Consider the following 72089-nt stretch of genomic DNA (forward strand, 5'->3'; position numbering starts at 1 on the left):
TCTTAATGATACTTCTTTATTGCAAACATAATTTCCACATCCTGTTTCGAATGACAAAGTTTTAGCTTTTTTTTATCCTTGTCATATGTTAAAATTAGTAACGCTTTTGGAGACATCCATAATTTAGTTGATAAAAATAATCAGACTATATAATGATCACATATTATAAAATTGCACGAATTGCAAGAAAGTGAGGGAATGCACCTCAGAAACAAATTGCGGAATGCTCATGTCAATTATAATAAGCAAAAAATGAAGGTATGATTAGCAACTCGAGTTTTTAGTAAATCTTTGGTTGATTCACTCTTATTTTGTAAAAACAATTTAATGTTAAAAGAATTTGAATCTTGCGAAGGAACAATCCAATTTTTATTAATTTTTAATGATTTGTTTGATATTTTAAATTCAAAAATTATGCATCAAAATGGATTTAAACAGGCTTTAAATTTAAAAAATATTGAATTAATAAAAAATAAATTAAATGAATGCAAATTATATATTTTATCATTGAAAAAAGAGAATGGTGAATGTTTAATTAATTCTCGTCGCAAAACTGGATTTTTAGGTTTTTTAGGTTTTTCTAATTTGTATTGAAAATGTATGCGTGTTATATGAAGAATTATGTGAAAAAAACAAATTTTTAAAGTATTTACCTTTTTACAGACTAAGTCAAGATCATATAGAATTATTATTTGGATGTTTAAGACACCATGGAGGAGGAAATAGTAATCCAACTGTTAGGCAATTTAAAGTAGCCATGAAAAAAATTTTAGTTCATGCAGATATTCGTAATAGTAATACTAGAAATTGTATATCTTTAGAGGAAATATCTATTTTACATGTTTCATCAGCTGGTAAAATCCAACAATCGCAAGATATTATAAATTCCACCAGTAGATTACCAATATTATGATGAATTTGAAAATTGTAATGTTAATGAAAATGATACTTTACCATTATTAGATCATTATTATATTTCTGATATTAGAAAAATAACAGAACTTTCTAAAAATATTATTGAATATATTGCTGGGTATCGTAAGACAATTAAAAAAAAAATTGTTTTGCAAAAATTGTTTAAATGTTTTAATAGCAAAAAAAGAAAAAATAATTTAATAAATAGAAAAAATTGCGGAGGATTAATACAACCTTCCGAAGAAGTTGTAAAGATTGCTCGCAAATGCGAAACAGAAATTCGTTGTGCTATTTATGAAAGTAGAATATTTATGAAACAAAAATTTAATGCAGGTTATTTAACAAATGTGATTTTAAAACAATTTATACATATTAATTTATTTAATGATTTAAATGAACACATACACAATCAATCTTTTATGGAAAACCATTCTATACATTTAATACGAACTATTATTCAAAAATATATGAAAATTAGATTACATTATATAACTTTAAATAGCATAAATAAATCTAAAAGTTAGCGTCAATTTTTCAACAAACTTATATTATTCAAAGATCAATGAAGAATGTATTATATTATATATATATATATATATATATATATATATATATATATATATATATATTGTATTATGTGTATTGTATTATCTTTTATTATGTATTGTATTGTTGAATATTTATTAGTATATTGTATTATATGTTGTATTATTGTATTTTATTATTTGTTGTATTGTTGAATATTATATTTATCAGTGTATTGTGTTATATGTTTTATTAGTGAATTGTATTATATGTTGTATTGTTGAATATTGTATTTATTAGCATAGTATTAAATAAATTAATAAATATTATCGATATTTATTATAAATAAATTTTATTATATATTAAATAATATATATTAAATTTTAATTAATAATAATATAATATTATAAAAGTGTATACTATAATAGTCATTATACATATAATTATAATTATTATTCTTTATTTGTAATTTTATAACAACCATATTTAAAAAAATATATTAGTTTAATATATTTTATTATGTTTATATTTTGTTTGGAAAACATATTTATATATTTTAAAATATATAAGTATATATATTTTAAATATTTATATATTTATATTTATATTATATTTATGACAAAGTTTTTAAATTTATAGACAAATATTGCCAAAATACGTGTGTGATAGTTTGACAGCCGCCAACACGAATATCATTGATGTGAATTTGCGCGAACAGCCAATCAAATTTAGACATAATTTACCTCGTCGCATCGTCCCGCAGTGGCTTCCTTTCCGTAATGATATGCTCGTCCCTATACTTCTATGTCTATGCACGCGTTACGTCTCAGCGACGCTCTTTTTCTCTCTATATCTCAGTTAGTAAGAAAAAGATTGCTCTCTACTTTTATAGAGCAACCTGCTTCCACCGGCTATACTCCACGAACGGACGAGAACTAGGACTAACCTAGTAAATCTAGAGGAATGACGTAGCGCGGAACTAGTTGGTTACTAGAAAGTTTCACTAGGTATTTTAGGGATATAAACGTAACTATGTATATGTAATTCGAAAGTTAATGAGGTTTAAAGAATAGAATTTTAATATTATAATAAAAGAAAGATATCGATTATGTATCTAAATATCTAATATATTCATCTATGTTCAAATGATTTTTAGTTAATTGATATTTTAATTGGGAGCTTAGATCACGAGGAGGAATTGTTAAATTATGTTGGTAACATTCCTTAAAATGTGTTATATTTTGATATAATTGGTTTAGTAATATAAATTCTGGCGTATACGTAAATAGGCTAGTAGGATCATTTATTAGGTAGAGTTATTAGTTATTAGTTAAGTCAGTTCAGTTTTATTACAAATTTTTATTTGTGAATGTTTTTGAATGTCTTTATGAAATTTATGAGAAAATTTCAAGCGATTTATAATGGTAAGAGAAAAAGAAACTTTTGCAAGATATTATACGAGGTTTTGATCTACTAGTAGAATGTTTAAACTGAGATAGATTAGAAATGCATTTGACGCGTTTCTTTATGCCAGACCTATGGTTCCGTTCTTTACAGCAAGCTCGCTTGTATTGCGGATTCACCATATGCAAGGAGCTTGTTACTTAAGATATATATATATATATATTTATTAGAAACCGTGCAAGAGTTAGAGAATTAAGATTTGAAAAGGAAGATTATAATAGAAATTAAGAGTAATTAATAAATTGTAGACACTAAATAATAGAGAATTAGTTAGATCAAATTAATTTATTATGAGAATTGTCTAAAGAATAAAGTCTTTTATTTAATATCAATACTTGATTATATTATGACTCTGAATTTCTGATAGAAAGAGAATGTTTAGAAAAGTGTCGAATGTCGCCAGGGGCACCGTAATAAGCGCTCGGCAACGATGAAATCTTAGGAAGAATAGGTAATGTCGCCAGGGCACCGTAATCAGCGCTCGGCAACTAGGTTCAAAGATTGGATTGTGTTCCGAAAATTAGATAATAAATTTGATTTCAATTTAATCTCCTGTTGTCATTTCTTGTGGGAGGTTTTTAAATCGATAGGAAACGCCGCCAGGGCACCTTGATCAGCGCTCGGCAACTAGGTTTAAGGGTTATATAAAGAATTCAAAAAGAAAGGAGAAGTTCGCTAGGGCACCATAAGCGCTCGGCAACGAGGTTTAAGGATTATATTCAAAATTTAAAAGAAAGGAGGGAGTCGCCAGGGACACCATAAGCGCTCGGCAACAATGGATTTCCGGAAAAAGAACAAAATGTTGCAAGATTAAGTCGGGTTTAAATGACAACAGTAGTGTATATTTTGCATGGAATTTATAAATCTTACTTAGTATTGATATTATGGGGGTGTTTTAAATAATAGTAGGATAATAGATTAAAGTTGGCTGACTGGAAACTGTCAGCAACTTGCTAATGCTTGACAGGGGATTTCTTATTATTTAGAGGATGAAAAGGTAATTGAATGATATTAGGGGTTGTCGATCAATTGAAATAAAGTTTCTAATATTTATGGAAAAACGGGGATTTATAATAATTGTAAGTACTTACCGTGATGTGGCAGGAAAATCCTTCCTTCTGCTCCAGTTCTGGTCGTACTCTGTTAGGCCTTTCTCTCGTCCTTTAAGACCTCGGTCGTGGATGAGGTAGGCCGGATAAAAGTATATACAGACGTATGCACACAAAGTTTTTATTATTTCCTTAGTTTTACACAACTTAACACTGAATCGACAGTAATAACAATTAATATGTTAATCGAAATTGTATAACGAATAGTACGCGAACAATAACCAGAAGCAGAGCGGATGAATGATTCGAAAATGAGTTCGTGAGTGAATGAATGAACGAATAATACGGAGCGAATACTTGTACGAAATAGTAATGAAATAATAATGAATAATGCTGACTAAAAATGAATGCTTGAAGACTTTTCAATTGAATAACTCGAATGCTTGAATGTAAGAATTGAATAACTCAAATGCTTGAAGACCTTTTAATTGAATGACCCGAATGCTTGAAGACCTTTTAATTGAATGCTTCTGAGGTTCGAAATAGCCGGCTTATATACTGTCGAAACAAAGGGTTTTTGGGCCGTGTACAGATCACGCGTTGCGCTCTGGAATGTTCTTAGGATGATTCAGTGGAGGACTTCCGAGAAGAAAGATTTATAACAACAATTTTTCTGAGAATTGTCGATCGATATGTATTTGCCTATTAAGTTTCGGCGCTCGTGGTCGTAGCCGTCGCGAGTCCGTTCGACTTATTGCTCGCAATATCAGGTTTCACTGATATGAGGCCTCTTATGCGCATTCTTTTCAGCTTAATTAATATTTTATAATATAAAATCCTTAATAATATAGTTAATATTTATGCTTATTAATTTATGGAATCATTTGTTCTATTTATTTCAGTTCTGATAATAAGTTGACAATTTATATAAAGTTATGGCATTCTATAATTTAGAAAATAGATATTTTAGATAATATATATGTAATGTATATAATTTATGATTCCATAGAATATAAGCCTCTTAAATTTATATTTATGGTTGCTTGATCGATACTACAATAAAAGCATATTAATTTTATTAAGATCATTTCTTATGGAAGCATTCGCGCATTATATAATAACCTGTTTTAATTATTATAATTTTAATTATTTATAAAGTTAAATTGTATTGAAAGTTTGTATGTGATGTTTTGGATAAAATAATTATAAATATTTTCAACAAATTATTATTATATACGTTTTATGATTCTATAAAGTACGACGCATTTACTCAATTTAAGAGTGAGTAATTATTATATATATATATATATCTGTCTGTATGATTAAATATTAAAATCTTAAAAGTTAGATATTATCGAGTATAGTATCGATATTATCGAGTATGAAGCTCGCTCGCAAGTCCGTTCTTAAAGTAATCAGCAGGTTAGTTCAAGAAAGTCATTGCTGTACAGCTAGCTAGTTCTAAATAATGCTTCCTGATTCGTCGATCTAAGGAATTCTCAATTCCTTGCGCCATCAATTATTATTACTAAAAGGATTAAAATATATTCGGTTTTTAGGCTAAATAACCATATGGAACTAGAATGATAAGCGATTAATGAAATTAGTTAACAATTAAAATAAAAGCAAATGGATTACATAATTATTCCATAGGTATTTTGCAGGGATAAAAGCGGTACTTAATTACTAGCCAAAATATAGTTTTTAAAATTGACAGGAAGTTACACACGTATGCTTTTGCGTGTAAAGCAACAACTTTTATAGTTGAATAAAATGCTAACCATAAGTGCAATTTGTGATTGATAAATAAATTCGCGTATTTATGCTTTACGGCCGTATTGTGTGATTTGTAAGCGTGATACTGTACTCTAATAATAATATTTTATTCTGCCACCAGAGGTCATGCCTTCATTTGACAGATCCCAATAAAGAGCAATCTTTTTCTCACTTTTTCTCACAACCGAGGTATAATGAGAGAAAGAGCGTCGTTGAGATGTGTAACATCCTGCCAATTTTAAAAACTATATTTTAGCTAGTAATTAAGTACCGCTTTTATCCCTGCAAAATACCTATGGAATAATTATGTAATCCATTTGCTTTTATTTTAATTGTTAACTAATTTCATTAATCGCTTATCATTCTAATTCTATATGGTTATTTAGCCTAAAAACCGAATATATTTTAATCCTTTTAGTAATTCTAATCGATGGCGCAAAGAATTAAGAATTCCTTAGATCGACGAATCAGAAAGCATTATTTAGAACTAGCTAGCTGTACAGCAGTGACTTTCTAGAACTAACCTGCTGATTACTTTAAGAACGGACTTGCGAGCGAGTTTCACACTCGATAATATCGATACTAATATCTAACTTTTAAGATTTTAATATTTAATCATACAGACAAATATATATATAATAATTACTCACTCTTAAATTGAGGAGTAAATGCGCCGTACTTTATGAAATCATAAAACGTATATAATAATAATTTGTTGAATATTTATAATTATTTTATTCAAAACATCACATACAAAACTTTCAATACTATATTCAATACAATTTAACTTTATAAATAATTAAAATTATATGGTATAAAGAGAGAAAGAGCATCGTTGAGACGTAAAACGGGGAGCACACACTTTTGCATAAGCGCATAACCATAAACATAAAGAAATTGATTGGTCCACAAATATAGCATAAGGAAATGAACCAATCAATTTCTTTATGTTTATGGTTATGCGCTTATGCAAAAGTGTGTGCTCCCCGTTTAAGTGAGCATCTTTAGATAAGCGATATAATAAACATAAAAAAATTGATTGGTTCATTTTCTTATGCATACATTTGTGAACCAATCAATTTCTTTATGTTTATGGTTATGCGCTTATGCAAAAGTGTGTGCTCCTCGCTTAACAGATGTAAATCGCCTAAGGAAAAAGTACATGATCGACTCCCTGATCGTCGGTTGTCTCTCCCTAACTTGCCTGAAGATGGCGCTACCATGATCGTGATATTTTGCTCGTAGAGGCAGCCCATGAGCCAATTCGTTTATTAATCGATCATTCCGGGAGTCGCCGTGCGTAAATTCGTACTCAAGTTGTCGCGGTCTTGAGATAATAAGAGGCATCTTGATACGTATCGTCAAGAGAAATGTAGTTGTTAAACGAATTTGTGCGTGAAACGAATTTGTACGTTGTTGCCACATAGCTGAGGTGTCCTCGCGAAGTGAGATATGGTCATCAACATGCATTTGGCACATCGACGATTCGCACGACGCCGATTGAATTAATAAAATCGTCGAAGCAAAAAATTAATGTGAAGTGAGACACACCAGAGCTATGACGAGATAACAGATGCAGAATGAGGCACAGCAACAGTGGTAACCTATTCGGTTATGCGGTCCTCACATTTACGCTCTCTCGTCTCAAGGGTGAGTTCATTATACGATTGCGATATGTATATGTGCGCACTCATATATATAGAACACGAAGAGATGTATATATCTTCATATATACATATATATATATATGTGTGTGTGTGTGTGTGTGTGTGTGTGTGTGTGTTTGGTGTTGTGTGTGTGTGTGTGTGTGTGTGTGTGTATACATCTTTTTATATTCTATTCTATTTTTTATTTATAATGTCATCAATTTTGTGCGAATGCTTATGCATTGTATCCGCGTGTATCAAGGTCGAATATTCTTTCTTGAGAGTTATCAGAAAAAATGGGGCAAATTGTATATATAAGAAATATAAGAAGTTAAGCCGATTCAAAAAATTAAAGACTGCAATTCGATAATAATAATAATAATAAAAAATATTTTGTCCCCAATGATTAAGTTTCTTCAATCTGAATCTTCAATTATAATCTGATATGGATTTAAGGACCAGAGCACATTTTTGCGCACCATAATCATAAGCATAAATTGATTGATTCATTTTCTTATGCATATAGTTACAGACCAATCAATTTTCTTATGTTTATGATTATGTGCTTATGCAAAAGTCTGTGTTCTGGCCCTAATTCTTTATGATTCCTTATATATATTTAATTTTTTCTTCTGCTTGTTTGCATCTGAACCCATGCGTATATATGCGTATATATTTGTAGCATGCAATTTTCAAGTATTATATCTATTCTCATCTAATTAAAATAAATTTAATTTTAATTAAATTAAATTTAAAATTATTTATTAAAAATGAGTGATTAGAAAATAAAGGAATTTTATATCATGCGAAATATATATAGCTTTATATATTTAACACAGGATATATTAAATAGGGTGTCTATTCCCTAGAAAAATATGGGAAACTTGGAATTTTCAAGTATTTTTTTTAACCTGGACAAATCAGGGAATTCTCATAGAATTTTATTAGAATTCAGAGAATTAAAAAAATTCTTTTTTTGATAATTTTGCTTTTATATTGTAAGCAATTGGCAATCTGCCGATAAGTCAAGTTGTGAATTATATGCTTTTTATTATAAATATATATTTGTTTCTGTTTGTTCAATGTTCAATGTTTTAACAATAAAATATGCAGTATATTTTTTATTGTAATTTTTAGTGATAAAAATATTATGTAAATAACAATGATCATCTTACGAAAGCTATTTTTTTAGTACATTTGCAAATCAAAACACTTGAAACTTAAAAGGCTTTGTATTTTTCCTTTGTATAAGTGAGAAGAGTGCATAATAAAAAATTTTATTTTAGAAAGTTACACTAGTTTTTTAAAGATTTGCTTTATCTGGAATTTTGAATAATAATATCTGGAACTTTTAGGGATTTTTTTTATAAGATTTGAGTAGATATAAACTTTTTATTTAGTTTTTCCAATCTAACTTGTAGCACACTTCATTAAAAAAAAAGCCAAATAGATAAAAGATTTAATAGCACAGATAAGAAATAAATAATTATTTATAAATAACTATTAGAGGTATATTGTAGGTGTATTAGTTTTTTTTTTTTTCATATCTTTTAATTACTTTTTTGTGTCTCTCTTAATATCAAGTATATGTTTCTATATTTATAGTACATGCAGAAAGTGGAGTTGCTTGTAAAGATCAAAGTGGACGTACTTTTGAAAGCGGTATCTTTTATACTCCTGGACCAGAACCATGTACTTTTTGTGTTTGTGATAATGGCAATCCAAAGTGGTGTAAAGCTTTTATTTGCAAATTTCTCGAGGTATGTAGTATTAAAAAATATATAAATATGTAAAGTGTAAATGTAATTGAAGCATTTATAATTGAAGACTTATAATTGAAAATTAATAATGGAATGTGTAACTTAAAAAGTTATATAAAGTTAATTTCTGTACAATATAGGAGAATTGCAAGTCTTTTCGTCGAGGTGATACCTGTTGTGAATTTATTTGCTTGGACGATACATTGTCAATATCTAATGACAAAGTCGATGGAGCAGGAAGTAACGTATTAGATGGAAATGCAAGTTATGATATAGGTTTACGATCAATTGCCAGTTTTGTGACAGCAATATTTTCTCTGAGTCTGTTATTCTTTCTGATACATCGTCTGCGTCAGCGTAAAATACAAGGTAGAGGAATGCCCCTCCCTCTCTCTCCCTCTCCTTCCCTCTCTCTCCTTACTTCTCTCTCTCTCTCTCTCTCTCTTTCTCTCTGTGTCTCTCTCTCTAGGATATCCCAAAAGTCTGGAAATGGTTGAATATTTCATAAACAATATATTTTAGAAAATAATATTTTGGATAAAAGTTGTAAAGTTTAAAAAGACGCATTTAATGACAATATTGATTTGATTATATTCTATTTGTAAATAGAAACCGTCATTTTTAATTGCATTTTCTTGTAGCTTATCTCAAGAGCTTTTCAAAACACTACAATAAAGTATTTTTTTTTTTATTAAGTACTTTTCGAGTTATGGAGTTTGAAAGTTATAGTGCCGCCGGCATTAGCATAATCCAAGTACCGCGTGGAGGTTGCATGGTCGGATTTGTACTGTAACTTTCAAGTTCTACAACTCGAAAAGTACTTAATAAAAAAATACTTTATTGTAGTGTTTTGAAAATGTCTTGAGCTTTTTGTAGCTAAGCTACAAGAATATACAATAAAAAAAGGGAATTTCTATTAAAAAATTGTAAGTTGACCTTGACCTGACTTTGGCGATGCCACCCATGATCAAATTAATACTGTCATTAAATGCGTCTCTTTAAGTCTTACAATTTTTATCTGAAATATTATTTTCTAAAATACATTGTTTACGAAATATTCAACCGTTTCCAGATTTTTATACCCTGTATATATATATATATATATATATATATATATATATATATATATATATATATATATATATATAATAGAGAGAGAGAGAGAGAGAGAGAGAGAGAGAGAGAGAGAGAGAGAAAGAGAGAGAGAGAGAGAGGAGAGGGAGAGAGAGAGTAAGTAATATATTATTGAAACAAAAATAAATTATATAATTAAAATATAAAAAATTTAATATGTGATGTGTACTAGTTTGTGTAGCGGGTCGAGAAAACAGGCAACTTGGAGAGGATCAGAGAAGCTTAGGCAATATGGGATATTTGGACAGAGGATTGCCTCATGGAGTTCCCATGGATGACATATCTTGTGGGACAGGTTATTCACTATGGAAACCACCTGGCAGCAATTATTTCCCTCGTGGCGAGGCACCTCCACCTTATGAGGAAGCAATTGCTGCTGCGAGAGCGGAACAACTGCTATCAATGAATCCGCACACGTTATTATCGATGAACTTCTCTGATAATTATATGCCAAATATTAACAATCATACAAACATGTCGGTCATCGCGGACGCACAAAACGAATTAACTATGAACGCGCAAGCTTCATCCAACGATAATCATATAAGCACACCCTTGATGTCTTCATCGAGCAGATCGTTTCCTAGTCCCAGCACATACGCGCCTGGCAACTATCGACCGGTAAGTCAAAATATCAATGCAACGTCCACTGTTGGTCTGAATACTAGCACATCTACTACGAATTTTACAATGGGAACAAACATGTACGAGAATCTACCCATCTCGTCAATCAATACGACTAGTTTCAATGAAAGTCAACATTCTGGGATGAATAGCGCCAGTACGCAACAACCACTATTACCGATATCACATTCTACTATTCCCAAGAATTATCGCCAACATACGACGATCTTTCCGCGTCAGAGCGGAAATGGCGCGTTCACGATATCGGCGATTCTGTCAAATTCAGACGTGTCTTCTCATCGCACAATTTCGCGAACGTTAACGTCTCGTATTACCGGCAGAACGAAGGATGTTCTGACCGATTGTTCGGCGAAGGATTATCTCCGCTTATCACCTAACAGTATCGCGGCGCCTCATGAAAGTTCATCTCATTCGGTGCAATTGTCTGCAGCTGCAACTTGCCCGAATAACTATAAAAATGCTACCAAAGATGTGGATACGTTTTATACGAATGATACTCCAATAGCGACAGCGTCCACTTTAGTAACGCAATCTGAAACGTATAAAATAAATACGGCAGACGTATCCGAGAAGACTTGCGAATACACAGTATGTAATGATAATTTATTGTAATATAAATTTCATTAAGAGGCGGAACATTTATTAAATACGAAGTTTTATTTGTTATAGCCTTCGTTGAGTGCAGCTAACGAGATGAATGCGAGCGGCAGTTTCGAATCAATGACGTGTACATGCAGCATGCAAGCGTTACCTACTCTGCACGATGACACAGACGACTATCGAAGTGAATGCGAGAATTGTAAAAGTGCGACTGGTTCTCGTTACTATTTAGATAATGAAGACGAACTAGTCACTTCTCTTCACGAAACCATGACATTACACAGGAGACCAGACGAAACAACATCAAGTGCCACACCACAGTATTATAGAACTTCACTTACACTGCCGACGAGTACACGCCAACGTACAAGGTGATGTATATTTGATTACTATCAAATTATACAATTTTGTAATATTTTTTTTATTGTAGCATTTTTTTTTAACTATTTATATAAAATATTATATTTGCATCAATATTTAAAAAGATAAATTATACATATGGAAAATTTTCTACATATATTTTTAAAATATCTTTGTATTTAGGATTACTGGGGCCCGTGAAAATTGGTTCAACACCATGCCAGAAAGTTCTAGCGGGTCTTCTGACGAAAACTAAGAAAGGAAAAAATAGAAAAAAAAGTTTAAATGCAAATAAGATTATTATAATGCATACAACAGACATACATACATACACAGTATATGTATTTGCATGTGTACACAATTATTAAAATTATCTATATAGAGTGTCCCAAAATTATTGCGCTTCTGCTCTCAGATGAGGTTGTTGGTAGAATGTATTGTCAATACAATAATAATTTTTGCATCATATTAAAATAAAAAACAAAAATATACAGATTTTCTATATGTTTAACGATATAAAAAAGAGCTCTATTAAAAAGCTTCACAAATCTCTTCATTTCTTCATACAACAGCAATTCGTCTTTCAAAATTCCCTAACTTCCCTATATTTGAGAGAAATTGCGTTTTTGGGACATCCTCTATAGTGATCGTCATAATTATAATTATTATATATTATAATCATGTCGGCATCATTATTATCATTGTTATCATTGTCAATTAACAATAGAAATTTGTGAATTCTTATAGTGAAACTTTTTAATCCGGAATAAATCAAACAAAGTTCAGTGGGAAATTTCAAAGTAAAATTATATAAACTTCTGCACTGCATCAATATCACTATTACTATTTTTATCATAATGTAAGAATATCTTACATCATGACTTTTATTATCGTTATTGCATTATATTGTGTTACCATAACAATTTTTTTTTGTTAATTTATTTTATTCGCCGAACGAGAAAATTTTTGTTAAATTAAAAGAGATATACAAATTTTAATAATAGATCTTTAATGTAAAAAATAGAATAAATTCATATCTGTATATGTATATGATATTAGGAGAGAATCATAAAAATATATGTAATAAGTCATAAAATTCATTCTATCATGGAATGTTTACAAACGCGAAATATCCATTAATACATAAACACACACACATAAATTGCAAGGAATCGATTTATATAAAAAAATTAGTGGTCCATTAAAAAAAAAAAAAAAACTTAACTTTTATATAAAGCCAGCGTCAAACGATGTACGTTTTTTTTATATGATTAGCTTGGATGCTAGCTCATATAGTGTACGTTGCTTGGTTTGTTGTATGAAACGTTGTATAAAAACATCACACGAAGTAAGTTTACTGTAGTTAGCATTGTATGAAGATATCAGACGAAAGAAAATATAGCTAATAGATTGATAGGTTTTGATAAGTTAGAGGCCAATTTTACTTCGGTTAAATTAATCGACGGACAAAATTAGCAGGGTGGCAAATGATAAGAATGCTTGGTTTTCCTTCACCTCCATTTTTTGTTGTCATCCTGCTGATTTTAACCGTCGGTTAACTTAATCGAAGGTGGTGAAATGGGTCCTTAAATAAAACATTTATAAAAGATTCGCGGTTTGAGAGAAATTATATTCGGGAGTTGATTGTACAATATTAATATTCTGATAAACGTCAAAATTTATTTAACACATCAACAATGAAGTAGTTTTGAAAATATTTCCGACACGATTGGTGCATGCAAGGAAGTAAGCATGAAATAATGCAACGGAGCGAACATAGAAATCATACAAACTAGCTTTTTTTTTATACGTTGGGAAATGCTTTATACATATCTTCCGCCTGGGGGAGGCGGAGGGTTATGTGGAACTTACCGGGACGGCATTGTATCATCGCTCCGGCATACCCACTAAACCCAATGATGGCCTCTATGCATGATTGTAGAGAGGGCTGCAGGATCGAACTCAGTATACAGCCGCCCTCCCTCGTACTCGGTCCCCGCTTCACGATGTGTGCGTGACCCCTTTTTCTGGGGGCATACAAGCTAGTATATAGCTAATTTTAGGGCCGTAGCATAAAAAATTTAAGCAGTAAAGCGGGGAGCGCACACTTTTGCATAAGCGCATAACCATAAACATAAAGAAATTGATTGGTCCACAAATGTATGCATAAGAAAATGAACCAATCAATTCCCCGCTTATGACTTAAAACTTAAGAATTTCATCCATAAATCATCTGAAATTTTCAGTGTTGCTTAAGTTTTAATATAGCTGCCTTATTGTTCGACTGTGATTGATCAATTTGCTTACATCTTAAGCGTCGTCTACAATAGGAATAAGAGTAGAAGTAAGAGAGGAGTAGGAAATAAAAATAATTTATTCGCTGACGCCCTTACTTCAGCCTTCTTAAACCGGAAATAGCCCTCTTCTACTCTTACTCCTATTGTAGACGACACTTTAAGTCTTAAACTGCTTAAGTTTTTTTGTGTGCCACGGTCCATACAGAAAAACGTACATCGTGACGCCGGCTTAATCTTAAAAAATGACTATAATTAAAATAGTTAAAATTATATATTCTAAAGTTTTTTCTCTCTTCAAATTTTATCAATTTTGTTGAAAATATTTTTTGTAATGTTTTGATGTTAAATTTCAAAGAAAATATCTTATCACACTTTATATAAAACATTTTGTGTGTGTGTGTGCGCGCGCGCGCGTGCGTGTGCGTGTAATATATATGTGTCATATATATATATACACATATATTATATAAATACATATATACGTATATACAAGCTGTCCGGTAACTTTTGACACACTCGAAGGTAGATTAAATCAAACTGAAAAGAAAAACTTGTTTTTCTCCATAACGCTTAATAAAGGAATTATTATTAAGTTAAGTCTTGCCTATCATCGCAGATCTTTAGCCGGATGCACGTCGATGAGCCGCGCGCCAGTGTAAGAGAGCGCCCGCCGCTATGGCGGCGCACTACTTATCAAGTTCACTGATATGCGTCCAGCTAAAGATCGCTAATTAGCCTTTACACAATAATAATTCCTTTATTAAGCATTATAGAGAAAAATGATATAGGACTTTTTTCAGTTTGATTCAATCTATCTTTACATTTCGGATGTTACTCAAGGATGTTCCAAAGTAACTGTGACAACGCTTATGAGTGGGTACAGCACAGCAAACTGAACAGAAAAGTCGTTTACCATTTTTTTTATAATGCTTAATAAAGGAATTATTATTGAGTAAAATCTGGTTAATCGGCACCGACTTTTAGTTGAACACACGTTAGTGAGCCGCGCGCCTAGTAGTAGTGCTGCTGTAACAACAAGTACACTCACATATACTGTTAGGCGCGCATCTCACCACGACTATATACAGGGTCCCACCTGCTTAATGCTTAATAAAGCAGTTATTATTGAGTAAAATCTGATCTGCGACGACTTTTAGCTGAGCACATATCGTGTTCAGCTAAAAGTCATGGTGAGATGCACGCCTAACAGTATATGTGAGCGTTCCTGCTATTACAGTAGCATATATATATTGTATTTTTATTATTATTATATTTGTTAATTTGCCTACGCGCGTCGCACCAACAAGATATTAAAGCGGTCATGTGATGAATTTTTGTGAATACGAGTGAGTCCGATGTTTCTGGGAATAATTGGAGAATATTAATATTATTTTAGATCGCTTTCGACGATAGAAATATCCTAAGATGTGCATTGTAAACTTTATAATTTAAAATTATATATATTTTACAGATATGTATTTCAAGAATTTGTATATATATATACATATACAGTGTCCTAAACCACCCGTACACTCCTTTTCTTTCAAAAACTAAGCATTTTGCAGAAAAACGTTTTGAACAAAAATTGTATGGTTTTGAGGGGAATATAAGATGCTGTCACTGATTTGATTTTGGATGCATCGTTAAGGTCGTTAAGGTCAAGTCAAAGACACTTTTAATTTCTTAAAAACCCCCATTTTTTATTGCATATACTTATAGCTTATGTCGATAGCTTTCCAAAACCCTATAATAAAGTATTTTTCTATTAAGAATTTGTTGAGATATTTTGTATCTTAATCTGACATATTTTAATATAAAATATCTCGAAAATTATTTAGTTTTTGATAATTGTAACATTTTTATGTACAGAATAATAAGTTGAATCAAATGGTGTACAGAAAATAATTGTTTTAAAAAAAGTGCAATTATTTGCAATATATTTTTTATAACAATTATTTAATTTTTCTTTACACTATTCCTCTTATTATTCTGTACATAAAAGTATTACGATACAATTATCGAACACTAAATAATTTCCGAGATATTTTATATTTTATATTAAAATATGTCAGATTAAGATACAAAATAGCTCAAAAAATTCTTAATAGAAAAATACTTTATTATAGTGTTTTGGAAAGCTCTCGACATAAACTATAAGAATATGTAATAAAAAATGGGGGATTTAAGAAATTAAAGGTGTCCTTGACTTGATCTTAACAATTCCATCCAAGGTCAAATCAATGAAACCATTTTATGTACCTCTCAAAACCATACAATTTTTGTTCAAAATGTTGTTTTTTTCTAAAATGTGTAGTTTTTGAAAGAAAAGGGTGTACGGATGGTCTAAGACATCCTGTATAATAATATATATATATATATATATATATATATATATATATATATATATATAAATACAGGGTATTTTACAAAGATTGTGCTTCGATCACACGAGCTTCGTAGTGTCGCACGGCAACGAAAAGTGTTTGGTCTTACGCGTATTTCTCTCGTCGCGAAGCCAAACTTTTTGTTGCCGTGCGACACTATGAAACTCACCGCTGTCACGCCTAAAGCGTACGTCTCATAATCTAGCCGCGCAAAACGCATGCTGCTCATTCGTTAATACTTTTTAATTAATATTTCAATAATTATTGCAAAAATTGCAAAATGGTAAAGGACTTTTCTGTTCAGTTTACTGTCCTCTACTCTCTCACAAGCGTGGCACAATCTTTGCAGGACACCCATACAGGGTGTCCCAGAATAATGGGGACAAAATTCGTGTGCAGGTAGAGCGGACTAAATTGAGTCGAAAAGTCCTTTATCATTTTTTTATAACGCTTAATAAAAGAATTATTATTGAGTAAAATCTGGTCAATCATCGCTGATTTTTAGCCGGGCGTACGTCGGTGAACTATGCTGTAACAGCTGAGTGCTCATGCATATACCAGAAGGCATACGGCTCACCAACATGCGCCTGGCTAAAGATCAGCGATGATTAGTCAGACTTTACTCAATAATAATTTTCTTATTAAGCGTTGCATAAAAAAACAATGATGATAAAGGACTTTTCGACTCAGTTTCGTCCGCTCTATCTGCACGAGTTTTGTCCCTATTATTCTGGAACACCCTGTATATACATATATATATATATATATATATATATATATATATATATACACACACACAGAGGATATATTTTTTTTATTATACTTTTATTATTACTATATACATTTAGATTTATTTGGCAGAATATTTGAGATTGAGAAAGGATTACTACGTTAGCGATTGATTTTTATTAAATTTCCGATAAGAAACAAAATTGATTTCACATTCATTGAAGAATCTTTGGTTCCTTATGCTTTGCTACTATGTAGATACATGTATAAAAAAGAAAATTTGGCTATGTATTGTAACATTCAAGTCGGAAAGTAACAAAGATTGGAAGTGTCGAAATGTTGACATTAAGCGAGTTGACAACAAAAATGTAAAAATTGTAAGAAGTATTTTAATTGTAAATTGTCTATAATTCGAGTGGAGAGAGGACCAGAGAGAGAAAGAAAGAGAGAGAGAGTGTGAGAGGGGGGAGCAGGAGAGGGAGAGGGAGAGGGAGAGGGAGAGAGAGAGAGAGAGAGAGAGAGAGAGAGAGAGAGAGAGAGAGAGAGAGAGAGAGAGGTACATATAAACATAAGTATGACGTAAACTGCATTTTCTTCTGAACTTAATTGTGGCATTTTTTAAATGTGGTGAAAATAGTATCGAGAAACCTTTATTTCAATATTTATGATATTTATATATTATCTTGACAATTAACACAACGTTCAACTGATTGATAATTCTTCGCAATTGTAACACGAAACTTTTTAGGTTTCTTGGAATCTCTTGTAACTTATTATTCTCATCATATTATGAAATAAAAATGATTAGCAAATAGATGTTTTCTTCCGATTGATCACAATACACTATGAATGAATTTGAATGTTTCTTGTTTTTTTATCTCGTTTAATTTGAGAAAAATATACAAAAAAACACAAATAAAGATTAAATTGTACGTAGAAAAACAAGAAATGATTCTACGTCTGATCAGCTGCCCCCCCCCCACATTGCACAAATTCAATAAAAAAATTATATAATTATACGCTAATTATGCTCTCACGAAATCCATAAAAAAAAATTTTGCGTTCTTTTAGTTTAGCAAAAAATTTTTGATGGGGCTGAGTGGACGGTCAGCGAGTTACCCACTAATAACAAATAATTTTGAAAAACAAATATGCAGAATTTATGCACTACTTATACGCTATTATATCGTGATAATTTTGATTTTTACGCTGCAATCTTTAAGCGACTTTCCTATTGAAGCGAAAGAAAAAATTCTCGTATGATATGTCTAAAATTACAAAATTGGACTATTAAAGAAAATTAATTGAGCACGATTATTGAATTATACGTTACTATATGACAATCCAAATTTTTGCGTTACAATTCTGCTATATATATATATATATATATATATATATATATATAATAAATTTATTTATTTATTTATTTATTTATTACGTGTGAAAATAAAAACAACTTTTAGAAAGATATTAGGTATAAATAAATTTAAAATGTTACAGATATGTTTATTTATTTGTTAATATCTAATTACATAAATATATATATATATATATATATATATATATATATATATATATATATATATATATATATATGAGCGCGTGTATACATAAAACAAAACAGAATAAAATATTTATTTTTCTTGTTTTTGTATACTGTATATTGCTTACTACATATTACTTATTAATTTATACATTTGCTTTGTAGGTCCCTGGTAATCTCTGTGGCTTATTCCTGCAATCACCATATCTGAACAATATATTATTTTGATAAATTATAGCTGTAAAATGTTCAACAATGTTTTCTTCTGAACTTCGCGTATATGCTGGTAATTTAAAAACACCGCAAAAACAATCGCTTCCCTTAAAATATATTCGTCTGGCATAAACAAACATTGAAGTTTCTGGAGTATTTTGCTCAACTCCACATCAATTTTCGTATAATATGTGTCATATACTTTTAATATTAGAAAAAACCAGCAAAGAAATTATTAAACCGGTGAAATGTTATAGAAAATAATTAAAATTAATAATGTGTTACAAAACATTTTAATTTTAATTTTATTACATCTTAATCGTTCTTTAAATTGCATAAATATTATATATTTAGTTAAATATCATATTTTTGTCATATTATTTTGAAAATGTAAATGTTACAATAATAATTATATGTAATATTATATTATTTTGAAGTAGTCATATTATTTTGAAAATGTAAATGTTACAGTCATATTTAAACGTAATAGTATAATGTAGGAAATAAAAAAATATAATTTAAAAATGATTTCAGTTACTCATCAACTTTTGAAATTCTTGTCATCTGTGTGCCTATGCATTTTGTCCAATTCATTAATTATTTTATGGCAACTTTTCAGTTTTAATATAAAATTAATTATAATAGCATCTGGAGATTCAAAATGCAAAATCTTCCAATTTTATTTGCACAAGAAACTTGTATAAGAAACGATTCGCATATTATCATATACGTCACATGATGTAATTTCTTTAAGATTAGGAATACCATTAAATTATTTTTTACAAAGATATCCTACTGACGCTTTGCGTCGAAATATTAATGAAGCAATTATTAAATGTTTTTTTGGTTTCAAAGATTTCAGACAAAATAATTGCTTTTAAATATGTATTTTTTGATATCCCATGTGTAAAAGTTTCTAAAATCATTTTGAAAAATGTATTGTTCTTAAATAAATCTATTGCTTTAATTTTTATCTCTTTACTTTGAAATAATGCAAGAAGAAATATTTGAAAAATGCTATGAAAAGCGGATGTTTGTACTAATGGCATAATTTTAAACGGAATAAAGTCTATAATAATACAATTACAATAAATGAAAAATGTAATTGTGGCTCAGTTATTAATGACGCGATTGAAAATTTAGATTTTGAAAATAAAAATATTATGATGTGTAAAAGGAACAGGCATGTGTGGAAAAAGAATCCTGAGAAATGAACGTGCACAAATTGAGAAAAAATTATGGGATAGACGTTTAACTGCTAAAGTATATAGAGCTGAACCGGCTGAAGAATTAATGACAGTTAGTCATTGGAACTACCACATTTGTATTCAGCAAAAACGATGAGAAATGCAAAGTAAGAATATAGTCCAAATTTTTGCTTTGATGAAGAGCCTCTTCATCAATGGCTCAAGAAACTGTATATAAAAACATAATACATAATATAGGACTAAATCCTTTTTATGTTCATTATTGATTTAATCATCAGATTGCAATGTACAGAGAATATGCTATACGAAGTTATTCTTCAATTACTATCGATGCAACTGGTATCATAATAACCAAACTAGACTTAATAATAATAAATCAAAACATATTTTTTTATATTCATGAGCTTCAAACTCTAATCACAATAATTTTGCACTAATGTAAATAGTATCCGAAAGTCAAACAACAAACGCTATATCTTTTTGGCTTATGGAATGGTTGCGAGCGAAGATCCGACGACGGCGGGGGCTATGGCGGCTGGAGCGATGACGGCCGGGGCAATGACGGCCGGGGCGACGACGGCCGGAACCATGGCGGCTTGGACGACGACGACCGGGGCCATGGCAGCCGGGCCGACGACGGCGGGGGCCATGGCAGTCGGGCCGACTATTTATAAGCGGACATACCCGAAAGGATTCCTCTCCCAAAGGGAGTGGGAGGAAAGAAAGGTGAGTTTTATTGCTAAATATATATAAATATATATAATATCGATGCGATCATTTGCATGTGTACACAGGTAGTAAAAGTAGTCTTCTCGACATTAGTCATTTTAATATAAAAATAACATCAAAATCGCTATTTTTGCTACCTGCATATATGAATACGCACGCACATTCATATATATATATATATATATATATATATATATATATATATATACATGGCCAATATTAATATTTTAATATTTTTTTTAGCGGATCAATGAAGCCATTAGAAGGGCACTGAATAAAGAGAAAAAAATTAAAAGACGTTATATGCCCGCATCGTCCGCACCATCCGGATACGTGGCCGGCTCATCCGAATATGTGTCCGCATCGTCCGCACCACCGGGATATGTGCCCGCATCGTCCGCACCACCGGGATATGTGCCCGCATCGTTCGCACCACTGGGATGCCCGCATCGTCCGCACCACCGGGATATGTGCCCGCATCGTCCGTACCACCCGGATATGTGCCCGCGTCGTCCGTACCACCCGGATATGTACCCGCATCATCCGGACTATCCGGATATGTGCCCGCATCGTCCGCACAACCCGGACACCTAAATTTTTTTTAATTTTTAATTTTTTAATTTTTTTAAATTTAATTTTATTTTTTAAAATTTTAATTTAGTTTTATTTTTATTTTTATTTTAAATCGTATTTATTAATTTTTTTAATTTTGTTTAGTTTAATTTTTTCTTGATTTTTTCTTGATTTAGTTTTTATTTTATTATTATAATTTTTATTATTAAATTTTTATTATTATTATAATCATAATTAGTTTTAGTTTTAGTTTTATAATTTAATTTTTATTATTATATTTTTTATTATTATAATCATAATTAGTTTTAGTTTTAGTTTTAGTTTTATAATTTAATTTTTATTATTATATTTTTTATTATTATTATAATTATAATTAGTTTTAGTTTTAGTTTTAGTATATAGTTTTAGTTTATTTTTTTAGTATATAATTCTCGTTTTTACACATACACACACACACACACACACACACACACGTATATTGTATATTTTATAAACAAAATAAAGATTTTTTTTAAAATATCTGTTATTTTTTTGAACTGTTTGTCTGTCTGTCTGCCTCTATCCGTCTGTCCGTCTGTCTCTCTCTGTCTGTGTATCTGTCTGTCTGTCTGTCTGTCTCTGTCTCTCTCTGTCTCTCTCTCTGTCCGTCTCTCTCTGTCTGTCTGTCTCTCTCTTCTGTCTGTCTCTCTGTCTGTCTGCTCTGTCTCTTCTCTCTCTTTCTTTCTTTCTTTGCTTGTATTCATTTATTCCCATTATTATATTCTTTTTATTTGTTTGATTTTTGTTTTATTTTTTTTTCTACTTGATAAAAATTCATCATTTTATTCATTATTCATTATTCATCTTTTATATTTTATAGAGCATAAATGAAATATTGTATATTTTATAAATAAAAAAGTATTATATATGTGTGTATGTTTCTGTATATTTGTTGTACATATATTTCTGTACATTTGTTGTAATAAAAAAAAATAACTTGTACAGCTCATTTATGTTGTATAAAATAAAAATACATAAATTGATTTATTTTTGTGTAGAAAGATAAGAATAAAATAGAATAATAAATATTGAACAAATATATAATAATGGGAATAAAAGGATAATAAATGAACAAAAAGAGAGAGAGAGAGAGAGAGAGAGAGAGAGAAGCGCAAGTGAATGTATAAGTGAATATGCGAGGAGCATGAAACGATACGTAGTACATAGTGAGCGAGCGATTAGAAAGAGACAGAGTGAAGAAGAGATTGAAAGAAAAAAGATAGAGAAACTGCAATAATGTTAATGTGTACATACTCTGCAAACATGTATTTTGCTCTACACACATGAAAGAGACGAAGATAGTACGAATATATCTATCTTTGTCATGTAAGATTGCAGCTCTGTCTATCGCGACATCACGCAACTAATCTACTGCTCTGTTTTACTCTTCAGCCTCGATCTCGCACACACACATATGCACGAAAATTTTAGATTGCATTAACTTTTTTATAAAGCTTCTAAACTCATTTCTCTAAGTTCACTGATACTCTTTGATGAAATGCCAAGTCGGATTGTTACTGATTAGGCACGTGCAGATTACAAATTTTTTGTATTAAATAAATGTTGACGGTAGAAACCGATAACTAAACTGTAATTTTGTAATTTTTTTTCACTTTTTTAATGAAATCATATCTATCCGAGTACGTTATTATATATACTTTAATTATGGAAAAGGATTTATCGATATTTATAATAAACAAAAAGAATATGCACTTTAACTTAATATTCGCGTTTTGATCGGTAAAACAGACCTTAAGGATCCCCTTAAGACACCTTGCAATATTCATTTTTATAAGCCCACTCTGCGCACTTATCGGGTTTGATTGCGGCGGACAACACCTTAACATTACTTCGGTATCGCTGCTCGATGTTAGTGAATGCAACTTAAATTATCGAAAACCCAATACCAGCGAAACATACGTCCAACTTTTACAACTTTCCGATTACAACCATACAGAGGTTATCCAATGCAAGGTTGAAATCTCAAGGACAATCTACCACTGCGGAATGCATTCGCACGTCTCGGCAGTCCACAATGGAAGAGCGGACTATATCCACGAGACTGGATACTCTTTATGTCGAAGAATGTTTCAAGATGGAATCTTCTCATTAGGAGCCGGCAACATCATTCATGGTCTGAGAGCTAACCAGACTCCTTTTCACAGCCTTACCCTGGCTGGACGAATTAGCAATGGATGGAAGTTGTAAAGGAACGCAATACTCTGATCCCTACGGCACATGGGATGACGTTATTGTTCAAGCTGTCCTTAAGATATCCTTAAGATCATTGCACGTCCCTGTGCAACTAAACTCAGGGAAAATAATATTGAAATCAGGAACCGTTTGCGCTCTCAGCGAAAGTTTCTGTATTGATTCAGACGACGGCTACACGTACTGGAAGCCTATACCAACATCATCATGTAATTTCCATCGATATGATGACCTCTATGAAGGCCCAGCAACCAGAATTGTAGATGACGATATCAATTCTGTGTCTCTCATCATCTACAGCTTAACAACGGTCTTGACGATATCTTCCGATATTCAAGATGTCAATCATATTGTTAAATATTTCGTATAACAAAATCCCAATGATTTCAAAAATTCACAATTCAACGCGTTGAGCTTCTTTTTAGTAGATATCTGATTATTGTCACCAGATACTGCAGTCACTCGCCTTCCCGCAAAAATATTGTCCCTCGTAAAAATAATGCTTCTCGCTTGCTTCGTGCTTTCGTTCAACACGAGCATTTCATTTATCACACTATTATTTTTGTCATCGCTGTATATGCAATCTATGATAATTTCCTCTCCTCGAAAATCGAGTAATCGTCCTTTTTGATCAACAATATGTATCGTTAAATCAATAGTTCTTCTCCGTGCGACGAACGGTAGATAAATGATCTGTGCTAACATTTCCGATATCTTATATCCTGGCGGCATGCTAGGTGAAAATTCATGTATCGTGTGTACGCGTTTGTCATTGCTGTACGCGCCAGTGATCACATTATATTCTATACGAATAGTATTTATGTTAATAATATTTATCGGTTCATCCGATTCATGCCATTTCCAAGGTTGCAATATACAATTCGCTGAGAATTCCAACAACGATCCTACATTTTTTGATTTACTAAAATTTATTCTATGGATACATTTGACTCCGTTCTTTAGCGTATTATGATTAGCGCGAAGCATAATTGGATATTCGCCATGTACTTCGATATCATTTTCATTCTACACAATATCTTTGTCATTAATAATATTATTGGAACCAACTGAGCGTCCATATTGTAAAATTTCACGTAGGAGATACTCATTTATAGCGTATAATTCGTATGATCCTTCGGGAATCGTAATTTATATATTTATTATAATTTCCTTGTCGTCGTTATCAAAGTAAAATTTATTATTCCAAGAATTCAGGAACGATATCATATGATAAGTTTGAAAGTCCGCTAAATCAAGCTCATAATCGTCATCATTTAAATCTAGAGCCGGAAAATAGTTTATAGTAAGAACACTACTCTTGTCAGTCCATTAGTGTCAGTGACATGTTGAACGAATATTGAGCCGTAATGCTAAATTGTCAGGCTTTAAATTCAAACCTATCGTTTGAAGAAATCGTGGACACAATTGTCCACAAATACTTTGATTATAATTTTGATAAGACATATGAATGTATTTTATATTCGCCACATTCTGTTCAAAATATCGCACTCATTCTATGGGCGGTCGAAGATTTCCAAAACTATCGAAATATATAGCACGATTCTCTCTCTTTGGGTATGCTACGCAATGAGTACCGGGATCATCGACGTTATCTAAATTGATGATACCGCTCTCGTTTCGTCGAACACCGTTTATCGGTAAATTATTGCATGAAAACATCTCTAAAGAACGGTATACATATAGGTCTTGCAAGTTGCTGCAATTGCACATTGGTTATTACACCGGCAGGCATTTTTATCGTATTTTTTACTTTTTTTTTTAATCGTTGTTGAGAATTCTCGTCCACGCTTGTATGGAGCGAGAAAAAGTCCGTGACCTTCTATGTCATTATTATGACAAATTGCATTTCTTCGATGCTGATGTTGCATCGCCTTACTATCATTTACCGCCTTTGCAATTCCCACTGTGCCGCCAGCCAAAGAACCGAGAACTTCCAATAATGGTAAAATTGTCAAGATACCACCGCGCTTCGCTACAGGAAGTTTTTTTACAGTCTTTTTCTTCATCGATGTTTTTTTTTGTTTTCATTTCCATACCGAATTTTGTCTTTGTTTTCATAACCGTCCAAACAACCGTAGCGGCTGCTCTTTCGCCAAGAGTCGAATCTCTCGCGGTAATACACTTTCATGCTTTCGCAGCGAGTATTTTATTAGCAACGTGTCGTTCGCCGAGATCGTTGCTTCGAGAATAACCTATGTCGTAATCGAGACACTCGGCATCCAATGGATTGATACCTCAATCGCCTCTAGTCAATGTTTCTAAGTGTTTCTAAATGAGTTCCCGGTCCGTAAAACTGATACCCGGGAATATCTAATTCGATAGGAAGTGCGTTTATCGTACGATTAACAGACCGCTACTTATAGTTTTTGCTGGCAATCGTCACAATTTTTTATCAACGGTGTTGGACCGTCGATATGCGTTTGTTGCCACGATTGATTATAATGTCGCATGCATCTCGATATTGTCGAATCTCTGAATCATCCTTCATATGTTCGAGAAGTTTGTTCTACAATTGTTCCATGTAGCTACCAAAGTCTCGTAATAAAACAACCTTTGGAATAAATTGTAACTGCTCGGTAGTAAAATCAAGAATATCGCTGTTAATAGAAACATTTTCGATATTGAGCGGTTTTAACTCGATGCACCTCTATAAATAGGGCCTCTCATAACACATTTTCCAAAACTGCTTTGCGACAGCAAACATGCGATTCATGCGACAAGCGACGATAATCAAAATACATTTTGATGAAAACACGACTAATGTCCGAGAAAGAAATACGCAAGCATGGAAACATGCTATCGATTACTATACGCGGTATTGCGGTCCTTCGAACTGCGGTAAGACTAACATGTTGATAAGTTTGATAGAAAATTCACAGTGTACGTTTTGAAAATGTGTACGTATACTCGAAATTGCTTCAACAACCGAAATATCGATATTTGGAAAATTTGCTATCACCTGATTGATGAAATTGACTACTTTACATTCTCTAGTAATAGTGATGTTATTCCGCCGAACGAGGCGTTTCCGAATTCCATTTTTATCTTTGATGACGTAGCATACGACAAGCAAGATACGATAAGAGAGTATTTTACAATAGGTCGGCACTCAAACGTCATCTGTTTCTATCTTTATCAAACGTATACAAAGATACCCAAGCATCTTATGTGCGACAATGCAAATTTATTAATTTTATTTAAACAAGATGGTACAAACTTGAAGCATGTATACAACGATCATGTAAATACTGACAGGTCTTATGATGATTCGCGCTTTCTGTCACAAATGTTGGCAACACAAGTATGGATTCGTAGTGATTGATAAAGACAGTTTACTGACTATGGACGATATAGAAAAGGATTTAACGATTTTGCAATACCGTAAAGCTGTTAGTCACTATTGACACATTGATCGAGCAACATCTAAAAATTTTTGTTCGAACATGATGAGTGATGATTGCGAGAAGATTGTGAGAGATATTGCTAAAACGAACGAATCAATCCGCAAAAAATATCGTTCTTTGGTCAAATGGATGAAGACGTCTCATTGAAGAGACACTTTAAACCAATTACCGAACCTCTAAAACAGTTTGTCGAAAATACAATAAATATGGAATCTAATGAAGCGAAAATTGAGCCAATGAGTATGCCCGAAGAAAAGTAAGAGAAAAAAGAATTCAAAGTACGGAACAAAGCGAACACGATTATATATATATCATTGAACGATTCGCTAATAACTTGTACTCCGAATCAATCAAAACGTAAGCGAACGAAGCAATTATCGAATGTTGTTACTTCTACTCCGATAAAAGATGTAGTCCAACCAAGTCAAATATTGCATGAAAAGTCGTCGTCATTTGTGGAAATTTTCGAAACCACGCCTGAAACGTTTGTGACATTGATTCAACATTTATTACAAATATCCGAAGGTCAAAATATATGGCGTGATCATTATCCACTTGGGCAAAAATATGTGGAAGCTATTTTGAGTCAAGATAAAAGTACCAAAGTGGATTATGTATACGATGTAAAATTTTGCAATGAAGGAATGATGATTGGTAATAAATTTTTCGATGTGGATAAAAATGACAATATATATATATATATATATATATATATATATATATATATATATATATATGTATGTCCAGGGGCAGTTTTCGGGACATTTTTATACTATCTGATTTTATTATTCTATATTATGTAGAGCATTAATATAAACCCCGTGGTACTTTTTTTTTATTTTTATATGCCGTATTTTCTTTGGCCAATTTAGTTATATATGAATGGGCAGTTTTCTGGACCTTTCCTTATTTCGTATATATATTTCGTATATTACGCTACAACCATATAAAATTTCTTTCTTTTAATAAAAATACATTTAAGAAAGAGAATCTAACAATTTTAATTATAAGAAATAGCGTTTAATATTTATATATTAATATTTATTATATATTTATTAAAAGTAAAAATATAATGATGTCCTGAAATCTGCTCTTTTATAGCTATATGACTTTATATAAATCGGCGGTTTTCAGGAACTTTCTTTTATTTTGTTTTAAATCAAGTTACAATTGTACAAAATCGCTTCTCATTAATAAAAATATGTTTACGAAATAGAAACTAATAATTCTAATTGTAAACAATAGAGTATAATATTTATCAAAGGCAAAAATACAACGATGTCCTGAAATGTGCTATTTATTGCTACATAACTTTATGTAAATTCATGATTTCCAGGACATAATAACTTTTTTGATATTTATTATTACAGTTGAAATATCTGTAACTTTTTTTAATAATGGTAATCATTATTTAATTTCGAATATTATATTGCAACAAACTTAGTTATTTTATATTAAAAATCTATTGAATAATAATATATAAAATATAAAATAATAATGTTTCGGAAGCTGCCATTATATAGTATGTGGCACTTTTGAGTACTTCAGAAAAATCATAAATAGTGATATTTTAAAAACTTAGCATAATATGAAGACAATTAGTTAAATTAATAATTTTGAAATTAATGTTTGGTAATTTAAAAAATTTCTCTTTATTTATTATATGTATTTGTAACAGCTAAATTCCAATAATTATGCCTAATTATCAAAGATTATGAATAATTACTAATTTTATATTTTATATCTATATACTTTTTTATATAAAATATTTAAAATCTATTTCTATCGTAAATGTTTTTGAATAATCTTTAATCTGCTTAATATTTTTTCAGACGCAGGCTTAATAAAAATAATTTTTTGAAACGATATGGTATAAAAAATATATAAATATATCCTTTCTAAAAAAAGCATGAAACCTCGAACTCGAATACATCGAAATGTTGAAGCCTCTTTTCCGCGATACTGATTGGTTCCGTTATTGCGCTTACTTCGACAGCCGCTCAGGCTGTCAGTGTATTATATTTTGACAGTTATATTTATCAAGAGGTTAATTGTGTATTGAAAATTGTATGTCATTAAAAATGTATAATGAAAAAAAATAAATGGCGCGCGCAAAGTGCGCGCTTTGTGTTGTCTAGTGACATAAAAAGGCTGTAAAAAAACATTTGAAGCTTTCACACGTATCAAGCAGTGAGCATCGCTGCCTATCGTTTTTGTTGCCGGCTTGGTAGAAAAGAGATAGAAAATCATATATCTGTCTTTTTCTACTATCCGAAGCTAGCCGAAGCGCTGAGCTCATACACGGTTTTCGATTGGTGCGTTATTCTTTCTACCACATTTTGGCGCGTTGCATTTCTCGAAGTTAGCCTAGCATAACTGCATGAGATGCTTTGTGTCTAAGAAGATTTCGATTAACTTTTAATAAGAGTCATTTCGTTTTGTATGTGACTGAAGCATATTATGTGAAGAATGTCACAATATATATTAGTCTTTTGTAATTATCATAAATATTATGTGACAAATATGAAATATGGAAGAATGAAGTGTACAGTTAAGAATGATAAGAATCGTAAGAAAATATGTACTATACGTACAATTGCACGAAATAGTTAGTATCATCATATATTTACTTAAAATAATATAAAATAATATTAAATGCAATAGAGTATTGTGCATATTGAGGATAACAGCACATAACCTATCTATTTGATTATAAGCAAGATAATATCAATACATAAAATGTATGAATTTTGCACAATACTGCTTTTTAACTTTTTTTAGTTATAAATTCTCGCATCAATGCTTTAATTTTTGATTGATTCTATTTAAATTAATTACGTATTAATTATATATAATAATAATAAATTACTTTATCTATTTTTGCAGAAAATAAAATTAACCTTTCTGCAATTGCTGAAAATTTAAATAGAAATAATCCATGCATTGTTCTGGAAAATGCCATATTTTCCAATTACTGTGGTAATAAACAAAGTAAAGTAAAGACTGTGAATCTTAATGTAACAATTTCTTATAATAACAGCAAAAGCAAAACAGTAGATATCAATACTAATAATTCTACGAATGATACTAATACTGATAATAATATAGTTTCCTGTGATAATGACAAAGATCAAAGCATAGTAGATAATGTTATCAATAATTCTACGAATGATACTGATTTTGATAATAACACAATATTTTCTTGTAGTAATGACAATGGCTGTAAAACAGTAAATAGTGATATCAATATCGGTAAATCTACGAATGACATTAATCTTGATAATAATATATTTTCCTGTGGTAATGATAAAGATCATAGCATAATAGATGCTGCCATTAATGTCACGAATTCTGCGAATGGTACTGATTTTGATAAGAACGTAATATATTCTTATGATAATGAACATGGTCACGTTACATTAAATGATGAAAGTTGTATCAATGATCCTAAGAAACATGCTATGGTTTCTAAGAAACATGATTGTGATAATGCCATGATATTTTCCAATGATTGTGATAATAAATGTAATAGAATAAAAGCTACAAAACTTAACGTTACATTTTCCTGCGATAACAGTAACAAAACGATGATGATAGATGGTGATATTAATGCCAATAATTCCATGGATGGAAATTATTCTGATAATAACATATCATTTTCCTGTGATAATGACAGAGATCATAGTATAGTAAATAGTACTATTAATGCCAACAATTCTATAAATGATTTTGATAATAATGTGATATTTTCTTATGATAATAACAATGTGTGCAAAACGGTAGATATCAATATCAATAATTCTATGAAGGATAATGATTGTAATAATAATATATCATTTTCCTGCAATAATGATAAAGATCACAACATCGTATTAGATGATGTTATTAATGTCAACAATTGTAGAAATAATACTGATTTTGATAATAACGTGATATTTTCTTGTGATAATGACAATAACTGTGATATTGCAGATAATGATATTAATACCAATAATTTTATGAATAACAATAATAATATGACATTTTCCTGTGACAGTAATAATGCCAATGTTTCTGCAACTGGTATTGTTCTCAATGATGTTATGATATTTCCCTATGACGATGATAATAATTCTAATATATTATATGATCTCACTAATGCCAAAACTTCTATAAATTATAATAATAGTGATAATAATATAACATTTTCCTGTGATGATGAAAATATTATTAACAACGTTGCTGGCGCAAACATAACGAATACTTCCGAGTATTTACCTTCAACATCGGAAATTACAATTGAAAAAGAGACTACAAAACACGAAAGCATCCACAATAACAATTCTACAATTAATAATAAAAATTCTTCAGAGTCACTGATAGACATTTCTTCTGTAAACACATTTGGTTGTAGAGAAAACGATTTATATGTTCCGTTCTCTCAACCTAAAGGACTTCAAAAAAAAAATTTTTGTTACTATTGCAAAAAGTTTCAAAGTAAAATTGCACGCCATTTAGAAAACGTGCATAAATTGGAACCTGAAGTAAAAAAAATTTGCATTATTACCAAAAGGTAATCATATTTTTTTAATTCTAAAAATTCTATAAAATTTTATTGTATATTTTTTATAATTATTAATAATCTTATTAATATGTTATAATTTTTATTAATATGTATTATCTAATATTTTTATTGTAGGTAATTTAGAGAGAAAAAAAATTATAGAAACTATTAGGAGGAAAGGGAATTTTATATACAATACAGATCCTTCCGTAAATACGGGAGAGTTAATTGTTTGTCGAAGACCTGCCAAAAATAATTGCAAAACAGTACGAGATTTTACGTGTTGTTCAAAGTGTAAAGGATAGTTCACTAAAAATAATATCAGGCACTATTTTAAGCAATGTGCATGTGTAATCAAAGGCAGAAATGTACAAATTTTAGGACGTGCTGTAATGGGAAGAATCCATGAATGTGCAAGTGAGACAGTAAGAAAAGTTTTATTCCCGGTTTTGAGAGAAGACGATGTTACACGATGTATTAGATACGATAAATTATTAATAACATATGCAAACAAATTATGTATCAAGTACAATCATCAACATCAACAAGACATGATACGTGCTAGACTTCGATTATTAGGACGGTTTCTTATTGCAGTAAAAGAGTATAATCCTAACATAACAGAGTTTTCTGATATATATGATCCTTCCATGTATGATAATTGTCTTAAAGCATAAATAAAATAGCTCATTTTGATGACATTAATAAAAAATATGGTGCACCATCAGTCGCGTCAAATATTGGAACAAATTTAAAACAAATTGGTAATTTGTTAATAACAGAATGCATAAAAACAAATAATATAGAAAAGCAAAATACCACAAAAAATTTTTTGAAATTAGTACAAGAAGATTATGGAATATTTATAAACAAAACAGTAGAAGAAAATGTTACACAATATAAACAACAGAAAAAGTTACGCTTCCATCTATGGAAGATATAAAAAGCTACACTCATATCTAAGAAACGAAAAAAATTATTATATGCAAAACTTCAGAAAAATTTATGTACAACACATGGCTGGAACTTACAAAAGTTACACTTACATCCACACAAGTTTTTAATAGAAGAAGAGCAGGAGAGATTGAACGTGTTACTATAGAAGATTTTCATACTCGCGAAGGTATAACGAAAGAAACCTATTTAGATTTATACAAATCATTAGGAACAAATTTACAACAGGTATGAATTATTTTTTTATAAATAAACTACGCATTAGTATATAATGTAAAATAATTTTATAATTTTTGTATATAGGTTGCTGATAAATACGTAAGATTTTTAATTCGTGGGAAATTAGGACGCACAGTGCCTGTGATTTTAGACGTGGAATTAGTTCGATGTATTGAATTAATTTTGAAGCATCGAAAGAATGCAAATATTCCTGAAAAAAATCCATATGTGTTCGGCATACCTAATAACACTAGCAATAAACGCTATTTCAAATATTTAAGAGCGTGTATTCTTATGCGAAATTTTTCTAAAAAATGTGGTGCACAAATACCACATTTATTAAGAGGTACTGAATTACGCAAACATATTGCTACAACGTGCATTACGTTAAATTTATCTGAAAATGAAGTGGATGATTTGGCAAACTTTATGGGACATCACGAAAAAATTCATAAACGCCACTACCGTCAATCAATACCAGCAATAGAGATCATTCGTATGACGAAATTTCTTCAACTAGCATTAGGTGAAAATGTGCAACAGCAATCCAATAATAGTGATTCAGGTAAATGCACTACTTATTTTATTATTCTATATGTACTTATATGAGTTCTTTTTATAAAATACATTAATTATTGTATTTTTTCCATTTTCTGCATTTTTATTAGATATAATTAATCAAAAAAAATATCAGGCGAGAATTTTTAAACCGTTCAAATTAAAGCTAATGTGTGCCATAATTGCGGATGTCGATGCGTAAAAATCGAGCGAAGTAGCAAAGAATACAACAATTAAATGTTTCGGTCTCAATTTGGATCCTCTAACTCAACAAAGTATGAATAATATATATATATATATATATATATATATATATATGTATATTATTCATACTTTGTTAATTAAAGTGAATCTAAATTGAGACCGATATTTTTCATTTATCTTGCATTCATTCTGCTTTGCTCAATTTCTACGCATCGACATCTGCAGTTGTGATGCATATTAGCTATGCTTTCATGAATCGAATAAATTTCATTATATATATTTCATTATAAATATTTCATTATATACATTTACATAACACAATTATCATAATATTATTAATAACAGAAGAAGAGATACAAGGTACCAGTAAAGATACCTCAAGTGCAGAATCGGAAAGCGATGCCGAATCATGTGTAAGTTCACGTAAGCCTCCTTCAGTACGATCTGGAAACAAATTTCTTACAACTTACATAACAGACAAGAAACAAAAATCTGTAAAAAAGAAAACTGTACGCCAAAATCATACAATTGCGAATAACGATAATGATTCCGATGAAAGTTATTCTCCAAAGATAAAGAAACGTCGCAGTAGTAAGTTAATTTATTTTTATCTATTTTCTTCCATTTTTTATATTAGCTCTTACAAATTTATCAAATAAAGGTGTATTCTTTTAAATATTATTTAGTGTTGTGTTTTCATGTAATTATGTCAAAGCATATATTGATTTTAATGTATAATGTATTTTGATACAACAAATTTAATGTACATAATAACAATATTTTATTTAAAAAATGATATTGAAACACTAGTCTCATATGCGAATATAAATAATGAAAGAATTTGATTGGATCGTAAGCGGACTAATAGTATGTATCGAGCCTTAAAGTAATACGAAACGTTAGAAATAAATTAGAAATAAATAGAAATTTAAATTAAATTTGGAACCATTGCTTGTTAGAATAGTGTTATTAATTCTAATATTTAATTTATTTTGTAGTATCCCCATTTGGTCCAATAAAAAAAAGACGTTGGACGGAAGAAGAACGTAATGCAATAATTCAAGAATTTCAAAAAGAAATTACCATTTCACAACTGCCATCGAACAAGAAAATTCTCCAAATAAAGGAAAAAATAAATGCTTAGTTAATCGATCTGTTGCTCAAATTAAAACATGGATTCATAACTATATATCTGGCAAAATTAAACGTCATTAATGCACAAATGTTTATTAAAAATATTTAAATATTTAATTCAAAAACAATATGTGGATTACTTAAATTTAAAAAATTGCAAAAATAAGTAAAATATATAATATTAGTTATTTTGATACAATGAATCAAATATTAACGTGTTGTTGCGAGAATTTCATAAAAAAGTTAGAGAAGCGGTACTGCGCAAAGCCATTTATTTTAAAATATATCGATATTAAATGTTTATGATTATGTGGGCAATATGTTATTATAAATGTATCATTATATATGTGTTATTATATATGCTTATATACAGTATACTATTGTACCGAAAATATTTTAAGTTACCATATAAACAGGAGAAAAGGCAATTAAAAGCTAGCGCAGTATAATTTAAACATATTTTATTACAATTAACTTACATTGACATTACCATGCTGGTTTTTAATTGCTTTTTCTCTCCTTTCTAAGATATATTAATAAGAGTTTTTAATATTTTATTTTAATTTTAAATTATTTTAAATAAATATAAAATAATAATATTTTTTTGTGTGATTACAAATAAAATATATGTTTTTACAATTTCTATTATCTGCATATTTAATATTCATCCTTCTATATTTTTTACTTTTCACATTACTTTTATTATGATCATATAAAAATAATAAATATCATGAAACTTTTTATGAACAATGGTAAAACCAATACGTATACATAACGAAACAAAATAAAATGACTTTTCAACAACAATATATAAGGGCTTTCCTCAATAAATATTTATAGACAAAACTTAATCGAAATCTTCTGAAGCAGACTTCGCATCAAACATCTCATGTGAAGCGAAGTAATCAAACAAATCCACCGACGAGATAATATTAAAGATTCATTATCTTGAATAAATTATTGAGACTACTAAAAGGACACAGTAAAAGCTCCAATCTATATATCTGAATATTAAGACAAATTGAACAAACAACAATAATCATGTCATCTCACAACAATAATGTTATAACAGCCAATTCCGAAAATTAAATTGCAACAGACTCAGTTATTTAATATTGAATCCACAGAAAATAATAATGTCCCAAAAGATATCATTATATAGTATATTGCAGTTCGAGAAATTCAAAAAAATCATAGTCCATGTCTGCGTTTCAAACGCTAAAAATAATATGAAAACAAATAATTAATTAAATAATGTCGAAATTAATATTCGGTAAACTAATAATTTTCCTTTCTATATATCTATTATATGTATCTGCATAGATTAATTGAGATACGATATCTAATTATCAAGAATTATGAATAATTATTAATTAATTCAGTAAATTATTCATTGTAACAAGAATATCATTATTGAGACTTTTCTAATTTGTACATATATACAATATATTATCTTCTTTTATATTTAATCTGCAATTGTGATTAATGTTATGCTTTACATGCAGTGGAAACAGTGCTTTAATATGTCATATCCGAATGCAGCATATATTGTATGTAATTTGCGTTACAATAAAAAATCTAATAATTTTAATTAATATATATATTATATATCAAATTTACAGTTATGTTGGAGCATAAATGAATACAGTGAATTACTAATTTACTGAATACACAATTCTTCAAAGAAATAATTCTATATTAATGTAATAATTATATTTGTAATAATTATATACTTGAAGATTTACATTTATGAACCGTCTCACATAACGCATATATCATATTGAAATATAATATTAGAATAGATATATTCATATATTTGTATACCTCTATGTTTTTCATACGATATATTATCTGTAAACAATTAATAGTTGTATAATACACTTTCGCACGTAAAATCTCAAGATGTTGTGACATACGTGAGATTTTAAGTGCCAAAGAGTACAATAAAATTATTAATTGTTTATGGACAACATACCATTTAACAAACAATACATATACAGGGTGTCCTGCAAAGATTGTGCCAACGCTCGTGAGCGGGTAGAGGACAGAACTAAACTGAACAGAAAAGTGCTTCACCATTTTGCAATTTTCGCAATAATTATTGAAATATTAATTAAAAGGTATTGGCGAATAAGCACGCGTTTCGCGCGGCTATCGCGCAGCTAGACCATGGGACGTACGCTTTAGACGTGACAGCGTTTCATAGTGTCGCATGGCAAGGAAAAGTTTGGCCTCGCGACGAGAGGGATACGCGACATACTAAAGTTTTACACAATCTTTGCAGGACATCCTGTATATTATATATAATATTACATATAATATTACATATACAAATGTATTAATATAAATATTCTAATATCATATTTCAATATATGTATTATATGCATTATGTGAGACGGTACATAAAATCAATAAATAAATCTTCAAATAAAATTATTACAAGTATAATTATTATATTGATACAGGATTATTTCTTTGAAAAATTGTGTATTTATGTATATACCAACATAAATCTAAAATTGATAGGTCTGTTAAAAACATTAAATTATTAGATTTTTATTGCATTGCAGATTATGTACAACATATGCTGCATCCCAGCAAACATTGCAGCAATGTTGCAACATTGGCATATGATATTATATGTCAAAGAACTATATCTATACTGCATGTAAAGCATGCCATTAATCATACAATTTCAGATTATATATAAAAGAAGATATAGGAATTAGACAAGTCTCAATAATGATATTCTTGTTACAAAGACTAATTTACTGAATTAATTGATAATTATTCATAACTCTAGACAATTAGACATCATATATCTCAATTAATCTTTACATACAATAGTTATATATATATATATATATATATATATATATATATATATATATGAAATAAAAATTAAATTAACGACCATTAATTTCAACATTATTTAATTATCTATTTGTTTTCATATTATGTTTAACGTTTGAAACACAATGATTATAATTTTTATGAGAACCTCAAAACTACCATATACTACATAATGGTAATTTTCGGGACATTATTATTTTTATAGATTTAATAATGGCCTAATTTACACCGATAAACTTTAATATGTACTAAAAACTATACTGGAACGAATCACAGCCATTCCATTCTTTGGAGGAATGAATATGATTGGCCAATATAGTATTTAGTATAAAATATATCAGTGTAAAATAAGCCATTAAATAACTGAGTCTGTTGCAATATAATTTTTGAATTGACTATTAAAACATTATTAAGAGAATAATGCAGATAATTAAACTGTAATAATAAATTTGTTTAATTTATCTAAATATATATATATATATATATATATATATATATATATATATATATGTATAAATATATATGAATTGAATTTTCAATGCACACTTGTATATTATGTCTTTTATACATTAAAATAAATTGAACTTATTGATTCAACACACACTACAAGTTAATGAATGAGCGTTGATGATTCCATTACAGATCACAAGATTCTATTAGCGGAGACTATAATAGTAAACTCTCGCTTAAAAGATTCGCGTGTTTTATAAATGGACTTCCTCTTTCCATTCGATGCAAGATGGGGATTTCCGATTTGCGAATTAGTATGGATGTAATACCTTCACCTGCTAAAAATTAAAATAATTATGATGTAATATTAGTATGCAGCTTGATATTAATATTTTTTTATAGAATTTTACTAGTATAAATATCATCATAATTCAGTCTTCTTCTAAGTTGAATCAACAGAAAAAGACACAATATTTAAAAATATTACCTTATACTGGAATTGCACGATAGCTGTTTACCACTATTATGTGTTGCGTAGACACAAAAATATATTATTTCCAGCGAAGATTCCACTTTAAGAAACTGAATAATACCTAGAAAATTATTAGTATTATTATGATCCATATATATTTATATATATATACTCTTGTATTATAAATAACTATGAACATATAATATAAAATACTCACTTCTAATGTCATCACACTCATTTCGTAGAAAGAGTAAGATCTTGAAAACTTACAGATATATGTTTGACATTAAAAGCACGATAATAAGAATTTTAAGGCAGTGACATATGCGAGGATAGGATATCTGTCATATGTGCAGTAGGCAATGTAGAAAAACGCCTAAAAACGCCGTTTATCTTTATATTAATTCTAGTGAAATCTGTCTTTTTATGCTACATCATATTGCACAATGTACTTTAAAGATTGCTATTTACGAAGTATCTGAATGCAATGATATAATATATAAATGTTTTGATCGTGAAAAATTAATGTATATGTTTCGTTAAATAAAATGACAATTTATCATGATTGGATTTTAATTATTTAAAATGTTTATATTATTCATTTTATTAGATAACTTCATATGTAGCAGTTTTGAATGTGCAACTAATATAATGATGTGCGAATAACCGAATTCGCTATTAGATGTTGTATTTATCTGTTTTTTACGTATGATATACCGTCCGTAAACGATTAAATACTGTACGCTTTCGCATTTGAAATCTCACATATGTCACGGCATTGTGATATTTTACATGCGAAAGGGTAAATATATTAATTTACGAATTGTATATCATATGAAAAACACAGATATATACAAAACCTATGTATAAAAATAATAAACTATTCTAACAGGCGTTTTTCTACATTGCCTACTGTACATATAACAGATATCCTAATCTCGCATATGTCACTGTCTATTTTAACATATATCTGTAAGTTTTCGAGATCTTTCTACGAAGTGACATTGATGACATTAGAAGTGAGTATTTTATGTTATATGTTCATAGTTATTTAATACAAGAGTATACAAGAGTATATACAAATATATATAATACATAAACATATAAATATATATAATATGCAACATAATCCTAATAATTTTCTAGGCATTAATCAATTTCTGTTATTTACAATGGAATCTTCGCTAGAAACAATGCATTTTTGTATCTACGTAACATATACCAGTAGTGAACAACTATCGTGCAATTCTAGTATAAGGTAATGTTTTTAAATATTTTGTTTACTTTCTGTTCATTTAACTTAAAAGAAGATTGATTTATGATGGCGTTTATACTGGTAAGAATTTCTAAATGAGATCTTAATACACTGCATATTAATATTATATCATATTTATTTTAATTTTAAGCAGGCGAAAATAATAGATCGGTACTAATTTGCAAATCAGAGATCTAGCATCAAATGTCAGGAGAATATCCATTTACAAAACACGAGAATCTTTTAAGCGAGAGTTCACTGTAATCTCCGCTAATAGAATTTTGTGATGTGTAATAGAATCATCAACGTTTATTCATTAACATATAATGTCTCCTGAAGTAATAATGATTTCATATTGTTCATCTGTTAGAAGACGGAGTAAACATTTGTATTGTTATTCAGTTAATGGATACATCAGTGAAGACACTGCTTTATTATATCATACCCAAATGCAACATATTGTATATTATTGCATTGCAATAAAAAGTCTAATAATTTATTGTTCTCAACAAATTTATCAATTCTACAGTTATGCTGCAGTATACATAAATAGGCAATTATATAAAAATACATAAAAATACACCGGTACATATTAATTTCTTAATTTGTTAATTTTGTTAACATATCCTGAAAAGCACCATTAATATACATATAATCCAGTAAATACAAAGTAACAGTAATATAACATCAATGTTTTAATTTCCCACTCAACAATATAACTGTTATGTACAAGGCATGTTACATTGCAGTTATATTGTTGAGCGGGAAATTGATGTTATATTACTGTTACTTTGTGTTTACTGGGAAATTTATATCTAGATTTAAAGTATATTAAATAATATATATATATATATATATATATATATATATATATATATAAGTTTTAGAATTACCAAAATCATTACTAAAGATGCTTCATTGAAAATATATACTCTATAATTCACGATATATATACGATTAATTGCTTAATTTTGTTAACATGTCCTGAAAGGCATCATTATACAAATGAATTTATATATAGATTTAGAGTATATTAAATAAAATGTATATATAAAGTTTATTTTTAGCAGAATCGTTACTAAAGATGTTTCTTTGAAAATATATACAGTAATTTACGATATATATACATTGGTACATATTAATTTTTTATTTTGTTAAAATGTCCTAAAAAGCATCATTATACAAATTAATTTATATATATAAACAATATATATTAGGAAGTACATTTCAAGACAGCTCTTTTATATATCCAAAGACAGTTTTCGGGACGTCCTGAAAACTGCCGTTAGATATATAATTTTTTATGGGACAGTCCTGAAAAATAACAAAAGTCCTAGAAACTCCCTTTGCATCGTACAAATTGTCCCAGAAACTACCTCTGGACATATATATATATATATATATATATATATATATATATATATATCGGTGGAATAAAATATGTTGGAACACCAGATCTCTACGAATTGATTTTCATGAGAATGCCCGACGATGTCATATACACTGAAACTGATATGTATAAACACAACAAAGTATATGATTGGCGACAAATGCGCATAAACGCGATGGATAAGTATATGCCAGTATTAGATAATAAGGGATACAAGTATAAATTTATAATCGCGCCATTAATCTCCGGGAAAAAGCTGGAAGAGATATAAGCATACCGCGCGCTATGACGTTAAATGATAATAAGATCGATTACGTGCATTGGAATGATCCCAACGAATTGGTAGATCGCTTGCGATTGCTGGAAGCTTCACGCTGGCAACAATGCTCACGACAATGAAATATTGTCAATTATCGAAGAACTTCGCAAAACTGATCTTATTATAAATTAAATAACATCGGCGAAACGAGTCAATCTGTCGTTATTATTGATATCGAAATGTCGATTAATAAATTTGGATTATCGTTGGAAACACCGAACAATTCATACTATCAATGGAATGTTTTACTAAGAAGTTATGTGCGCGATAACGCTCTGTATCAGATAGCCTCCGGATTTGATGCAAGGTTGCGGAATACGACACGTAGCGCAATCGGAAGATGATACTGATGCAACAAACAAACAATACGGAAATGAGTATCAATTCTTTAGAAGATCGACAGGAAAAATTTGAGAAAAATATAATAACGAATGTGCAGATGCTGTGAGTAATGATGGATGAGATGCTTCGGTATGCAGCATGCACGCAGATTATATCTAATTCAACGCAGATTACATTTGATTCAATGCAGGAAGCAAAAGATACATAAATATCTATACGTAGTGGAATTATTATTATTATAAATTATGCCTCGATCAAATACGTGAAGAAAGACATCTGAAAAACAGCTCGTGGAAGAAGACGTATTCTATTATGAAAGCCTTAGTCGTGGAATGATTTAACCAAAAGTTAAAGAATAATATGTGGAAAATGTTTACGTTTAATGGAAATTACAAGTGGATCGACGCGTTATCGCAGCTCGTTGGAGAGTACAATGCGCGAAAACATCGCACTATCGGTATGAGACCTATCGATGTAACCCCCGCGATCGCCGATAAACTTTTAAATACGGTATATAGTAACGTAGAGATTGCGGCTCCGACAAGATTTAAAGTAGACAATTCAGTACACGTGAGTAAATGCAAGACCATCTTTTACAAAGGTTATACGGCAAATTGGATCACTGAAGTATTTAAGATTACAGTCATAGTACAGAAAACTAATCCTGCGACCTATATTCTCGAAGATACGCGCGGAAATTTCGTCGCAGGAGAATTTTACGAATGAGTTACATCGAGTTGCTAATTTTGACGTACATCTCATAGAAAAGGTGATACGCAAAAAGGACGACGAGGTTTATGTGAAATAATGGAATTTGGTGGAACACACAACTCTTAAATAAAAATTATTTATTACAAAAATATTAACAATAATATTATAGATATTTTATACACATAATATTACATTCTACTTCTAAATATAAATGTACACTTAACAAGAAATATAAATTTTATTTACAATAAATTTTTATTTCTAAATATACATAATTTTTATTTACAATGGTATTTTGTAATTTCCCCATGGTAGCGTGTTGGTGGTTTCGGGTACGATATACCGCTTATCATCGTATGGACTTAAAGCAATTTTTATTTCGCGTATAGTATATACTTCGTGTAATTTTGATCTAATACAAAATTGTTGACGCGTCATTTCAATTTCTTCGTTCCAACACCGCGTGTAATCGTCAAACGTTATTGTTCTCGCGACGACGTTACTTTTGACACCTTCAACTTTTTTCGTTTCTTTTTTACCCTCGACACGCAGCGCATTTTTGCTCCAAGCCCGACAAATTCAGTCATTATTGAGCCATTATTTTTATCCTTCATTAAACCCGATATCTTTTTATTCACAAGCGGTATACCGTACGCATTGTGCACTGCATAATCGCTAGTATCAATTTGTCGACGTTGCGCTTTATATTCTCATACACATCACTCTCGATGTGATATATGAAACTATCCGTGTCGGTATACATGACTTTACATTTCTCTTGATATAATGGCATCATGATGAAATTCATACAAACATGTCTGGGATATGTCGAGAATACACATACAGGTAGAATGGTTTATTAAATTTTACTTCGAGATTGCGCAATTCAACGGCGATCACATTTTCCGAAAACAAGCTTCTACTGTAAAAATTTGATTTCGCGATCATTGCCTCTGCGCTATATTTTCCATCCCAATATGTCACGAGCTTAACGTTAACGTTATGATTACGCACATTTTCCATCGTTTTGCCAAAAACCGCATTATTCATTAATTTATATATTTTTTTCTCAAAATCATTTTTTGCAAGTGTTCGAAATTGCGTATTAAGTTCGATATAACTGCGAAGTTATGGAGATTGTGAAAATTGTAATATTCGGTGTATTTTTATAACTCGAAGTCCATGACGCGTACATTGTTGCAGATTGCGGTAGTGTATTACATAACACTTCTTATCATATAAGGTAGCGAGTAGCTTATCCTGCCGCTTACCAGGTAATCTGTCGCATGTCGGGCAAAACGGTATGTTAGTGTGCGCATCGTGAACATGTTGCGGATATTCGATATCGACTTTGAGGATATAGCCTGTAGGCGAACCGAACGCGATCGATGATATATCAAAATCGGATACATCGTTGCCACATCGAAAATCTGCATAGGGCAAAGATTGACACATTGCCCATCCGTATAAATTCTTTACGTCAAAATACGTTAAATATGATGAAGGTTTCGATGGATCGTGCAAGAGCATGTACTTGTTATTAGCATGCGCGTATCTGTTGGAACATTGACTCAAACCGCCGCGTATTCCCCGTTCGATAAACATAACCATGTCTATATCTGTAAGTAATTCGAACGTAATATTTGTATGTTTCAACATGGCGTCCTACGTGTATCCGGGAAGAGTATAGTAATACGTAGGATCGAACTCATAATTTTTGATACAACTTTCGCGGAAATTTTCAAAAATACCTGCTAATAACAAGACGTTAATTTTGAGATACATGTCGCTGTATTCGCCTAGCGTTCGAAGGGAACTGCCTCCAGACGTTCTCGGCGTAATCGCTCTCGGATGCTGTGTCACCGGTCAAGGAACTGTAAAATGAATCGCGCCGTGATAAACACGTATCTTCCAACCTGTCGACGCAGTCAATATATTCGTACGGAAAGACGCCCTTCAGTGTTAATAAATTGAAATTGTTTTCCGGTAAATTTTCAGATTTTAAAATTTTGAGTAAATTTTATCTTTATTCAAAAAAGATGCCAATTTGTCAAGACTGATTGAAAGAAAATTATATGAATTTATCAACCATAATTTAATATGATTTTTTTCTTCTGCAAGTTTAACATTTTTTGTAAAATATATATATTTTTCTTTTGTTATCGACAGTAACTCGATTCCTCCTTCGAACGCTATAGCTATTTTCTTGATTATAAAATGTGAGTCGTAACCGGATAAATTATGAAAAACTATTGGAATGCAAAAAGAGTCCTTATAATTTAAATTGCAATTTGAATGTGCAGGACCTCGGTATTGCCCGATCAGATGGCAATGATCGCATATTCGTGTATCGTACGAATGATTTCTCGCATATGTGGCAATGCGTCGCATTATTAAATTTTTCCCATTTTTCTCGCGTTAAATTTACAATGGAGACATTAGTGGTTAAAATAGATTTTACACGTTGCGCTAAATTTTTAAGTTCTTTCGATGAATTACGCGATACAATCGCTATTACGACGAGAATGATACGCGAATAATGTTTCATCGCACAATGTATATAATAAGCGGTACTAAATACTTTGTGATGTTGATAATTTTTTTCTTTTTCCGTCTTCTTCAAACGCTTCAAACTCCAAAGCTCCAAGTCGGCGTACACGATGAAAGGAAGCCGCTCTTTCCGATTGAAGTTGTTGAACGTGAACCACTTGTCCTTATCGCTCGGTAATCGGATAGTGCAGTCGTTCATCTCTCGGCAGTCCACCGTATGTGACTATAACTTGTCTTCTGATCCAAAGTAATGCAAATATCTGTAAAGGAAATAATTAATTTTTTTGTATATATTTAATAAAAAATATAATATATAAAATATGTGACAAACTATCGCCACCGCCAAGTAGGAAGCACAAGTCTTAGCAAGGCGTGCGAATATTAAAGCATGGAGCGCAGCCCTTAACAAGGCGCGCGAGGACTCGCGTGCAACGCCAGGACCCACGCGCTAAACACACCGGTTCAGGTAGTCAAATACTTAGCCGCGAAGCGGCGATTTGGACAAATCGCAAACTCGCTATTAAGAAACATTAAGAACAGTATATAGGGCAGCGAGACTGCCTGATAAATCAGTCTGCTCACGTTTTCGAGCGCGTTAACATTAGATACATGAGTACGATTACTTTGATATCCGCTTAAGGCGGTCTACGCTGGTAAACAGCAATCAAGTAAATCAGTCTACCCAACCGTCGCCAGGGGTGGAAGAACGACGCAAAGTGGACGAGGACCACACTGACGTCCTAGCACTGACGAACTAGCGAAAGTAACAATTGAAGGGACCGCAGGAATACTTCCCGTGGAAGCTGCAACCGTTAACACTCTCTCCGGCACGCTACACAAGACCTCTGAGGAGCCTCCTGGCCACTTGGGACATTCGGCTCCGGCGCTACACTTCGCTGTCATACCCGGGGACTGTTCCAACGCTTCTCTCACCTTTGGCACGCACTCCTCCTAGGAGTAATACGCAGAGGGACCAACAGGCTACACAAACACAGCCTTGCATCCGCATCCATCGACGCACGCAACATCACGCTTCGAACGGAGTAAAGCAGGCCACACAATCCTCCGACTCCGACTGGGAGAAGACCAGGACCGCTGCAACTCAGACGGAAACAACATACAAACCTCCAAAGAGGAAGGAACCTCCATCGAGGAGGAAACGCAAAACCACTAAAAAGCTAAACCTCCACGACAATGGACTAAGACAACGCTGAGTATCTCATGGCGGCCCGCCATTAGAGTAGCCGCCAGAAGCGGCGCAATTGGCCCTTCTCAGAGCCACACAAATAGTTAAACTTGTAATACGAGAATATATTTATTGTTGAACGTAGAAACTGTGCAGTCATTTTGACATCCTTCTACCGAACACATCCAAGCAACCTCCACAAAATATATATAATATACGTGCTGATCACAAATGCATTTTTGACCATTATGTTTGCTCAATTGCGAGCTCATGAGCCTGGATAAATTCTTGATCCACGCGAAATGTCCAACGTTGTTGTCTTCGATGTATAGCAAGTGTCTTTCCTTTCTTTGCGCCGAAAGATGTAGCGAGACAATGTTCTTTTCGATACAATATACATTTACAAATCTCGATGTTCCCATAATTATAGCCTGAGTCTTATCTGAGTTTAAGATGAGTCTGTTAGTACTAGACTATCCAAGAATAGCATCAATCTCATTGACCTTCCGGATGGTGTGAGATAAATCTCTTGGTTCACAATGGATGTAGGCTTGGAGATTGTCAGCATAAAAATTGTACTTGCACCACATGACTAAAATCAGCTAGATACAGAGTGAAAAGCAAGGGTTCCAACACAGAGCCCTGCGGTACCCCAACCCTGACGGGAGACGGAGATGAGGTTGTACCCTCTATGCGATCTTTAACCGCCTGAGTCCGCTCAGTCAAGTAAGAGTGTATCCAACGCAGGACACTCTCAGAAAAGTTTAAGTTCTTCAATTTCTTGATTAGCAAAAAATGATCCACTTTATCAAAAGCCTTCGAAAAATCGAAGAAAACAGACACAGTGACGATCCTTCGGTCAGCTGCATGTCTCACCTCGTCCAGCATCTGAATCAGACAAGTTTGCGTAGAGTGGTTGTTCCGATAAGCAGACTGACATGGATCGTATAAACCAGAGTCCTAAAGATAGACACGAATCTGCGCGCAAACCAATCGCTCCAACGCCTTCGACAAAATAGGAAGTATAGATATTGGTCGATAATGTTGCACCAATGTAAGATTCCTGACTTTAGGTATCGGACAGATAAGAGCCGATTTCCACTTCACAGGGAAAACACCATTCATCAAGGAGAAATTGAATAGATGCTCCAAAATAGGCAGTGTACAGTGGATTGTCAGTTTCAACAATCTCAAGGAGATGCTATCTCCACCCACCTCTGATTTGGTCCTGGAAACCACTCTCGCGATATCCCGCAGCACTACATAATTCCAGTGGAAGCTCCCGTCATCAAAATCCCTCAAGAATATCACTCAAAGAGTCGTCCTCCACATAATCAGCATATTCCGCATTATGTCCAAAGAATGCATTAAGCTCTTCAACAGAGTGCGAAAGACGCCCTCCGGTGTCCCTGGCCTTAATAAGACCTAGATGTCTCAACCTACCCCAGACCTCAGATGCCTTGCCTTCCCGATTGAAGATGTTGACATAATACTCGCTTTGCAGAACGCATAAGATTTTGCGCCCTGTTGCGCAGCACTTTGTATCGATCATAATATACGTCATTTATAGAGATATTGTTAGCAAGTTCGAATTTTTTAATTTGGTTCACAGTCACTGGAAATTCAATGTCTTGGAGATTCAGTACTGGTGCGTAATGCGGGTACGACGATTCTCGGCCTACCTTGCAGCTGGATATAGAGACTACGCGAAACACGCATTGTCTTTAGATTGCACATTGATCACCGCTCTCTTCATCATTATCTCTTGCGATAATTTTATGTGACATCCCGCGCGCATAGGATTATATTTATTTATATTTACAGTCAAATCGAGTATTCGCGACAATGCCCACCCGCTATCGCGTTCCTGAAATTCTTTGAGCGATGCTAAAGTAGGCTCGATAACGCGCCGCTCGTACCATTCGTGTAAATCGGACGTGCGGAAGAGTTCATAGTTTTTGGTGTTTATACTTTTATTTACACACTTATCACCCGTCACAAATTCACTATTGAACACTGTATTAATTTTCACATTAAAGTATTTTTTCATTACATTTTGCACATGTTCGAGCACAATGTTTTTGGCATCCTCGAAAAATTGACGCGATTAGATATGGTTATGATTTATAATCGCAAGTCAATATGCTATTCTCGAACACCGTATCAATTTCTCGCCAAATCAATCCATGTTGTCGCGTACTGCATCCTGCAAACGCATGTACAAAACGTTTATGTAACGAGTTCTTCAATCCCTTGAATCAGGCAATCAGCTATTGTCGAATTCCGATCGATAATCGTGGACGTTTAATGCGACTTTGCTCTTCCAATGATTCGATATATTCATCGCATCGTTGCTCCCACGCAATGTATTCCTCTATGGAATTTAGCCATGCAGATTGCTCACGCAGATTTTGTTCCACACTGTTTTCCGCCATATTTCCAAGCTTATAAATGTTCTTTCTTATCTCGGAACGCCTGAAAATACTGACAGACTGTGCCTCTTTACTATGATTTTATATTCTATCTTGATGTTTCTTTCCATTATGTGTATCATATTTCAACTAAATCTGTATTTCACGGTTGTCACGTACATTTCGACTAATGTCGAATATTACATTTTTTAGAGATGATGTCAAATCCCGAGTGCATTGCAAAAGCATGCAGCTGTCCTATTATATTACTTTTTTATTCAATAATCTCGTGATTTGTCATGTATTTTGGATATCTAGAAATGATATCATCGGGAAGCAGACGCACATTAGCACTTGAAAGATATATATTGCATATTCAGTTAAATTTCACACGTGGGGAGTAATGCCATTCCTAGTGCAAAAGTTTTAATTACTTGTATATTAGCGTGATTTAACTTTGATGATTGTTTTTATTTTTCACTATTTTGATACGATCGTGCAAGATCTGGGGTGATATCATAGTGAAGTAGCTATGTATCTGCTTGAAAGATGTATATCGGCTAAATCTCCATCTGAGGGTGATGTCATCGCGAATAACAGCTGTACATCGGTGCTTGATGAATTGAGAAAAATATTGCATTAGCAATAATCCTCTTCATACCACAATTTGCAATACTACAGAATTACACATAATATTTTAAATAATTTATTGCATCGACCGCTTGTGTGAAAGGTTCAGATAAAAATGTATCCTGCTGGAGGAAACCGCATGAATTATTATATTCCAATTCAAGATGATGAAACTCCACTGCATAAGAAGAAGAAATGTGACAAGTAAGTTTCGATTAACTTAAAACATTTCATATTTTTTCCTTAAATAAATATTTATTAAAATATTCTTTTTATAGCGTTTCATCTGAGCCTCGTCACCCAGTTCGTATAGGCAGAAGATACACCTTAACTCCGACATCTTACAAATATTTGGAAATTGGAATAAGCGTTGGGGCTGTCTTGTGTGGAATTGGTTCTTGGTGATAACTGGGGCAATCAAATAGTATTGCCTTTTGAAACGTGGAAATCACTGATGCAGAAACGTGAGGAGATTGAACGACTTTTACAGTCATCCCTTCAACCATTGTGGATTCGAGATTTAATAAACGAAGTGATTAAAATATCTGATTGGGATATAAAAATTACAATGTATAATAATTCTTTATATATGAAACTACAAACTGTATTATATTTATTTGATTTTGAAAAATGTATTGATCATATGTATTACTAGTTGTGTGAAAATACGCATATTATTAATGAAAAATTCAAACAATTTGTAACTGTTATACAACGTAATAATGTCACTAATGTATGTGATGCTGCAAAAGTGATACATGAAAATTATATATTTGATAGCGAATCATTTATAGATGTAAATTATTACCATGTGTTGTAAATGACATTCTTTGTGATGCTTCCAATAAATAAGTTATTTTATTATTTATCTATCTGATTTTAATTATTTTTCTCATCTTTTATAACAATATATACATAATCGATAAAATTTAAATCTTTTTCTCAACACACTTTGCTAGAGATGTAGAAAAACGCTGATGTAGATGAAATGATATTCTAATTAAAAGGAGACAAAGATATAAAATTAAAATATATAATCGATAGAAATGTGCAGCATCTTCAGTTAACTTTCTTATGACAATCTTGTTGAGCCACATTTTTTTGTGCGCTATGGCTGAGGAAGAAATTATTATTATCGAAGATGAAGAATATGTCGATATTATGATGATTGATATTTCGGACGAAGAATCTGTTATTGAAATACCATCTGAGGAAGGTAATGGCATAGTTATAGTGGAAGAAAATATTTATATGGATATTGTTGAAGAAGAAGAAGAAAACGAAGATGATTCCGATGTAAAAGTATCACCATTAGAGGATTCGGATTATGATAGCGAAAAAGTGACCGTGATCGTGCGGTGTCCAATCGTACGATGTTCAATCGTGCGGTATCCAATCGTGCGGTGTCCAATCGTGCAATGTACATATCCAATCATGTAGTGTCCAATCGTGTCGTGTCCAATCGGGCAATGTGCGTGTCCAATCGTGCAGTGTCCAATAAAACGTATCCAATAATACGTGTCTAATCGGGCGGTGTCCAATTGTTACGTGTCCAAATGGGATACGCCTGAAAAAGGTCGCGCAAGCTGTGCATGTTCGAAAGGCGTTAGAAACTCACGATAATAACGTTAATGCGAATGATATTGTTATCGCGAATGATGACGTTATTGCGAATGACGATTTCTCGACGACGAGCGATAGCGTTTAATAATAAAATTAATAAAATTAATAAAACAGTTATTAATATAATTTAAATATAGTTTTGTTGTTTAGTTTTAAATATAGTTTTTTTCCGTGATTCGTGCAAGGGAAAACATTTTTTATATTTTTCCTTTTTAATATAATTATTAATAAAAATATATTATTATAATATTATTATAATTTAGAATTTATTTAATATAGTTTTATTTTATTCTGTGATTCGCGTTAGGAAAAAAATCTTTTCCGGCACGCTGGTCGAGTTTAAACTCTTATTTTTTTAAGTTAATTGGGTGATTATCGCAATGCGATTGATAAAGCGCTTACCGCGACATCCGTATTTTAATCTTTATAAGATCCAGAATTTTTGGAGAAACGCTATAGTGTTTTCGTTCGTATAATAGTGAAGTAAAAATTGTTCCATATGGATACAACTCAAAAAATCCTCCAAGTCGAATATTACGCATTAATGGCGCGAGATACGCTATTTAAATATTCTAACGTGCCGAAAACTAGACGAACGAGACAACTATTTAAGACGGAAATAATGAAGAGGATCGATAGGATTGAACGTTCAGCGAAACGAGCGCGAAAGGCGCTCGTCAAATATTCTAAGCAGTTAGATAATAATATAAAGAGAGAATATTTCGACATGGATATGGTATATAAAATCGTTAATGTCGACAACGCTTTGATAGCCACGCGGGATGTGATTATTAATTTAATCGGAGAGATGACACGTGCGCGCAAAGAGTGGGGCGAAATTCAGGTACTTAATCTTAGTATCCGATTTCTCTTTGATCTGCAAATTGGCGCTCGGGGTTGTTGAGGGTGAACGAGTCATCGGTTGCGGGGGAATCATCGACGGTGAACGAGGAATAATATTGTGAGTATTATTTTAATTATTTTAATTATTTTAATTTTTTATTTACTAATACATTTTATGTACTAATAATAGTTATTTTTTATATTTTTAGAAAAGATGATTTTATATTATATAATTGAAAAATTTATACAATAAAAACGAAGCGAGGAGGTCCTCGACTTTTGACTTGATCGACGACAGCGTGCCTCAAAGATGTCAACGTTGGTGAATTAAAAATAAACGTATTATTAATATTATCATATTAATAATTACAATTTTATGTATTTGAAAATTTTAAATAAAATTTTTTACGAATCAACACATTTATTTATCGCTACTCTAAATAAAATTAGAAATATGTTAATAATTATATTTGAAAAAATTTAAATAATTTTTACGAATTGGTACACTTAAGCCTTTCGCTACTAATAAAATTAAATATTTGAAAACTTTAAATAATTTTTTTAATTTGTACATTCTATTTTTTATCGTTACTTTAAAAATTGAAAAATTTTAAATATTTTTTTACGAATTACGAATTGGTACATTTAATTTTTCGTTACTTTAAAGAAATTAAAATAATCTATCAACAAATTAAAAAATAAATTAAAACAATCTATTGAAAAAATTATTGAAAAAATTATTAAAAATTAAAAAATAAAAATTTACCGTTATTATTCGTTGTTCAAACCGCCTCCTTCTCTCGCCGGGCGTGGCGCATTTGTTCTAAAAGTAAGCGGTATCGTCCGCTTCCTCCGTCGACGCGATCGGGAGGCCGCGTCCATTCCAAGATTCTTGATCTTGTCCACCGTTGCTTCGGAATCCACGCTCGCGATATAGCGCAAGGATCCGCCGCCAACAAAAGCTGGGAAGAGGAAATGGAGGAAGAGAGAGAGGAGAAGGAAAAGGAAATAGGGAAGAAGGAGGAGAAGGATCGAGGAGGATTTTCCCAGAAATCGTCCATTTCGTTTACATTTTGGCGAGAAAGTACTATATGATTTTCCAAGGGATCATCACTATCATCCGTTGGAGTAGAAGTAACTATTGCAGTTCCATTAACTTCTTCGTAGATAACTTCTTCGCTATTAAAGTTTGCGGAAACATTAGCGAATGGAGAGAAGGGCGCGAACGATCGAGGAAGGAACGCTCAATCTCGTTCGATCCGTTCACGCGGAGGAACTAGGAGGAGAGCTTCGTCGCTCATATCGTCGGATGGAGGAGGGATAACTAATGTATAATTCTCCAATGAATCGTCACTATGATTCATTTCATTCGTATTGTTGCTAGACATAAATATCGCGGCTTTCATCGGCTTCTTCGCTATTCGAATTTTCGTTTGAAGACGATAACGAGCGGGAAGAACTACGCGAACCATTGAAGGATCTTCGATTTCGTTTGTAACGGGCCGCTTCACGTGCGGTTTCGCGTGCGCGGACAGCGCAATCGGGATCAGGATTCGTGAAGGGGTTTGAAACACAATTGGACGTGAGTTGGTATGTACGTCGTTTATTTGCCACTCGAAGGCAATGGTCAGCTGTTACAATCTTTATACTAGTCGATACAATAATAGCGCACTGTTATGACGCCGGTTTAGACAGTGTTTTTGCGCGTCTGGTTAAAGGACCCGGCTCGTGGCGTGGGGCGCGTGCGGTGAGACGGGCGCGTGTTGTCGATGTGTGCCCGTAGGCGCGAGGTGTGCGCGGTAAGACGGGCGCGTGTTGACAACGCGTGTCAATGCTTCGATATCTCATTGAGCGATATCGTGCGAGATACGCGAGGTGAGGCGCGTATCGTATGCGGCCGGGTGTTCGGCGCGGACTGCAGGGTGTCAGGCCTGCAGTCGTTCTTATGCGTCGATGTCGGTGACGCGGCGCGTGTTCCCAGATGGAGATCGTGGGATGCGTCTTTGCGCGGAGTTCGGACGGTCAGGTGTACGGATCGTAAATGCTCGAGAATCCTCGAGGAAAGCGGCGAACTCGTCCACTCTCTGTCCTTTACGGATGTGTTTTAAGACGGGATTCGTCTCGAGAACAGATAGTCGAGAATACTCGACGGAGGCTGCGAACTCGTCAACCTCCGGTTCACTGTCTTTCAACGGCTTGGATCGGTTTCTGGTATTATCTCGGAGCGTACTGCTCGAGCGGATTCAGGTGCCGGTCTGGTACGGTCTGGCGGTCGGTCGGACTTCTCATACCCTTCCGGAGCGGTCGCGACACCCGCGCCGTTCACATCCCTTTCGGGGTGGGGGAAACGACGCGGGGCCTCCGGCATTGAGCGTTCGGCGTTCGCCGGAAACGTTCGGTGTCGTTCGGCGCTCGGTTGTTTATGACAAACAGTGTTTGTCATAAACATGGCTTTTAAAAATAGGGCGCTAAGCGCCTCTGCCCTTGCCCGGCTGGTGTTCGCCGGGCGGCAGACTTCCGACGGGCGACGTGTCGGGAACGATGGCGGATGCATCGTTACACGTTCATCGTCGCTCCGGGATTCGCGAGGACATTTTACGCGCGACCGCTGTCGCAGATAACGCGCGTAAAAATTTTCATAAACGGAAGTAGAACACTGGGTAGTTAACACTGGATTGTTAATTTCTTCGTTATTAGTTTCCTCGTTCGAAGAAAGAAAATAACGCAAACAATAAATTATATTCGGGCAAGTCATTTCACTTAAAAATAAAACGCGACTGAATACTTAATAAAGAAACTGGATGCTGGGCAACATTGACAAGAGTTAATGAACGGAAGTCTCAAAACCGCAAATGATAATCGTTCGAGATAAATACGAGATGAAGCGCATTGTGGAGTATTTTTAGTATTTTGTATAAATATTTATACAAAACATATTATTTAAAGTTTAATATTTTACTTAAATATTTATACAAAACATATTATTTAAAGTTATTTAAAATTATTTAAAAATATAATTTGCTTAAAATTTTCTCTTTACGGTTTCTATCTTTTTCACATGCTTGTGCGTTGTTCGCGTTGCGGAGGAGGAAAGGATTCGGCGAGCGATTATCGCGATAAGGGAAAGACAAAGACGCTGTTAGTATGCATATAATTGAAAATACGTAATATAAATACATTTCTTGAAATTAATATATAAGTAAAAAAATTTTTTATAGATTATATAATATGATAATATATAATACGATAATGTATAACATGAGATATAATAAGAATATGTAGGTATATTTATACGATAATACGATAATATATAATATGAGATATAATAATACGAATATGTAGATATATTCATATGAAATAATACTTTTATATAATACATTATAGAATTAATCGTACATATTATTTAATCGATTGCGCTCTAATCACCAATCACGCAATTTGCACACGTTTTCCATCGTGCAATTCTTCGTGTAATACTCGCATCGAAAAATCCGCGAAGCATCGAGAAGCTCCAAACATTCGATGTCCTCGTAATCTACATCGATGGTCTCGATGGCGTCGTCGCGATTTTCCGCGATGTTTCTCAAAATCTCGATCAGCTATTTCTTCTTCTCGTGATCCTTGACGTATATTTGCCCCATAGAATTAGAGCTCGATTCACGGCACACTGCGTCTCGAACAAGTTTTTTCATCGATTCGTAATTGACGTACCCGTCGTTTCATTTGAACTGATGATGATTCGAGGTCAGCCAATACTCTCGCGATTTTTCCGCTTTTGTTAGTACATCCCGGCGCGCGGAAGATATGATATAATTCCGTTCCTTTTCTCAACACAGCTATTTCTTTCACGATGAATTTTTCGTTTACGATGAAACCTTGAAGATCAACGAAAATCGGTATATCCATCGTCGTCGCTAATCGAAGTTGAAATGTTGATTCTCTAGATTTGCTCTTCTTAAGGAGGGCACCTGAATTAAAACGCTAAAAAAAGGAATATTTACAATTTTCTTTCTCTTCAATAAAACGAATCTTTTTAAAATTTTTGGGATGTTTTATTACATATTTTGACATTAACAAAATTTTTTTTTATATGAAAATATTGATTTTTAGTCAACAATATTCAGCAATGTTTACAATGAAGTTGTACGCCCTCATACAATCTAGCGTGCGTAATTTTTGACTGTAACAAAAAAACAAAAAAATTTATTAATTGTTATTCAATTACCTTCTATATCAACCTAAAAAATTTCTAAAATATAAAAAATTAAATAAATAGTGAGATTTTGAAAAAAAAGTTACGATTTTCGCACAAACTTTTCAACTTAATTGTTGTATAAAAAATAAATTTAATTTTATTTTTAATATCTTAGTTTCACATAGAAAAGAATGCAATTATGTAATTAAAAAACCTTAGATCAAGTTGATTGATCAAATAGATTTTTCTCTATCTTGTACGAGAATTCGAAGAATGTGTGTTTCGAGAAAAACGCGTTTAAAGTTTACGGTCACAAAACCTGTAACTTTTCATTTTATTTTTACTTACAGCAGTCCGAATTTTGTTGCATTATTTCAATTCTGCGGGCTAAACGAGCCTCTTTTGTGCAGCTCATGCTATGGCGGCACTGTCTCGCAACAAGCTGCTCGTAGTACACATTAGCGAAATATTTCGCTTGCGGCCCAATTTGAATTTCTAACTCGTTCATCATCCGCAATATAAACGTGTATCCTTTATTGAATACACTTGCAGCAATAAAGGTGGTAATTTCAACAATTTTTAAGCCTGCGTTCAAATGTTTTGGAGCTAGACGCCACACAGTAGAGTTGAAGCTCTCATTCGAGTTTTGCGTATGTCCGTCCAAGCACCTTGTTAGAAGATCATCAACAGATTTTCATAAATAGGAATCAAGTGCTTAAGAACATTGGGAGAACATAAAGTGAAGGAGAATGGTTGAACTCTTTCTTTGCACCATCCGCTTGAACCTTGCGCCACTTACACCAGCTGCCAGTTCCAGCTGGACATTTGTCGTGCTTAGGATTTTTATTCGTAGATGATAAATGATTTAAACTGGCCATAATAGCTTTTTTCGTGTCTTCTGCAGAATTCACGTTTCGCCTTATTGCAAGTCCATAATAAGTAGTTAACTTTTTTTATAAATACATCAGTTAATTTACCCTTACCATCAAGTTTTTATTTTTTTTTCAAATTTCTAAATCGCGTTCCCATTCTCTTTTCAACGTGGCTAATGCATTCGCTCTTTATTATTGGAAATTTGTTACCGTATGGATTTAAATTTAAAATGGCCTTATAAGATTTGGAGTCGCCGTCTCCAATGTAATTCAAATATTTTATTCCGAATTTTTTCTTGAAAACATTTTTCGCATCTACCTCCATTTTCTCTGCCGAGTTATGAGTTGCAAAACACTGTTCTTCATGCTCTTCGTACCATTTAGTATTCTCATCAGTACCTGCTTTCTTCTTCCAAAACACACAGACTTGGCAGTAGCTACTTTTAATAACGAAATCTACTATTTTTCTAGAATAATAACCGATGAGCGTCGTTACACCGTATAAAGAAATAAATTCGCGCTTCTTTCAAGAGTCATCGCCTGATATTTTCAACTTTATTGCAAGTCTTTCATGATATTTGTCTGTTTTTCTTCTTTCATGGCTCTCTTACATACAGCATCAAAAATTGATTTCGCCGTTTCATGTACATATCGCACAATTCGGTCAAACGCACTTGTACTCATGCCTTGGCCCATATCCATTAGTCCACAAAAAATATTTATAGCTCTTCGACCGAGGCCTAACAGTTTCATAACAAAAACGATTCTTTTATTTATTTCAAATCCAGTATAGATATATGGCCCTGAATGTATTTAAACTGATTACTGTAAAACTCTTTCTTTATCTCGATGAACGTTGGTTATCGTTTTCCTTTGTTTTCGGATACAATGACATTTTGCCGTTTAGAAGCATTTTTAATCACCGAAATTTGGAGCTCCATTAACAGTTGACAATAACTTGAAGCCGAGGGCTGCATTGCTACGAAAGTTCCTTTGTAAACACTATTACCAGAGCTGCCAGATCGTGAGAAATGGGAGCCCCCATTACTTGGGATTGACTAATACAGATTAGCTGCTACGTCTGTATTAGTAAGTCTCGCGGCATCCGGCTATTTGGTCATATACCTGTGCTTCGATAGCTATATCTAACGAAATACTTTGAATTTCTCTCTGTAACTTTAGGATTATATACTTGAATAGTATTACTATTAATTAAGATAATAAAAAAACCGATTTTTTTTGGACCTTGTAATTCAAGTACTCTCCTTAAACATTTTTATTCTCCTTCTACAATATTCTAGATTATCCTACACGATTCTGCGCACGATGTTAGTGACCGGATTATACTCCATCACTCGTGAGTAATGAGATAGTAAGCTATGATGTTAGAGGGAACATTCTCCTAGCAGTCGAACTCAATATGAATGTCCACGGTGGCGCTCTTGATCGATTTATTCTATCGAGAACAATCAATAACTATTATCGGACCATACGTTTTAAATTTGACTAAATTAAAGAGCGCTTCGTCCTTATCGCAACCGTAGTACGTTTTTTGAAATTTCGAGTACATATCCTACAGTACGGCGGTTTTATTCTGGGCGGAATGTTCAGCGCAAACTCGTGTATGGATTTGTGTGTGCGTGGATTTATCGGTATGATACGCTCCTGTCGTGATATTGCATTCTACGCGAATAACGTTAACGGTCATAATATTTACAGATTTATCGGGAAGTATAATGACCTTTAACGTTATTCGCAAGCAGAAGCGTACCATTTATTCGATTGTATTATATGAGATGAGAAACCCAATAGCGAATCAATATTGTCGGGTAAAATTTATTTGATCCCATACATTTGATCTTGCTTCTCATGGTGTTATCGTTTCCGCGAAGTGTTATGACGCTTTTGCTCTTATCGCCGTCTTCGTCGTTTTCGCGAAAAAGTCATTGTCGCAGTTATCGATGTTATATATATAATCGTAGTTCTCGTCCCTCATTTTCGATTTTTCCTTGTCTCGCTTTCGCTTTTCCTCTTTCGTTCACCGTTTGTGACGAATCGCGGCTCTTAGATACGCGATTATAGCGTTTAACTTAAGATCTGACGGAAATCGCGATAACTTCATTGTTATCGTCTAAGTAAAATTTATTGTTCATGAAATTCACATTAGGTATCGTATTATAGGTTTCGAAATTAGTAAGACCTAATTCGTAATCGTCATCGTTTAGATCCAAAGGCGGAAAATAACTCGCCGCAAGGACACTACTTCATCCCGATAACGTGAGAGTCAGCGACATGATCGGCGAACTCGATCGAAGAGCGATCCAGCGTTATAGTCAAAAATTCCAATCGATCTATCTGAGAAATTTGAGACGCAATTGTCTGCAAATACTCTGATCGCTCGTTTGCTGAGAGTTACGATTGTATCGAATAATCGTATCGCGCCCGAGATAACACTTGAGCTCACTCGGTGGACGAAGATTGCCGAAACCGTCGTAATAGATCGCGTCATCGCCCTTCTTCGCGTACGCTATGTCAATAAGTGCCCGGTTTTGACGCGCCGTCCAAATTCACGATACCGCTCTCGTTGCGACGTACTCGCGACGGAAAAGCACATAAACACACTTCTGAAGTGAAGCACGCGCGAGACTATCGCGGCGCGATTCAGCTGTTCGTTTGTCGTTACGCCAACTGGTGGAAAAATCCCTAGCGTCTTACGCAAAATTTTTTTTAACGCTTCCTCTTTTTGTTATTGAAGATACTACTTCTACGTTTGTAAGACGCGAGGTACAAACCGCGACCTTCCATCGCACAATTGTGACGCTGCGGTTCTTCCAGTCGCCGTCGCGCCGCTTTGCCGTTATTCACGGCCTTCGCGATCCCCGTTACTCCTCCAGTCAAAGAATCGAGAATTCCTAGTAACGGTAACAGTTGACGCCTCAATCGCCTCGCGTGAGCCTCTTCGCGAGACGGGTGCCCGGCCCGTAGAATTGATAGCCTGGTATGTGTAGTTCGAAAGGCAGCGCGTTTATCTCTCTGTTCAATAAAACCCGCGCTGCTGATATCACCGATTACACCGTTGCACTTCGGGAATTGCATTCGCCGCAATCTTTAATGAGCGGATGCCGGTCGATATGCGTTTGTTGCCAGGGACGAGTGTAGAATTTCAGGCACCGACGGTAGCGCCGCATTTCAGGATCCGCTTTTATATGTTCGGGCAATCTCTCTCACATTCGTTCTACGTAGCGACCAAAGTGTCGCAACAAGATTTTCGGAATAAATCGCAACTGCTCAGCGGTAAGATCGAGGATATTGTCGCTTTCTAGTAGTAGGATAAATTTCTCGATCGGCTGCACGCGATTCGCTACTGCGCGATCGACGAAGATCGATTCGTATATAAATAAAAGGATCTCGCCCCATTTCGCGAGTATGTCGCGCACGCGCGCGATGGTCGAAAGGAATGCGCTTCGTGTGGCAGCCGATCGCGATAAAAGTGACGAATTTGGACGGTAGAACGCGATCGTCGAAGGGACGCGCAGACACGGTCGTCATTTGCCTAGCGCTATTTGTTGCGTCATTTGCGGCTCCTCTAATTGCGATAAAACGAAAGCGCTGATAAATCTGCTGGAGAGCCCGCACGGCTTGCGCTTGGACAACATTTATGTTTACTCAAAATCGTTGCAACAATCAAAATATAGATATTTAGAAAATATTTATTAGCACCGATGGAGAATATTGATTATTTCACATTTTCCAATAACTCCGACGTTATTCCGTCTAGCGAAGCGCTTTCAAATTCGATATTCGATGACGTAGTGTGCGATAAGCAGAACATCATGGAGATAGTTCGCTATGGATCGACACTCGAACGTCAATTGTTTCTATTTGTGTCATACGTAAACGCTAAATTACGAAAACACTTAATACGAGATAATGCGAATCTGCTGATTCTGTTTAAACAGGACGGTACCAACTTGCGTCACGCGTACAATGATCACGTATTCGTTCACGTGAACATCGATATGTCGTACGATGACTTCCATGCGATGTATCGCTCGTGTTGGCAGCGCAGATACGGGTTTTTAGTAATAGACAAAGATAGCGCGCTTCGCAATAGCAGATGCAGACGAGGATTTAACAAATTCGCCATACCGTAGAGCAATCATACCATAGCGCGATTAGTATCGCTGATGCGTCGGACGCGCGCGAGTGAGAAAGGATCGAATCCTTCGCAATGTCTATGAAAGATGTCGACGAGAGAAGACGACGAAAGAGATAGCTAAGACACGCGCTTTGATTCCTAGAAAACACAGAGCATTGAAAATTAGCGAGATGGAGAACGAAGTTGCTATGGAGACTCATTTCAAACCGATCGTCGAGCCGCTGCGTCACATCGTCTAACGCATCGAGCGAGATGAGCGAAACGCAGTCAAACGCGAGGTGGTTGATGCCAATCCTACGATGAGCGTCGAGGAAAATGGAAGAGGGAGAAATCGCTGACTCCTATGCGAGAAAAGCCCAAAGCGAAACGGATACGAGCGAGACGGTGATTGGAAACAGTCTGTACTCCATTAGATGCGTTCTCTGTCGAGAGAGATCCGCTTGCATTGGATGAGACGGAGATGTTCCAGGATCTCGAATCGTCCTCAATGCTCGAAACATCCGTTAAACGAATTCTTCGAGCTCCTCAAGATCGTGAAATGTTGCACGGTCAGCTAAGACCTAGGACCGTTGGGACGAAAATATGTGGGGGCTTCTCAGCGGGGAAAAGTCGAGCGAAATCGATCACATTTACGGAGTGTATATCGACGAAGACGGTGCGATGCTCGAATAAGCGATTCAACGCTGATGACTATACTCATAAACGAGATCAAATACGTCGGTACTCCCGGTTTGTACGAGTTGATCTGAAGAGAATGCCCGACGATCTTGTGTGAGAATGATAAAGTAACGATAGGAATATACTTAACGACGAACGCACACTGACGCGACAAAAAAGCTAATAATCCCATTTTAAGAAATAAAGAGTACAAGTACAAATGCACGTCATTGCTCCGCTTCTACAGTACATCGGCGTGAAGACAGGCGTGGGCCGCGTACCGTCGATCATGCGGATCACGGGGAATAGAATTGATTACGTTTACTGAGACGATCCGAACGAATTAGTGGATCGTCTGCGATTGCTAGACACTTCGCATCGTATCGGAAACAACGCCCTTAACAAGTTTCTATCGATAGGATTCTATCGAGGAGCTTTGCAAAGCGGGCGCGATCCTATAAATCGCGTCGGCGACCGTCGCAGTCGCGCGCAAGACACGTGCGATGTCCGTGAACAAATTCGGCATATCTCTGAAGAAACGCGACAATGATGTTGGAAGACTATGTCCAGCTAACGAATCCCTGAAATTACGTGCACGATAACACGCTGTGTGCGAGCTCAGCGAGAAAGCGCAAGATAAAACACCTAGCCCCGCCGAAGGAGGACGCCAACGCGAGAGCTACGTCGACCTCGCGTTACGCGCCGCGAAAAGGGACGAGATCGAGTACCACGAGAACGCCGAGAAGAGCGCATCGCAATTGAGAAAGAATGCGGACGAGGAGAGGCAGGAGGTAGTTCTGATGTTCGTAAGATTAGCCCAGCTCGAAAGCGCTCTGAGTAAACGATTAGACGCCGTTTCGGAGATCGAGACGAGCGCTCTGAATAAACAGATCGAAAACTTGAGCAAACAGATCGATGCCGCGAGAAATTCCGTAAAAGGTTTAAAGAAAACCACGAGCCTCTAATAAAGCGAGCTTGACGAATACGCCAGCTTCCATAACGGCTCTTTCAGTATTGAAGTCGAACGAGAAAGGAAAGCCATCGTAAAATCGACGTTATTTCAATAAAAAGAGAAAAAAGAAAATGAGCGCCGAAGAAAACGATGGAGGAGTTGCACGAGCCCGCGAGAAGAAATCCCACGTCATCGCATCACGGTGCGCGGGTACGACGACCTGTGGCAGGCGGATGTGATCGAGATGTAACCTTATGCGAAAAGCAACAAAGGTCACAACTACATTGTTATCGACGCCTTGAGTAAGTATGCGTGAGCCGTAATGCTGAAGAGCAAGAGTGTCAGCGAGATTGCCCGAGCGTTATCTAAGATAGCGCAAGAATCTAAGCGGTGTCCGAAAAATCTATAGACCGATAAAGGAAAAGAATTCTACAATAACGAAGTGCGAAAGTTCGCGGAGAAACACGGCGTGAATTATTATTCGACATTCTCGGTGATGAAAGCGTCGATCATCGAGTGATTCAATCGTACGCTCAAGAACTCCATGTGGAAATACTTCATGCTGAATGGAACATACAAGTGGATAGACCCGCTGCTCTCATGAAAGAGTGCAACTGCACGTGCAAAAGCACCACACTATCGATATGAGGCTCGTCGACGTCACCCCCGTGATCGCCGATAAACTTTTAAACACAGTGTACAGCAACGTAAAAGTAGCCGCTTCCGCGAAATTTAAGCTAGACGATCCGGTACGCGTCAGCAAGTTTAAGACGATCTTCGAGAAAGGTTTCATGCCTAATTGGATCATCGAGGTATTTCGAATAGCTAAGATGCAACGAACCAATCCTGCGATGTATCTTGTTAAAGGATTCGCGAGACGAGCAGATCGCCGGAGAATTCTACGAGCACGAGTTGCTGCGCGTTTCCTATACCGATGTGTATTTCATGGAGAAGGTGTTGCGTCGAAGGGGCGACGAGGTTTACGTGAAATAGTTGGGAATGAATGAAATGCACAATTCTTGAATAAATGAAGCAGCTGTATCATAATAAAAATATATTTTATTTAAATAAATATGTTATTAAGAATAAAGTGTGTTTTTATTCTATAAACTATATTTACTATATTTATTTACTATAAACTTATTATAATATTTAAAATTTTATCGATTAAAAAATAAATCTTACTGCAGCGGTAGTTTATAATGCCCCCACGGTAAAGTATCAGTCGTTCCGGGTACGATGTACCACTTATCGTCGTACGGGCTAAGCGCGATCTTCGACTCCGACACCGTATATATACCTTGTGTAACTTGAATCTTATGCAGGACTGCTCGCGCGTCATCTCGATCTCTTGTCGCTGACAGCGCGCGTAATCGTCGAAGGTTACCACCGTTCTCACGACAACGCCGCTTTTGACGCCTCTTTCTTTTTCGTCTCGCTCCTACCGCCAACTCGCAGCGCTTACATCTTCGCTCTAAGTTCAACGAATTCCATCATAATCGCGCCATTGTTCTCGTCCTTCATAAGACCTAGCACCCTTTTATTAACGAGCGGTGTACCGAAGGCGTTATCCGTCGCGTAATCGCTCGTGTCGAATTTATTGATGTTGTGCTTCATATCCTCGTACACATTCTCGTACTTAACGCGATAGATAAGACTGTCCGTGTCATACATTACCCTATACTTATCTCTATACAATGATAACATATACTTGTAATGAAATTCGTATAAACGAATTTTCGACATATCAAGGATGCACATACTCACGTAGATCGGTTTGTGAAATTTAGCCTTGAGTGTGCGCAACTCCACAGCTATTAGATCCGCGGAAACGCTTCTATTGCGAAAGTTGGGTCTCGCGATCATCGTCTCTGCGCCGTATCGAATCACTAGTCGGGTCGGATCACTAGATGTCCGAGTGATTACCTATTCTCCATAGTTTTACCAAACACGGCATTTTTCATCAATTTATACAGATTTTTCTCAAATTCGTTTTTCGCGCTAAACCGAAGTCGCGTGTTCAGTTCGATGTATCCGCGTAACCACAGGAATTGCGCGAACCGTAGTATTCTATGTAGTATCCTCGAAACACGTAATCCATGTTTAACATATTTCTGTAAGTTACGATAGTGCGTCACGTAACGGTGCTTATCGCATAACGTGGCGAAAAGTTTATTCTGCCATTTTCCGGGAGACTTATCGTGCGTCGAGCAGAACGATCAGCGTGAGAATCGTGAAAGTCGGGCGGATCCGCAAGGTCGATTTCTAGAATATAACCGATAGACGAATCCGGCATCACGGACATTAAGTCAATGTTCGCAACATTCTCGACCCATTGAAAATCTTTGAAAGGCAGCAATTGACATATCACCCGTACAAATTATTTACGTCGAAGTACATAAGACGACGACGATTTCAAGGAATCGTACGAATATACGTACTTATTAGCGCGCGCGTATCTATTGGAACATTGACTCAACTCACCGCGTATTCCGTGTTTCGCGAACATCATCATATCGATATCTGTTAATAGCTCGAATCGAACATCCACATGTTTTAACTTAACATCCCATGTGTATCCAGATAACGTATAATAATGCGCGAAATCCAATCATAACTTCTCATACACGCGTCGTGAAAATTTTTGAAGACAATGGCCAATAGAAGAACGTCGGTTTTTAAATACAGATCACTGTAATCGCTACAATCGCTATAATCGCATTTTGACGCGAAATCTTCCCAAACTTTTATCGCGTGCGCGTAATCGCTATCATATACGGTATCATCGATCAGCGAAATACAGAACGCTTCGCGCGACAATAGATGAGTCTTCCACAATTTATCAACATCGTCGACCTACTCGTATGGAAATACACGTAAGAAGCTCAAAAACGACGTCGTCAAAATCGGGAAACTTCGAGCGCGCGATTTTTAACTCGTTCTTATCGAGATAAAGCGCCAATTTTCCGAGACTCGCACTTAGAAACTTAAAAAAATCCACAAAGCGTAACTTCACGCGTCTTTTAAACAGTCTCTCCTCACTCGACGCCTCATTCACGCTTTTCGAAAAAGAGATGTATGTTTCCTTCGTCAACGGTAACAACTCAATGCTGTTAGGGAAGGCGTTAGCCACATCTCTAATGATGAAATGCGCATCGTAACCTGATAAATTTCAAAAGAATATAGAAATAACGTAGGTATCCTTGTAATTTAGATTACATCTCGATTGCGCGAGATCTCTGTACCGCCCAATCAAATGACAGTGATCGCGAACGTCTTCCGGTTCGAACGATCTCTCATACACGGGACAGCGAGTCACGTCGCAAAATCGCTCCCGCTTGTAAGAGGAGTTAATGTCGTGAAAGGGCGCAACGATGTCTAAAATATCCCTCACGTGAAGTGCTAGATCGCGCAATTCACGGATGAACCACGATACGCAACTCTCGCTGCGATAAGCTCTGTACGTTTATCCGCGATCATCGCGCGTATCCCACGCGCGAAACCTTATGATGTTGAATGATGGATGAGTTCAGCGCTCTCTTTTCCCCCTTCTTCTTCAGAGCGTATTCTTTCACAATCCTGCATGTGAGCCGATAATTTATCGTTCGAAAATAGTGCATTCATCTATGATACAATATTTATTATTACATCGCGTACATTATTAGCTTGACAATCTTTCTTAATGATGTTGTGCCTCGTGGGGAGGCACTGGATTTTTTGGGATTAATCACCAAAGCTTGGGAGCCGAGGACCGGGTTGGGAGCCGGCAGATAGAGAACAAGATGTTTTTTAGTTTAGAATAAACAATTTTTATTTCTTTATATTGAGTCGCTTCCTTTTGCCTATCGTTCTACTTCACAGCTGTTCGTATCACAATATAGAGTTACATCGGTGCAAGCCTGATATCTCGATCACGGTCGCGAAATCAGCTGTGACTTCGTTCGAGTAACAATTCGTGTCGCGGCTAGACTAGCGAGTCTTTGAGTTAGGTTGATCGCGATAAATGTCCAATATCACTTGTTAATAATGACTGCCCGCCGCGTATTCGCGGTGGTATCTTTTATTGCTTTCTATTTGATTGATTTTTTGGAGAGGATCCCTTAGCGACATGATCATATATGGTTGTGTCGCTTGTTTCGAATTGTTAGGCCGAAATGCAAGTTAAGATCGTTCGATCGAAATTCCTTGCATTTCCGGTAGTTTGATCCTTTCACAATCGCTTAGCCTTGGCGCGTGGCTCGCTTCGTCAGCGTTTCATACAGCGCTAGTAATCTTACACGCTATTCGCAATATCTCGCTACTCGTGTTAAGAAATATCTTTTTAAGCTATTTAATATTAATAATAATTCGGTTATAGCTATTTGGGTTATAACATCCCTCCCGTTGAAAAAAGATAAATGGGGGTACCCCAGTTATACCCTTTCTTATTCTAATGATTGCAATCATTTCCCGTTTATAATGTTTGATATAATCGTTTCTTATTATCTAAAATCGCGTGCTTAGACTACGCTTTAATATCAGTCTTGGAAATCCATGAGATATACGTGGTTCTTCCTCGCATATCCTTACCGAAGGTTGCTTAAATTTTTTCTTTTTGTTTTTTATAATTGTGTATGTTACAATCGCTATTATAATTATTGTTATTAGTCCGCTTGTTGCCATTGGATAAACAAATTGTTTTTAAGTAAAGAATTTTTGTTCGTTATCTTGTACATTATTGATTAATTTTTTTTAATTCAGCTGTAATGATCTACCTTTTCCGACGCCACGGATCGGCTCGTCGGTTCCAGGATTCGGGAGAAGGAAGAGACTCGGGCTCGCAAATCACACTCTCGGTCTGGCCAATCAATAACAATGATTTATTTGCGTGAATATATGTTACAAGAGAATCGGCTAATAAACAGAACTCGCGAATACGATGGAAGGAGACGGGATCGACCCGTAACGAAAGAAACGAAATCGGCTGGTACTAACGGAATCGGCTACTCGCAATTTATCGCACCGGAATTGTCTAATCTGATCCGGATATGAGATAACGCAAGATCGTGCCAGGACGCGACGTCTGGGGCCGAGGATGCGCACTTCGTAGCGGCCCGTCCTGGAAAGGACTAAGGGCCGCCGTGCTTTGCGACTTATCCTGAGAAGGACTAAGCGCTGGAGAGATGCTGTTCCTGACGTCACGAGTGGGCACGAGCCAGTCTTATTGATTAGGCGCGGTATATATAAAAAAATAAGTACGGACGCGATGCGTACAATGGATTGAGCCTAAAGGCTCTCGGTCGCGGATCACCGGGAGATTGTCGCGCGATCGAAGTCGATAGTGTCACGAGGAAGCGACGAAGAGAGCACTCTTCGTCACGGACAGCGCCGGTCGTCAAGAGCACTCGACAGGGTACGAGAGCACTCGTTCCACGGACGGAGGTGGTTGGTGTAACAGAGAGCACTCCCTCGCAGCGACAGGACTGGACGTCGAGAGCACTCGGCCAGAGATGAGAGCGCTCGTCTTCTAGAGCAGGTCAGAAGGAATGGTATAAAGATCGCTCAGCTGGAGACTCAGAGAGCGCTCTGAGGCTTCGAGCGCCCGAGGATCGGGACCAGGGAATGGTGCCGCGAGCCGTGTCGAGCTGGCTTATATACCCGGCCGGCTTCCCTTATTTAGGCTCGCCCTAGTGGGAGATCGCATCGCCCAGCGGCGCGGATATGTGAAATTTATGGGGCGTCAAGCGCCGGCCTCTTTTGCGGACGAGTGGATGGTCTGCGAGGCTTTAGTAACGACACAGGTCGTTACAAGCTTTTAATTTTATTAATTCCGCTCGGTGTTCTGTCACGTCTTTTAAAGTATCGTTGTCATGTGTTCTTTTTTCGTCTTGTAGGAGTGTAATATTTGACTCTAGTAAATAGGTTTCTATATTTACTTCGTATACGGTTTTTGTCGATTGAATCGTCATGTCTGGCATTGTCAATTTACATTTTCCTCTTAATAAAATTTTTCCTGTATTTTTAATAATTCTTTTGCGTTCGGTTTGCTTATTGCATTGTATATTTATTTGTTTGTCTGCGTTAGTTGCGTATACCCAAGTATGTGGCTGTTGTAGTCTAATCCAAATCGCGTTTATTGAGTTTATTGTTTTTGTTTTGCAATTGTGTTGTTGTGACTGTGTGTACAGTTGTATCTCGCACGGCGCGTTCTGACTCGTACGATAAATCGGTATTGCATTTTCGCATGTATACTTAGTGTTTTGTTTTATACAATTTTTTAAGTCGTTTTCCGATACTCTAAGATAAGTTAGTTTTTTCTTATCTACGGCAATTATATTATTATTTATTTGTATTACAATAAATGTATTATTATTATGTGTAGGTACGGGAAGTGTAATTATTTTTTATAATGTTTTTTATAATAACTTGGTTATGTAATTAATGGAAATTTTAGTATAGTATAAACATTTCCTTTATCGTAAAACGCGCTTATTGTGGTATGATCCTCTATTGCTAACCAATCTTCGGCGTGTATTTTAAAGGGGAAGTACAGTTGCAATTGTTGCGTCGCTTCTTTTAGACTTGTAATAATTGCTTCTATTAGCATTAATTTCGGGTGCATTGTTCCTTTTCGTGTGTACGTTAGATATTTCAATTATATTTTCCGCGTCGCGTATGAGTTCTGTAATAACTGCGGTAATTATTATGAAATGTTCGTTTATTTCGGCGCGTTCCGTATGTACTGTCACCCATTGTTGCAGAAGTTTTTCGTTCCGATCTATTATATCTTCTGTCTTTTCAATGTGTGCTATAGTATTATTTAATATTTTTATTTGATTTTTTGCTACGTGTTGTATTATTTGTTGCCTATTTTCTAATAGATCTAATTGTTCATTGATACGTTTTTCGTCATTCGCGTCTATCGTTCCGAATAATGATTTCGCTATCGAGCCTATTCCGTTTATCTGTTTTCTAGGTCGGTTAGTCGATGGTTTATAGATTGTTTGAATTTGTGTTATATTTTTTAAATATCTGGCTTCCCTTTTTGCTATTATATCGAGTGCACTACATGCATCCCGATGGTAGTGATTTTGTAATCTCATGGTGTCGCACATTTTTTCGGTTTCTTTTAAATAGTTAGATATTTGTTCATATCTTTTGTTTAATGTGGTTAGGTTAGGTAATTTTAATTATATAAGTTAAATCTAATTTAATGTCTAACTTCCATGTATCCTTAATAAAATATAGTTCTCCGGTTTTTTCAAAGTATAGGCCCGGATTATGTTAAAATTCTTGGATTTCGCATGATGAATTTATTTCATCGGACTCCGTGAGACCCTTGGATTGTTGGCTATTTCAGCTGACGAGTATCTTGTAATATTATATTTATATATTATATTTCGCTATGGTGTCGCATTGTTATCGGTTAGTTGCGCTTCTCCAGGATGGATTTTGTGTGCGTTTTCCGATGGGTCATCGCGTTTTCGCTCAGTCTTCTCGTAGCGTTGGCTTCCTTAAGACAAGTTTGATTTTTTTGAGCGGACAACCCAATCATGGTTTCGTTTTGTGTTCGTTGTTCGGAGGTTTTGAATAACGCTGACTTAGTTATGTGTCGGGCTTGCAGGAACGACCTTCTGGGTGGCCCATCGCTTTTGCTCGATTTTTTCGAGCGGGCCTGTGCGGCCGTGTACCGGAGCGCGCAGCTTTACTCGCTTCGCATTTCCATGGATTGCGTGACGGGTGCGCGTGAAGTTAGGAAGATGGTGCCACATCCGCGGTGTGATTTGCCGCGTGTGCGCGCCTTGTTGCGGGCCCAAAATATGTGTGATGCCCGGCATTTTATGGTGATGCGTATCGCGTGTGTGTCATCATGTTTCTGCTCCCTGTCTTCGGATAGCCTTCGTTTTCGGGAACACTGGGCCCTGCCCCGAGGAGATGTGTCCGTCGGTTTCCGGGGGCGTCGCCGTCCGGTGAGGAGTCGCGGCATCTCACTCCAAGCGCCTGGCCATTTCCGTAATATTTAAGTGTTTTAATTTTCAATGAATTGTTTAAGTCTGTTTGTATATATGCGCATGGTTTCCCCCCCCTTTTTTATCGTATAATTTACGTCGGAATTCCTTTCAATTATTGTATACGGTCCGGTCCATAGGGATTCAAGTTTTTTGGATCATCCGCGTCGGAGTGTTTCGTCGTACATTAATACCTTGTCGCCTACTTTAAATTTAATTTCTCTAGTATTTTTATCATACTGTTTTTTAGCTTTTATTTTTTCTTCTTTTATATGTTCTTTTACGAACTGGTTTGTGGCTCGTAGCCTTTCCTTTAGTTCTTGCGCGTAATCGTCGTAGTTATACGTTGGTTTCGGCGGTTTCGTTAGTGACGTAGGTAACTCCGCTTGATGTCCGTAAACTAGTTCGAAGGGTGTGGATCCCGTGGCTGTATGTGGTCTTGTGTTGTATGTAAACATCACGAACGGTATCAATTCGTCCCAGTCTGTCTGATCTTCGTTTATATAGTGTCGCAAATATTCAGCTAATGTTCGATGCGATCTTTCTAACGCGCCATTACTTTCCGGCTGATAGGCGGTTGTTTGTATTTTATTTATTTTTAATAATTTGCACGTATTTTTAAATATTTCGCTTAAGAAGTTTGTGCCTTGATCAGTTAGGATTTTTTTCCGGAATTCTGTGTTCTAATACAATATTTGTAATAAATTCCTTACTAATCGTGTTCGCTTCTTGGTTAGGGATCGGTATCGCTTTGCTAAATTTTGTTAAATTATCTTGGAAGGTTAATAGATATTTATTTCCATTTGTTGTGATGGTTAACAGTCCTACAATATCTAAGGCGCATTTTTCGGTTTAGTGGGCGTATCCGTAATTATTAACGGTACTTTATTTTTTCGCGATAATTTATTTTTTTGGCAGTATTCGCATTTGACTATATATCTCTCAACATCTTTTGTTAATCCTGGCCAATTATGAATTAAATGAATTCTTCGTATCGTTCGCTCGATTCCTTGATGTCCTCCTGTGGGTGCATCATGATATTCATATAATATTTGTTTCTTTTCTTCCTCCGTATATGTTTTTTCTTCGTCGGAGTGTGCCTCTTCTTCTATCGCGAGGATTTCTCGCTCTTCCTCCTTTACCTCGTTCGTATCTCGGATTACGTTGCGGCTCAGTGCATCGGCGTTAGCGTTCGCTCGTCCGGCCTTGTGCATGATTTCATAATCATATTCTTTTAATTTAAGTCTCCAGCGGATTAATCTTGATCCAGAATCATTGACATTAAAAAGCCATATTAATGGTTTATGGTCGGTTACGATTTTAAATTTTGTGCCGTATACGTATGGCCTAAAATGTTTTACGGCCCATACGATCGCTAATAATTCTTTCTCTGT

At 34.1% G+C, this 72089-nt stretch overlaps 3 protein-coding genes and 2 long non-coding RNA genes across 5 annotated transcripts; 4 read left to right on the forward strand and 1 right to left on the reverse strand.

Annotated features, from left to right (window-relative positions):
* The first annotated feature begins 6932 nt into the window (after positions 1 to 6932).
* On the forward strand, positions 6933 to 18098 carry LOC126855581 (uncharacterized). The gene is made up of 6 exons (XM_050603386.1): positions 6933 to 7379; positions 8981 to 9135; positions 9276 to 9504; positions 10442 to 11502; positions 11584 to 11885; positions 12058 to 18098. Exons 1-6 carry the CDS (start codon positions 7310 to 7312, stop codon positions 12128 to 12130), a joined length of 1890 nt encoding a protein of 629 aa, XP_050459343.1. The 5' UTR covers positions 6933 to 7309; the 3' UTR covers positions 12131 to 18098.
* Positions 18099 to 29571: 11473 nt separating this feature from the next.
* LOC126855584 (putative uncharacterized protein DDB_G0282133) lies at positions 29572 to 32611 on the forward strand. The gene is made up of 3 exons (XM_050603389.1): positions 29572 to 29833; positions 30112 to 31777; positions 31904 to 32611. Exons 1-3 carry the CDS (start codon positions 29695 to 29697, stop codon positions 31905 to 31907), a joined length of 1809 nt encoding a protein of 602 aa, XP_050459346.1. The 5' UTR covers positions 29572 to 29694; the 3' UTR covers positions 31908 to 32611.
* Positions 32612 to 32772: 161 nt separating this feature from the next.
* On the forward strand, positions 32773 to 35460 carry LOC126855594 (uncharacterized). The gene is made up of 4 exons (XM_050603400.1): positions 32773 to 32950; positions 33026 to 33506; positions 34049 to 34294; positions 34702 to 35460. Exons 1-4 carry the CDS (start codon positions 32774 to 32776, stop codon positions 34845 to 34847), a joined length of 1050 nt encoding a protein of 349 aa, XP_050459357.1. The 5' UTR covers position 32773; the 3' UTR covers positions 34848 to 35460.
* Positions 35461 to 38236: 2776 nt separating this feature from the next.
* Positions 38237 to 38996, reverse strand: LOC126855629 (uncharacterized). The gene is made up of 3 exons (XR_007688272.1): positions 38830 to 38996; positions 38628 to 38733; positions 38237 to 38478 (listed from the first exon to the last, which is right to left on the reverse strand). It is a non-coding gene; the product is annotated as an uncharacterized LOC126855629 (long non-coding RNA).
* Positions 38997 to 39577: 581 nt separating this feature from the next.
* LOC126855625 (uncharacterized) lies at positions 39578 to 40317 on the forward strand. Its single transcript, XR_007688268.1, has 3 exons — positions 39578 to 39631; positions 39759 to 39948; positions 40019 to 40317. It is a non-coding gene; the product is annotated as an uncharacterized LOC126855625 (long non-coding RNA).
* The last annotated feature ends 31772 nt before the right edge of the window (positions 40318 to 72089 follow it).

Source organism: Cataglyphis hispanica, chromosome 16 (genome assembly GCF_021464435.1).
Source record: "Cataglyphis hispanica isolate Lineage 1 chromosome 16, ULB_Chis1_1.0, whole genome shotgun sequence".
In the NCBI taxonomy this organism is placed as follows: domain Eukaryota; kingdom Metazoa; phylum Arthropoda; class Insecta; order Hymenoptera; family Formicidae; genus Cataglyphis; species Cataglyphis hispanica.

Excerpts from the sequence above, each read along its gene's own strand:
- LOC126855594 (XM_050603400.1), top strand. The coding sequence starts at position 32,774 with ATGTACAACACATGGCTGGAACTTACAAAAGTTACACTTACATCCACA. Across the intron at positions 32,951-33,025 it reads TAGGAACAAATTTACAACAG|GTTGCTGATAAATACGTAAG; the intron begins GTATGAATTATT and ends TTTTGTATATAG. Across the intron at positions 33,507-34,048 it reads ATCCAATAATAGTGATTCAG|AAGAAGAGATACAAGGTACC; the intron begins GTAAATGCACTA and ends TATTAATAACAG.
- LOC126855581 (XM_050603386.1), top strand. The coding sequence starts at position 7,310 with ATGAGGCACAGCAACAGTGGTAACCTATTCGGTTATGCGGTCCTCACA. Across the intron at positions 9,136-9,275 it reads TTATTTGCAAATTTCTCGAG|GAGAATTGCAAGTCTTTTCG; the intron begins GTATGTAGTATT and ends TGTACAATATAG. Across the intron at positions 11,886-12,057 it reads AGTACACGCCAACGTACAAG|GATTACTGGGGCCCGTGAAA; the intron begins GTGATGTATATT and ends CTTTGTATTTAG.
- LOC126855584 (XM_050603389.1), top strand. The coding sequence starts at position 29,695 with ATGTCACAATATATATTAGTCTTTTGTAATTATCATAAATATTATGTG. Across the intron at positions 29,834-30,111 it reads ACGTACAATTGCACGAAATA|AAAATAAAATTAACCTTTCT; the intron begins GTTAGTATCATC and ends CTATTTTTGCAG.